This window comes from Magnolia sinica, chromosome 11 (genome assembly GCF_029962835.1).
Source record: "Magnolia sinica isolate HGM2019 chromosome 11, MsV1, whole genome shotgun sequence".
NCBI classification, from domain to species: Eukaryota; Viridiplantae; Streptophyta; class Magnoliopsida; order Magnoliales; family Magnoliaceae; genus Magnolia; species Magnolia sinica.
Window position 1 is genome coordinate 69,495,330 of NC_080583.1, and position 72,089 is coordinate 69,567,418.

General features: G+C 38.6%; 2 long non-coding RNA genes and 1 other non-coding gene across 5 annotated transcripts; 1 reads left to right on the plus strand and 2 right to left on the minus strand.

Moving 5' to 3' along the window:
• Positions 1-23,338: 23,338 nt before the first annotated feature.
• Positions 23,339-24,545, minus strand: LOC131218424 (uncharacterized). Of its 3 annotated transcripts, none has more exons than XR_009157725.1 (4): positions 24,421-24,545; positions 23,947-24,093; positions 23,671-23,832; positions 23,339-23,550 (listed from the first exon to the last, which is right to left on the minus strand). It is a non-coding gene; the product is annotated as an uncharacterized LOC131218424 (long non-coding RNA). The 3 variants fall into 3 exon arrangements; XR_009157726.1 differs by lacking the exon at positions 24,421-24,545 and adding an exon at positions 24,222-24,255; XR_009157724.1 differs by lacking the exon at positions 24,421-24,545 and having other exon boundaries at positions 23,947-24,320.
• A 2,011-nt stretch (positions 24,546-26,556) lies between these two features.
• LOC131219303 (uncharacterized) lies at positions 26,557-28,693 on the minus strand. The gene is made up of 3 exons (XR_009158098.1): positions 28,375-28,693; positions 27,985-28,195; positions 26,557-27,870 (listed from the first exon to the last, which is right to left on the minus strand). It is a non-coding gene; the product is annotated as an uncharacterized LOC131219303 (long non-coding RNA).
• A 41,721-nt stretch (positions 28,694-70,414) lies between these two features.
• On the plus strand, positions 70,415-70,520 carry LOC131219683 (small nucleolar RNA R71). The gene has a single exon (XR_009158329.1). It is a non-coding gene; the product is annotated as a small nucleolar RNA R71 (small nucleolar RNA).
• The last annotated feature ends 1,569 nt before the right edge of the window (positions 70,521-72,089 follow it).

Genomic DNA, 72,089 nt, shown 5'->3' on the forward strand with positions numbered 1-72,089 from the left:
GATGGACGGTAAAATGCGAAATTCAGTGGATCGCATCAACGGACGGCAAAAACCACTCTTTCCCGACCGAAATTTCGAGAGAAATCTGGTGGACGGCTTGGATTTCTCATTTGAAACTTATTGTGGACCCCACCATCGTCACAGCGTAAAGATTACGCAAGCTCTGTTTACGCAGTCCGGAAAAACTCAGATTTTTCGGGCTATTGCGTATCCATAGAGAGGGTCGGATGGCCAATCCGAACCGTCCAAACACTACAAAGCTGGGCCTTCAACCTCACCATGCAGTCAGATTCCAAGGTGGGAAGGTTCGCTGTTCCAGAAATCACTCCAAAAATCAGGCTGTTTGCGGTTTCGTTGCGAAAGAGGAGTGCGTGACTCCTTGTTCTCTTCTAACCAACTTACGCACCGACTCCAGCATGCACCCACCGCCATCTCTGTTGTCTATAAAAGAAGAAGGGAGAAAGAAAGGAAGGATTTTTTTTTGAGGTCGGAGGGAGAACTGCCGTGGAGGCATCCAAGAGGTGGAAGCAAGGGAAGGGTTGCGGTTTTGGCTTTGAAGAAACGGAGAGAGAAAGGGAGCAGAGAAAGGCTGCTGGCACGTTGGCTGCTGGCCCGTTGGCTGCTGGACGTCGGCAGGGGAGTGCTGGAGCAGAGACAGTTGGGCAGGGACGGGAGCAACAAGGGATGAAGACGTGAAGCTGGTTTCTCTCCTTCCTTTCTTGTTCTTTTCTTTCCCTTTTTATCTTTGTTTTGTTGTTATATTCAGCCCATTCATGTGTGGCTAATCCTCTTAGCTAGGGCTAAGAGGTGAAGCCTGTAGCGAGATGGGAGAGTCTATTCTATGCGTTTAATTAAAATTTCTAAACTTAATTTGATTTTTAAGTTGATAATTCAAGGAATATTTTCTCAGTATTTAATGGTCTGTTGTGACTGAAATTACAATGGATTTGCAATGGCTTTGAATATTTCTTTTTCTCTTTTAATGTTTATGACGTCAGGAAGCCCTGTTGTTCACCATCGTCTCCTGGGCATGGTTGGATGATAGTACCCTTCCTGACCTTCATAGCTTGTTGATTGGTTGGTAATTAGTTTAATTCTTTTGTTAACTTTGTCTCCTGGGCATGGTGTGGTGATGAAATCCATTATAATTCATATACCTTTCATCTCTTTAAAATTATATCAGAAGAAGTTCAGTTTAATTTTCATGTTTTTTGAAGCAGGCATAAGATCTCCCTGATCCCTACAAGTGGATCCTCTGAATCCCTAGTTTCCTTCCTCTGAATTTCTTAAGTTTTAAATAATTATTCCACAATTATTCCTTAAAATCTCTTTGGTTTAGATCACATCTTAGTCTGGTTCTAGTTCTACTTGGTTTCAGATAACGTACAGGTATCAGTCCCTGTGGATTCGACCTCGGTCTTACCGAGTTTATTACTACATCACAACCCTATACTTGGGGAGTGAATAAGTTTTTGGCGCCGTTGCCGGGGACTGACGGTTACGATTCTTTGAAATTAATTAGTTTTAGAATTAGTTTGGGATTAGGATTTTACTAACTTTAGTTGTAGATTTTTAGAACTAACTTGTTTTCTTGTTTTGTAGGATCCTGACATAAACTTCTAAATTGGTAATCCTTTTCTAATTCCTCTACTTTTTCTATTTTTAGAATTAGGGTTTGAATTTTAGAAATTTTCTAATTCTAGTATTTTCCTATTCTTATTTTATTTTATTTTATTTATTTATTTATTTATTTTTATTTTTTATTTTTATTTTTATTTTTATTTTTTTTTTAATTTTGTGAATAGTTTATTTTTAGAAACTTTCCTCTTTTGTTTTTAGAAACTTGGTTAGTTATTATTATTATTATTTTTTTTTAGAGTTTCTTTCTAATTTTAGAAACTAACTTTGTTTCCTAATTTATTTTTAGAAATTTCCTACTTGTAGACTTTTTGTTTAAAAACTAACATTACTTTAGAATTTTTAGATTTAGAAACTAATTTCTGTTGTTTTCTTTTACAGGATCTTAATATAAGAATCTCTAGTCTGGTAACATCTTTCTAACTTCTCCTCTTACTTTATGTATTGTTGTAGGATTTTTTCTTTTTTCTAGGATTAGACTCAGAGTTAGGGTTCTACCATGGAAGCGTGGGTACGTGCATATGCCGAGATGGATAAGAGATATTGGGGAATACCTGAGGGTTGTGGAATTCAACGTATACCTCAAGATTTTTCTCCATCAAGAACAGACATTGAGAACCGACTAAAACGTTATGTTCCATCTGTTAATAGGGCCGTATATGATCGTAATTATGGAAACGAGGATTATTATCAACCATCATATTCTCCCATGTATGATCAGTATGACTATTACCAGGGGAAACATCAAAATTTGGAAGATGAACCAACTATATGTTATAATGATTATCCTCTTGGATACCCTACCATTGATATCCAACCAGAAACAATCCAAGAGGATTCAGCTCAGCGTAGCCTGGCCTATCTCACGGAAATGAGAAAATCGTTGGAAGCGCTAATTCGCGCCTTGATAAGATAGAGGAGGCTCGGTTATCTCAACCACAATTCATTCTAGAAATACAATGCGAGAAAAGTGATCCTAACTCGCTTTGGAAGAACTCTGGAATTACAAATGAGGAGTTGGATTCTATCAATGAGCATATGGTTCAATTTCCCGATGAGTTGATCTCGATGACTGTTCAAAGGAATGGTCAAGATGCGTGGGTATCTTTCAAATACAGTGATGATGACACACTTTCCTCACATGACACACAGGATCTCAATGATGACGTAGAGGTTAGTTTTTTCAAACCTCAACCGAACTTAGGTGTAGAATGTGAGGAGAGCGACCCCATCCCAAGTGTGTACTGCACGGAATTAGACGATGATGCTTATTGGGATGATGGAATATACAGCCCAAAGTCCCCTAGAATCAATCTCAAGTTTGGTCCAGGTCAATGATCAAGATGTACATGAAGTGGTCGGTCATAATGAGCCACTCCCCTCACCTGACACGTCTGATTTTAAGGTGGAGGATGAGCCCCTTACAATCGACCCTTCTAACTCTTGTGAAACATGTTTGGACCACACCTCTGAATCGACTGATGATGTAATTCAGGAGAAGGACGAGTTGCTCGCTACGACCCTGGAATTTGAAACCACTCAATTGAGGCCACCATCTGAGCTGTACACGTTTAACAATTCAACGCCTCGATTGAGTAGTCTCAATAAACAAAGTGATCACATCGATGCTTACCCTATTGATTTTTAATCTGTCTGTGCAGGGCTGGAGGAAGAAAGCGTACATCTGGCTACTGTCAAGGATGATGGTTTCCTTAGGCAGATCATCGCGAGCCACAATGTGAAAAATAAGTCACACTCAGCTGAACTTCCTAACTCTTTGGATGATTGCTTGGCATACTTTGCAGATTCAAACGATCCCATGTCAAAAGATAAAGTGGATGCCTTCCAAGACGACATCTCGATAGTCATCACTGACCGAGAGAACCATTATTCTGAAGCCCCTTCTTCCCCTGATCTTAAACGTCTACCAATAAAGGAAGAGGAGCTGAAAATTGAACCGAAGTTTGGAACTTCGGAATGTGTTGAGACTACATCACTTCTTAAGAAGTTTTCTAAACTTTATTTACTTATAGTCTTTGATTCACTATGGGATATTAACGTTGAAACTTCTTCTGTCACAGGTGAATCGTATATACTTTGGATACCTCAAGCAATTCAATGGAAAATTTCTTATGAGGTACATAAGTTTCTCTGGAAAGTCATGCTCCAGAGCGTCCAAGCCTATTGCAAAAAAGGCTTTTGGATGTTCCTATTGAAGAACTTACTAAGAAACTTATCAAGATATTGGGCGGAAGAGGAACCTTGCGGCATGATCGAGTAGTTTTTCCTTGCTTTCATAGGACTAGGGTAGTTTGTTTTATACTGCTTTCGGATAGATGATAAACTTAGCGCTCCTAGGAGCCAACCCAGCTTTTCATTCCGTTTCATTTTCCTAGTTAGTTAGTTCAATGTTTGTGGGTAACATTGCTGCAAACTCTCACGAGACTACAACTCGTCCACTAGGGGTAACCTAGGGGTTTAAAGGCTTGTTGCATACGCTAAATGCAATCGAGAGCACCTGCGAAAGTGGTGTAGGTAAGATTTTATTTTTGTTATTTTTATTTTACTTCTGTTAGTTTCTCTCTTGTGATGACCCGTTCTTACGTAGATATCTTTGGAAAGCCTCTTGATTCTTTCGTCCAGGTACTATCTTTCCATCACTCCTCTTATATTTTCGTTGTCCCATGTGCACTGCATGCTTATTTCTTTTACATTGAGGACAATGTAGATTTTAGGTTAGGGGTGGAAAATTAGGTTATCTGATCAGTGTTTTCTTGGTCTTGAGCAACAATTGTGGACATTTAAAAAAAATAATAAAAAAAAATTCTGAAATATTCTTGTGAATTCGATGTGATTTTGATATCTATCTTTGATTTAGGATTGCGAGATACGTGATGTTGGTAATTTATGTCTCTTAGATTCAGCCATCTGTCAGATTTCACAGCTAAGTTCGAACTGTTAATCCAGAATTAGAAATTGTAAACATTGATTGAGTCATGATTTCACAGGACACATCTCACTTACACATTAAGATTTCAGTTCGACATTGAAGGGATAACTTGGTGATCATTAAACATGAAAGGAACCAACCTGAGAAATTGAAAGGATTGGGTGACTGGTCTTTACCATAGGTTTGCTCCCTATAGGTGTATATTCGATTCTCCATGGTTGACATTTGGGAAAAGTTGGGCGACTAGTCTTCACCATGGGTTTGCTCCCTATAGGTGAGGATTCGTTTTCCCTCCTTGGCTTTACTTTTTATATATATATAAAAAAAAAAAAAAAAGTTGACATAGTGTGAAAATCATCAAAAGCTGGAAGAATGAATCAAGTTTCGGGTTAGGTGTTGGTTATCATGAATTCTTTTGTAGTTACCAATGATACCCTAAAATAGAGAAGTGAATTTTAATAGTGTTAAGCCGAAATTACACTATACACTCATGGAACTCAATGTTTAGAATTGTTCTAATTAATGGATTAATATTTGAGCTCAATTATGAAGTTTACTGTAAGCTTGATTTCAGGAGAAAGTAATGCCAACATTCATTAATCCTAGAATTCTAGTATCTGAATTGTTTTTCATAAATCTCGTGAGTTTATAAAAATTGTCCTGTAATTCTCAAATTATTTTTCGCATACCTTGCTCGGGACTAGCAAGATGCTGGTTGGGAGTTGTGTTGAGGGTCAAATATTGCATATCAGACCCCTGTTATTGCCTGGATTTACAAACATGGTACTGTTTGTCGGCCCGATTTAATCGTGTTTGTGATGCAGGGCGTATTTACGAGCCTAGACTGGGAAAGTGTTCTAAAAGCATGGATTTAACGGTCGGAAGTCACCAAGGCAAGCGACGGACCCCAGGAGACCAAGATCGACAGATTTGCACACCAGGGATCCAAGAAAATCGAGAAACTGAAGCTCAAGTGGCCCGAAAGACATCCAGAATGCAAGATCACGGGGTTCCCACCATCCGTTCAGCTCGAAACTTTATACATGGTCAGGGGCCCATAAATTAACCGTACATGTAAAATTGCAGCTCCTGGATCTCAGTGAAAGTGGCCCAACTGACAGATCAGCCACCAAAACAGTGATATGGGGCCCACCTGCTATCAGGATACACTTCAAAATTGGTCCCCACGGTTAAAATGAGATGAAAAAAGAGATGGACGAGGTGGATTTTTCATATACATCATAGTGGACCCCACGTGTACATGTGGGAGTGCACAGGCGGTGCACTCCCGCAACACACCAGGCTGGCCGCCCGGTCAAAACGGGCGCTGACCCGTCTCTCCGTAAGATAGCCAGCGGACGGACAGCGGCGATCCGATTTTGAGTTGTGGGGCCCATACATCGTTCAAAATGTAGATCTGGACCATCTATTCGATCCTTTGGACGGCCAAGACCAACATATAGGTGTCTGTTTGCCACCTTGCAAGTAGTTGTGTGAAGATCTCAGCAGAACGGAAGATGGACGGTAAAATGCGAAATTCAGTGGACCGCATCAACGGACGGCAAAAACCACTCTTTCCCGACCGAAATTTCGAGAGAAATCTGGTGGACGGCTTGGATTTCTCATTTGAAACTTATTGTGGACCCCACCATCATCACAGCGTAAAGATTACGCAAGCTCTGTTTACGCAGTCCGGAAAAACCCGAATTTTTCGGGCTATTGCGTATCCATAGAGAGGGTCGGATGGCCAATCCGAACCGTCCAAACACTACAAAGCTGGGCCTTCAACCTCACCATGTAGTCAGATTCCAAGGTGGGGAGGTTCGCTGTTCCAGAAATCACTCCAAAAATCAGGCTGTTTGCGGTTTCGCTGCGAAAGAGGAGTGCGTGACTCCTTGTTCTCTTCTAACCAACTTACGCACCGACTTTAGCATGCACCCACCGCCATCTCTGTTGTCTATAAAAGAAGAAGGGAGAAAGAAAGGAAGGATTTTTTTTTGAGGTCGGAGGGAGAACTGCCGTGGAGGCATCCAAGAGGTGGAAGCAAGGGAAGGGTTGCGGTTTTGGCTTTGAAGAAACGGAGAGAGAAAGGGAGCAGAGACAGGCTGCTGGCACGTTGGCTGCTGGCCCGTTGGCTGCTGGACGTCGGCAGGGGAGTGCTGGAGCAGAGACAGTTGGGCAGGGACGGGAGCAACAAGGGATGAAGACGTGAAGCTGGTTTCTCTCCTTCCTTTCTTGTTCTTTTCTTTCCCTTTTTATCTTTGTTTTGTAGTTATATTCAGCCCATTCATGTGTGGCTAATCCTCTTAGCTAGGGCTAAGAGGTGAAGCCTGTAGCGAGATGGGAGAGTCTATTCTATGCGTTTAATTAAAATTTCTAAACTTAATTTGATTTTTAAGTTGATAATTCAAGGAATATTTTCTCAGTATTTAATGGTCTGTTGTGACTGAAATTACAATGGATTTGCAATGGCTTTGAATATTTCTTTTTCTCTTTTAATGTTTATGACGTCAGGAAGCCCTGTTGTTCACCATCGTCTCCTGGGCATGGTTGGATGATAGTACGACCTTCATAGCATGTTGATTGGTTGGTAATTAGTTTAATTCTTTTGTTAACTTTGTCTCCTGGGCATGGTGTGGTGATGGAATCCATTATAATTCATATACCTTTCATCTCTTTAAAATTATATCAGAAGAAGTTCAGTTTAATTTTCATGATTTTTGAAGCAGGCATAAGATCTCCCTGATCCCTACAAGTGGATCCTCTGAATCCCTAGTTTCCTTCCTCTGAATTTCTTAAGTTTTAGATAATTATTCCACAATTATTCCTTAAAATCTCTTTGGTTTAGATCACATCTTAGTCTAGTTCTAGTTCTAGATCGCATCTTAAGTTTTCTTTTGTCACCCTTACTTCGCTTTCTACATTTTCTTTTGTCTGTCTCCACCGCAAACCTGTTGCATTAAAAAGGGGTTTGAGAGATAAAAAAATAAAGAAAATGACACCTTCATCTAATAAGTGCATTACACGTATAATTGAAGAAATTCCCTTATAACTCTAAACCCTAAACCCTAAAACCAATTATTAGAAGTACTCGATCAATTTATACTCTATCAATTCGCACCTCTCTTTAAACCCTAAATCCTAAAAAATTATACTTGCACGAATTTTCAGTCATTTGCTTGACTTGTCAATTAATTTCACAAAGTTCTTGCATGACTTGCCGGTCAATTTCACCGGATTCTCGATCAATTTTCGTAAGTCATCGATCAATTTACCTAGTGCATCCGGACGTATGACAATAAGATATGTACAAACCTTTCCCTTTGAATCTGAGTCATTCCAATGATCCAAACCATTTATATGATGTTTCTAATCTTGTACGATAGGTGGACAACAAATAAAACATCTCAGTTGGATTACTTCAACCGTTCGATAATTTGGTTCTTTTTCTTTGAACATGAATGGTCGCTGTAATTCTTGTATAATCAACTGTTGGAAATATTCCATCTGAGAGATAAACGATCCATCATTGGAAAAGGGCCAAAAATAATGTCTTATGTAATACGTCCGGATGTATTGGAGCACACCTCCTTTATGTAAGAGAAATGCTCCCGTGCTCTCAGAGCACTATAAGATACAGTTGATCCTAGTTGCATTTAGTTTCATTGGACACTAATTAGACTTGGATCCATTGATCTGAACTGTCCATTTAGTTTAGAACACATTTTATAGGCAATGATGCAAAATTCGTACTGATTGGATAATCCAATCCATCCTAGATTGGGCTCTTCTTTTTTCTTTTCTTTTTTTAAAAAAAATTTATTATTATTATTTTTTATAGCCGTCATTTTTTTTCCAAGCCATGTATGGGATAACTATGATTGCCTAAAAAAACTGTTTCTTTATAATCATAAGACATCCATGATGGACGGTAACAAATAGATGGATCAAATTGTTGATTGGACCTATTTTCTGTAAATGATCTTGACCATCCAATAAGGACCATTGATCTGATGGTTAATATTTTTCGGATTGGTGTGATGCCTTCATGCATGGTTTCCCATGAAATGTGAAATGGACCTACTAAATAGGTTAGATTAGTGGATTACAGTGCACAAACGCCCGAATGCAGTTAAATGGAATTAGTAGCACTAAACGCTCTATTTCTACCACTCTCAGTCACATGTGGATAAGACCCATGACCATGGGCCTACTTTGACATATGTGTTGTATATCCACATCGTCCATCCGTTTTTCTAGCTCATTTTAAGGCAAGGTCCCAAAAATGAAGCAGATCCAATCTCCAGTGGACCACACCACTGGAAACAGTGGTCATTGAACACCCACCATGAAAAATATTAATGAACATCCACCAAATTTATTTTATTTTCAAATTCACTTATTTTGGGGTGTCCCACTTTTTTCATGGATTACGCTTCTAGACAATTGAAATTCTGGCACAAAACAGTGGACCCCACATGCAGAAATTGTAGAATATGCTTTTTCCACAAAAGTTGGAATGCGGTCTGCCATGCATACGAGGAGGGGAGCGAATTAGGGGAGGCCAAGGTAAGGGCTTAGTGTGTCAGGCTCTGACTGTGGGGCCCACCTTGATGTACTTGTTGTATATCCACACCATCCATTAGTGTATTCACCTCATTTTAGGGCATGGTCCCAAAAATGAAGCAGATCCAAATATCATGAAGTGGACCACACTATAGGAAGCCGTGATCATTGATGTCCACCATTAAAAAAAATTCCTAAGGCCCACCGTAATATTGATTTTCCATCCAACCTGTTGATAATGTCACACATACCTGGATGAATGGATAACACAAATATCAGCTTTATCCAAAACTTTCGTGGCGCCTACAAAGTTTTTAACGGTAGGGATTCAATCCCTACTGTGTGGTCCAGTTAAAATGTGGGTATACTTCATTTTTTGAACCATGCCATAACATGTTCTAAAACAACTGATGGACGGTGTGGATATACAACATATACATCAAGGTGGGCCCCATAGTCAGGGCGTCACGCGCTAAGCTGTAACCCGGGCCTCACCCACTCAGATCCGGTTAGGACAGGGTTCTCGGCAGCTATATCCTGGTTGGTCTTGATCAACCCAGGCCCAGCTCTTCAATTTCAGGTCCAGTCCCACCAATTAACATTACAAACAAGCCCATTTTCCTTAATGAAAAAATTTTCTAACTTAGATCCAGGCCTGTGAGTGGTTTTTAATTACCATTTATGTTCAGGTCCAAAATTAGCCCGCTGGCCTCTATCAATAGTGGCCAAGACCCAAAACCCCAACGGGCCACACAGTCCATTGACACTCTATAATGTGGTGATTGGCATTAAACTTTTTAAGTGAGTATACTAAGAATAAACAATAGTAATCATTAAAAAGTTGTGGCGCGTATCGAAACCGATAAAAAGATAAAGTATATTAAGAGCTTAAATTGTTTTGTCGTTAATCTCTAAAACTATATGAAAATACAATCTTAAAAAAATAACTTTCTTAAGACATAAACCATATTATATTACTACTTTGATGTTCCGGCATCGAAGAATCAATTGTTGCAGGCCACGTTTATCATTTCCTTTGAATATATCATTAACGTGCCGTAAGAATTTTAATTTTTAATTTTTACTTTTTAATTTTTTAATTTTATGATTAGTTCACATGTTAAAATAGGATAAAGTGGGAAGAAATGAAAGATTGGGCTAGAAGCTTTGACAATCAGAAGTTGGAGGATAACATAGGTTAGTTCACAAGTTAAAATAAGATAAAAGTGGGAAGAAATGAAAGATTGGGTTAGAAGCCTTGACCAATGAGAAAGAGTTGGTGGATAACATAGGCCAGACGTAGTTTGGATGTGAGTAATTTAAAAGGGCCTAATGAATTTGTTTTCACGAAACGAAATCGTTGAGAAAGATATTCTTTTCGTCATGTTTGGATATTGGGAATGTAATTTTGTTACGGCCGTTGGCGTGGAATTCATTACTCAGATGTTTGTTTTTATCATGTTTGAGTGCTGAGATTGTAAGAATGTGGAATTCAGAAATTATGTTTGATACTAAAGAAAATGTATTTGAACATAAAAAGTTAGTACGGAATTCATTGCTTTGGAATTCGTAGGCTTGTACCATTTAAAGAATTTCAAAACATCTCTTTTGGTAGAGATTGAATCTAATAAGGGATGAATTCGAAATATTTCGGAGAGCCAAACACAAGAATTTGTTAGAGTAATTGTTAACGCAAATTACGAATTTAAAAATTTTGTAAAAAATAATTAAAAAATAGAAAGATAAAAGTTAGGTTGAAGCACGTGTAATCACATTTCAACACTGACGTATTGGTATTGATTCCCTAGTGGGGGTCGCTAATAGTGACGTGTGAACTGACAGTGGGTGTACTAACAAGCTAACCAAAAATAAAAAATAAAAAAATCACATTATCCTCAAAGCATTATTCATCTTTTTTCATGATGTTGAGAATGCTGATAGATTGCAGGCAAATAGGTTTTAGGATACGACGAGATTGTTTTTGGTTTACGTTTAACAAACACGAAGAACCATTGATGAAACTCTTTGTACATAAATTTCTTTCTATCATATAAATGAAATAAAATCCCACATCAGAGAGAAAATTAGAAATTATGTTGCTTGTTCAAACCACTGCTTTGGTCTATTTCTTGAGAACTGTTGGCTATGGTTCGCATTGAACTTAGCTGGCTTGATTTTGCTTTTCTTGTTGTGTCCTATTTAAGAGTGGTTCGGGTTGTTGGTGATGGTCCAATGAACCAACCAAGCGCTGTTTATATAGGCTACGGTTACACTATTTTGGTCCAGGGGTCATAACTTAATATGACTGTTTTATGGCTATTGGTGAGAAAGTAGCCGTTATCAGCAGTTTCTGACCGTTATGCATGTGGGACAACCGGCAGCTGCATGCTAGCCGTTTATACTCACTGGCTAGCCATTTTATGACCGTTGGGCTATTCACATGCAGCATTTTCTGTATGGTCTGGTTTAATGTTGCATGTGCAGTTAAACCTCTCTCAAATGGCTAGTTTTCAACCTCTATAAAAGACACAGTGGTCTCATTCAGACCATTCGTCCACTCCAACCACCTGACCCATATTCTTTGTCACATCGCAACTTGCACTCGTTTCGCACCGGTTTGTGTAAAGTCCCGAGGGAGCGATCCATCTGCGACACGGTGTGCACGTGCAAAGTGTGCCACCAACGCCTCTACAACAACACTGCCTCACATGCCCATGCCCTTGCATCGAGCTCATGACTCTGACCGTGTGCGGGTGTTCTAGTGCGAACTAGAACAAGCAGGTCACGGTACTCCATGGATCAATCAAGCAAATAATAAGGTACTCCGCATCCCCTATATAAACACAATCACCTCAATTGTGTTGGATTTGAATTGAGCTTTATTTTCTCGATTGATTTGGCTTGACTCGCCATGATTGGACACTCTTTTTAGTTTCTTTATTTTCTACCATTTGGTTGCACCAAATATCATGAAATCTAATGATATTGTGGACCCAATTAGACTAATTTAATCGTGATATTTGGTCAAAGCTGTACATCAGTTGGGACCAATTAGTAGATAGCGTAGCCCAAAAATCAGACTGGCCCACACATTAGGTGGACACTTGAGATAACGATGGATGGTTTAAAATTATGCTAAATGTTCACAGTCCAGTTACACGTGGCCCACTTCATGATTCTGATCTGCCTGGATTTGAAGCCATGTTATCTACATGGTGGGCCTCCTGATGGATGGCTAGAAAAAAGATCTACTGCATCCACCAATCTAAAATCTACACCATTGCACTCAACTATGCCTAAGAGCTACACTGCATTGCCCTTGGAGATGGTAGATACTGATCTGTTTCAAGTGGACCACTGCCATGCCATAATGCCAGGGCCATGCTGGCCCATTATTTGAGTGGGCCTTAAATCCAATTCGAACTGCAATCCATTAATAAATGGGTCCATCTCCATGATTGGCTAGAATTTAAGACAAAATGCTATTAGAACTAGGCCTTGGATTGGCCCACCTCAAACTAGTCTGTCACGAGCCCAAAAGTCCTGTGGTTAGACCCAATCCTGGCCCAGGGTCGATCAACCGGCCAAAGATAATTTGAACGGATAGATGATCCTGACCCCAATAGAGGCAATCAAACGAGAGAGTCCCAAACGTAAGGGATCGAGCAGTGTGTGGGGCCCACCGTGATGTATGTGTTCCATCCAAACTGTCCACTAAAATTGCCCCCTCATGTTAGGTCTTCATGCTAAAATCCAGCCTCATCTATGTCAGTGGGGGCCAGACCAAATAGCTACAATGGGGAGGGGGATTTCCCACCATATAAATATCTAAATGGAGTGTCTGGTCCATTGTGTTGTGTGTATGCCATCCAACCCATTCATCGAATGTAACCCACCAGAACGAAGTCACAGACCAAAACTAAAGCAATTTGAAATTTTTGTGGGCCACAACAAGTAAATTCATAGATTTTATGCGTGATTGTACATTGCTTCATATGCTATCTCCTACGTAATTTCAAGATCTGGATTATTCTTATTCTGTACGGTGTACATGAGGAGGCACATCAGATGCACGGTTTGGATTTTAAATAGATATCAGGTCTGGCCCCAAACAGCCTAAACGTAGGGTAGTTACCGTACATACAAACGTACCTGATCATTCCCTGTAAGTATTAGACCGTCACATATAACGGAACTAACAGCGACGCTGTCGGTAGCGAGGTGGCTACTGGTCGGTGAACTGTGGGCCCATCATAATGTATATATTTTATCAACGCCATCTATCCATCTATTTTTCCAGATCATTTTATGGCATCAGTCCCAAAATGAGAAAGATCCAAATGTCTGGTGGACCACATTACAGTAAACAGTGGTGATTGAACGCCCACGGTTAAAAAAATGTTGGGGGCATGCACAAAAGTCTTGCATCAAGTTAGAGAGAGAGAGAGAGAGAGACGCAATCTCACCTACGCACCTACGCACGTGCGCACCTTTGTACACTTGTATAGGAGTCGAATCTGAACAGTCCATAAGATGTGAAATCCCATGAAACCCTGGGGGGCGAATTTTCAGACTGATATAAGATTCTGGTGGGTCATAGCAAAGAGAAACCCAAATTAAGGGAAGAAACTGTTTGCATTTTTCATGGCCCACCGAAGTTTTAGTTCAAAGTAAAAATTGGTACCAGGAGGTTTAATGAGGCTCTGCTTCATGTGGACCGTTCAGATTTTCGAAACTCATCAGATTTTCGAAACTCATCACATATGATGAGTTCTCAAAAACGTTTGTAGATAGTCCGTGGTTTGCAGGTGAGCGTTCCGCGATATATATATATATATATATATATATATATATATATATATATATATATATATATATATATATATATATATATGGGAAAATACTATGCACTCGACCTCACGGTAAGATTTTGCTTCATGTGGACCATTCAGATTTTCGAGACTCATTAGATATGATGAGTTCTCAAAAAAGATGGTATGTAGCCTTCGCAGGTGAGCGTTATATATATATATATATATATATATATATATATATATATATATATATATATATATATATGGGAAAATGTACTATGCGCTCGACCTCACGGTAAGCTCCCATGAGGTCGAGCTGTGTGGGCCCCACTGTGATGTGTGTCAACCATTAACACCGTACATTTGATGGGTCCCCTCTAAATTATGGGATATCCCAAAAATCAGCCGTATACGGAACTCAGGTGGGCCATACCATTTAAAATCATGTGAAGATATCTTTAAAACATATAAAAGCACTTGGTGGGGCCTACTGAGCTTTTAATGCTACTGAAACTTGGTCTGAACCCTCATGCAAGTGGGACACACATAATGGATGGGCTGGATTTGCAAACCACATCTCGGTGGGCCCAAAAAATTGATTATGAATGTTTTAATGATGCACCGCCCCTCCCCACTTCTGTATACGGTGTGGCCCACATAAGTCACAGATTGACTTGATTTTTGAGACCTAGGCTCACGATGGAATGGTACATCTGACTGATGGGGTAGATTTTCAAAACGCATCACGGTGGGGCCCATACAGCTTGGACTCATGGACGGACTCGTGAGGTCAACGCATAGTACCTTTTCCATATATATATATATATATATATATATATATATATATATATATATATATATATATATATATATATATATATATATATATATATGGAAATGGCACTGGGAAATGTTACTATGAGGTTGACCTCATTAGAACTTCCCATGAGGTTTGAGCTGTGTGGGATCTGCTATGATGTTTGTCAAACATCAACACCATGAATTCGCTGGGTCCCCTTTAGTTTATGGGATATTCCAAAAATCAGACATATGGAAAATGGAGGGGGTGGGTTTACCACGTGATGACATGCCTAAAACATATAAAATCACTTGGTGGGGCCCAGATGAGTTTTGGATGCGGCTGAAACTCGGTCTGACCCCTCATCCAAGTAGGACACACACAATAGATGGTCTGGATTTGTGAAGCACATCTAAGAGGGTCTAATAAATGATTATGAACTTTTTAATGGGAGGGTAACCCCTCTCATGTGTTTTATGTGGTGTGCCACACTCAAGTCATAGATTGATTTGATTTTTAAGGCCGTACCCCACCATGTATTGTTGCATCTAGCTGATGCGATAGATGTTCGACACACATTACAGTGGGGACCGCAGCTCGACCTCATATTACCATATATATATATATATATATTCCTTCATCCAAGTTTGTATAACCTAATCAATAGGATGGAGTCTAATTAAAAATATCAGTGGGCCTTAGAAAGATTTTAATGGTTAGTGTTCAATTATCATAATTTTCCCTCGATATGGTTGTGGTTATATTTGGTTCTGCCTCATTTTTTGGCGCATGTTTTAATATAATTTTAAAAAAATAAAAAAAAATAGATGGACGTTGTAGATAACACACATACATCGTGGTGGCCCACAGATCACCGACGAGTAACCACATTGCAACTGGCAGCATCAACAGGCAATCAGCGTCCTTGGTTGATGTGACCTGCCCACAAAAAACAAAGGGAGAGCACATGACCTGCACCACCAAAAGCTGTCCCACCCAGAACAAAAGGTCAGGATTCTCATGCGTAGGGACCCTTCTTGAAGCATGTGAGTACGGATCCATGGCCATATTCCCCTCACATCTCATTCATGTTCCCTTTCTCCACCTCAACCTTAGAGGCAGGGAATCCAAGATACCGACACATGTCTTTACTTCACATGAACATGTGTCATGTCTCTGTGAACATGAATCATGCATGTATCCATGACCCTAGTGCACCACACCATGCATGAAAGTGACCATACGTTGCAGCCAACCTGATTTTGCATTTATAATTTTGAAAAAAGGAAGGAGGAGGGCCCATGCATGCTAATCAACATGCGATGTATATAACGGTATCGGTGTTCGTAATACAGATATGTTTCTGAATTATTATGATTTTTTTCTTTTTTCAAATATGTTTCTTATGGGATTATTATGAATTTATTATTATTATTATTATTATTATTATTATTTATTTTTTAAAGATATGTTTTGAATTTGTTATGGTTTTTTCTTTCATAATGGCAATTATGATTATTTTAGCTTGAAATGCGTAACAATATTAAAGTAAGACTCTTATTAGGTGGGCCACACTTGATCAGTGTGTAGATATAACTATTGAATTATTTAGATTGAGCAATTCAGTGGGCCCCATTATATTTGTGATCATTATAAATATGTTTCGGGTAGGATGCTTGAACCCGGTTTCTATATATACTTATTAAGCCAGATATGGAAACTTATGGTATGGAAACTCTAGGGGCCCGTTTGGCCGGATGGATTGGAAGGGATTGAATGGTACTAGGGTGGATGGCATGGATTTCTAGGTAATGATGGTGTTGTCAGTGGATTGTGTTGAGATCCATGGGATTGCTCTATCCCTGGATTGCTATATCCAGTCTGTTTGGCACGCCCGGCTAATCCTGGGATTAAACCTTCCCATCCCTTTCAATCCCTTGAACCAAATACGTCCTAGGTAAATTTGAATGGATAAGGGTGGATTGGATGGGATTTAAAGGTAATGATGGTGTTGTCCGTGGATTGTCTTAAGATCCATGGGATTGGGATCGGATCACCGACTCTGTTTGGCATGCCCAGCCATTCCCGGGATTTAACTTCCAATCCCTTCCAATACCATCCAGTCTCTTCCAATCCGACCTGCCAAACGGGCCCTAGAAGAGAAAAGTTGTGATGGATAAGCTTTTTTGGCCCTCTCTTTTATAAATATATGTCTAGATCCCTCACCCATATAAGAGAGGAAACCCTAGTCTCGTTAAATGTTCTCCTAAGAATGTAAGGTGTGCAAGACTAAAATCTCTTTTCGATCACAACGCGGCATTGAGAATATTTTCCTAATTAAGTACGCCTTTAAGATTAAAATATTGAATCTCCATTATTGATGCATACACCATCCGTTAATTCTATAATATAGATTTAACAATTACGTACGTGATGGTAATAGTGGCCGTTATTATATATGTTTCAAAATTATTATAAGGTTTTTTTTTTTCGAAACGGCCATTATTGTTATTTTGGCTCGAAATGCATAACAACATATTACGTAACAGTAATGGTGGTTGTAATAATTATTGCTATATAAGTATGTTTTGAAATCGCTACGCGTTATTTTTTCCAGTAACAGGCCATTATGATTGTTTTGGCTCGAAATGCATAACAGTATGTTAAGTAACAGTAATGGTGGCCATAATAAATATAACTACATAAATATGTTTCAAAATTATTATAGGTCTTTTTTATTTTTATTTTTTCTGTAACGCTCATTATGGTTGTTTTGCCCCGAAATGCCCGAAATGCATACCGGTTATGATGCTAATGGATGCTTTCAGACCACTCACATATGCTCCACACATGTGGGAAGGAAGGGCTGCACGTGGAAATATATGGCGAGTTGAAGTTATAAGGCATGGTTAAAAGACTAGGTGAACTGAATGACTCGGTTCGGTTCTGAGGTGGGGCTGAATCGACCCAAATTGCCTAATTAAGTTGGGGGCAACTCGGGTGGTATCGGACCAGACCAGGTACTATTAAGCCCCATCAAGCTCATCTCAGAGATAGGCAGAAAATTAGGATTAGCCATCTAGGACTGTCAACGGGCCAGGCTGGCCTGTCGGGCTTTTGGGGCCAAGCCACTTCTATCATAGAGTCCATCCAGCTGGTCTGTTTAGGATTTATATAGAATATTTTTGCAAAGGGGCTAGATAGAAGAACTATTGGGCAAGATCTGGGCTTGGCTTGGTCTGATCTTTTGAGCCAAGGCTCATCATGTCTCGGATCGGTAGTGACGCCGAAATCTCAGTAATGGTCGGTACTGTAGACCCACCATGATGAATTTGTTTTATCTATTCTGGCCGTCCATTTTTCAGCTCATTTTAGGGCATGATCCAAAAAATGAGGCAGATGCAAATCTCAGGTGGACCACACCACAGGAAATAGTGGTGATTAAATGCCTACTATTGAAAATTTCTTAAGGCCCACTGTAATGTTTATCTCTTATCTAGCTTGTTGATTAAATCACACACATGGATGAAGGGAAAACACAAATATCAGCTTAATCCAAAACTTTTGTAGCCCCCAAAAAGTTTTCAATAGTAGGCATTCAATCACCACTGTTTCATGTGGTGCGGTCCACCTGAATTTTGGATCTTACTCATTTTTGGACTAACACCTTAAAATGAGCTGAAAAAAGTAAAAAGAAAAAGAAGGATAAACAGCGTAGATAAAATACATACATGATGGGGGCCCACAGCACCGACCTCGGTGCTGGAGGGGTCACTACTGGAATCAACTCCGGCTCGCCAACATGAACCATCTGGTGAACCGGTCCAGCCCATTGACAGCCCTATATCAGTGATTCAGCATGGAAAATTCCACCATGGGTGGAGCATGGCCCAAAAGTCTCCAAGATTGGAAAATCCCAGCAACCAATACAGGGACCTTTTATAGTTGGATGTAGACCGTTGTTGCAGTTTCAACCATAATTTTGTTCATCTTCTTAGCCATCTCTTTGTAGGCCAAAAGGTTGAGAAGTTGAATTTTCTTGTCAAGGAGATTTTTAGGCCGAGTCTATCAATGGGGCCACATAAAAGACCACTTGTCTAGATTACTTAACCATGGGGATCCAATTTTCAGAATAAAAAATATTTGTACATTGCGCAAAAATGTAGCCTCTATCTAAAATCTTTTAGAGATTTGAGAATTTCTCCCTCAAAATGTTGATGGGAAATGAAAATTATTTGAGAATTTATAGAAAATAAAACAAGGATTCAAGAGGAAAAGTACATTTTAGGAAACAAAAATATATTACACTATTGCTACCAAAGATTTATGATCCTTAAAGGAGATTTCTCTTTATCAAAGAGATTTGTCATCTTTGAAGGAGATTTCTCCTTATTAATATCTTGTTATTACACTGCCAAAAAACTGGGAAAAAGCTACGGATACAAACCGTAGCTAAAGTCCTATGGCTACGGTTATAGACTGTAGCACGACCGTAGCCATTGGTGCCATAGCCGTAGGTCTTAAAGCTATGGCTACGGTTTTAATCCGTAGCCATAAAGACAATAGCTACGGATTAAAGCCGTAGCAATACTTTCCGTATCTCTAAAGTATATACCTCTACGGATTATATCTGTAGCTAAAAGTAGAGCAAGAACCGTAGCAATAGGTTTCCAGATAAAAGGCAACGGTTAATAGCCGTAGCAATTGTCTATTTTTTTAAAAAATAATTAAAGAAAATATAATAATGGCATCTCTTGCCATTGTAGTACATGACCTGATAGATCAACTCATATAAAAGCTAATATAGATAAATACTTCATGGCTAAATCATTTATTTATTCAATCAAATACAATCATTCATTCATTCAATCGAATACAATTACTCATTTTAGTCCATTGACAAAAGTACAATACCAACATAATAGTTATATATCTATTTAAAGTTCTCATTGACAGCAAGATCCAATGCCTTCTCGCAGCTAAATAGCTTCTCAACATTCGCAAGCGACAACTCCATAGATGTGCCTTTACTGGTTATCAATTTTTCATCAACTAACACTCTATTCTCAGCTTCGCTTTGATCCGAAAGCTTACTGCACATGGTTGACCACCTCACGAACCACGCATTGCTTTCATACTGCAAAACCAAACTTCATCAACATACAGCAAGTGTGCAACAGTTATGCTAAAATGCAAAATGTCAAAGGAAATCCATATTTCAATAATATATACCTTCAGGTTGCTCAACATTTTCACAGTAGTAGGATTAAAATATAATTGCATAGAAGGAAATTTAGGTAATTAGATAGCAGGCAAAAAAGAAAAAGAAATAGGTAAGAAGTAGGACTAGGAGCCAAAGTCCAATGCACAGTATACTCCAGTAGGTAGCGATGTTTTTCTTTCACCCTGACTGGGAATTAAAAAGCAGGTGGTTCTAAATTTACTTGATTGGGAACTAGAGAGCTAGGTTGGACATTCCTCAGATGGTAATTCCCTTGCAGGGACAACCGGTAACTCACATTTCACAACCTGCACCAGAAACTATAATTAACAAAGATAAAATTGGAGCAGTTAAAATAATTCTACAGCAAGATTCATGCATTCTTGTTTCTAAATGAGACTCTGTTCCTAGATATCCAACCATCCATTAGTGGTGGATGGGAATCATGTACACAACCAAGTTTCAACTTGGGTCACATGTACGATAGGTGGCTAAGATGTTCCAAACTAAGAGATTTTCCTATGCCAAACATGCTCTAGTTGATGGTTTTCTATCCATTTCCCTATGCTAAACATGCTGTAGTTAGTGGTTTTCTATCTATTTTCCTAGCACAAGCATGGCTCGCCAAATGATTGAGTCGGCTCATGTGGCATGGGTATACACATGCTGTGATTCACATTTTTTCCCCTCACAAATTAATTTAGCAATAATATGAAGTTCTAAAAAGAGCTTAAAAGGTGTTTAAATGTCAGGGTGCATTTGGAAGCTTCGCTTTTAGAATAGAGAATGGGCAATGGGCAAACCCAATTGCAATTTAGGGCAGCAATAGAGCGTAAAAGAAATCTGACTTAACACTGTTTGCATTTTCCTATGCCAACCCAAACCAAGTGAGATAATAATGTTCTAGAATTACAAACCCATTCTTTTCTTATTTGTGATTTGAGCCGAACCCGTTTTACTGACAAAAGTGAAAACTTCCGAACACATCCTCAGTTCTTAAATTTCCGTTTCTTTTTTATTTCAAATCAAACACAAAAAGGTACCTTATAAATGGGCCCAAATCCTCCCTCTCCCAACTTATTTGCCGGACTAAAGTCCTCTGTTGCAGCCCTTAGTTCAGAATAACTGAAATTGTTTGCTTTGGTAGCCATGATTAGACACTCTGCAAATTCAGATACAAAGGAAGATTTGGATCATATTATCTACTTAATCAATGCATGCATGCACAATCTCTATTTTTGAACATGGGCTTCACTAAAATCAAAATTGTATGGCTGTGTTTGCATGCACAACCAATTGAATTGTGAGCATTCAGTTGAGTCCTAGTGAAATAACCAGACCGTAAGGACAATCAGTTGCTCTCCTTTCAAGTCCAACCTCAAAACTAATGTATTGCAATTTCAATAATATTCCATTAATATGAATATTTTATAATTTTTCCATTTCCAGTCCACTGAACTAATTATTGCAATATGATTCAATTGTGCATCCAAGCACATCCTAAGGGTGTGTTTGGATGTACCCTAAATCACAATCACAATGGATATTTTGGCAAACCAGATGTTCATCAATTCTGTTGAGTGTTCGAGACAACAGAGAAAATGGAAACTCCAGTATAAAGAGTAGCAATTGTCCACTTTTTCTGCCCCAAGTCAATATTTAGGATTTTCAGGTCATGTTTGAAATGTTGCGGATATCAACCTGGGTGGAATGGAATCCTGCCCTCCTGGACATCTGAATATGGCCTAAGAAAGCCAATTGACCACAAGAAGTTTTTTTGGAACAAAATTGTAATTTCTCCTATTTAAGACGGAAGACTATATTCCGCCAATTGAGTTACAAGTGTCTGAGTTGGAGTTTCAATGCATATCGATTAGGTTGTGTTTGGATGCTCAGTTGAATTGAATCGTAATAATCCATTTCAATAAAACAGAAAGTGACCAAGTATGGTTAGTGTCAAGATTGCAATTGCGACAATTTCAAGTTGGTATACATGGAATTGCAATTACGGCATCACCCCCAACTTTGGTCATTCCTCTGCAATGATTTGAATGAATTGCAATCCACTTCAATTGAGCATCCAAATGCACCCTAATTTAGCAATATTGGCATTACCTTCATCTTCATCAATACCCCTTCTCCTGCATCTCCAGATAAAAACTGCGAAAATGGATATAAAGCTCAGAGCGCCAACACCAACTACAATCCCAATGATCAAACCAGTCTTGCTTTTCTTTCCCCAACCTGGCGGACTTCTAACAGTCGGTATGAAATCTAAATTAAAAAAAAAAAAAAAGAAAAGAAAAAAGAAAAAGGATATGTATATTCATCTGTTAGTATCAAACAGTTAGAAATTTGCAGAATTTAATTCTAATATTCAGTCCTGGATATATTACCTGGAGTGACACTGATGGCCGAAATGGATGGACCAAAAGTACCTTGATTAGGTATACAGCAAGTCCCTTTCCCGGCCCAAAAGAGATGGATTTCAAGGAAATTTTCGGTTACAATAGTCTGGAAAGTCCTCTGAATGGCTCTCCTAGAGACCCCACCTGCTGCTTTTTTTATATCAAAATCTTTCAATTGAAGATTTCCCTGAAGAAGCAATTAATAGAATTTCAAAACTAGTGGAGACTATTCTTACATCAAATTCACAAACTACACTATCAGAAATGCATGTCCCGCCCACATTATCAGAAATGAATGTCCCGCCCAAAGATCAAGTACAACTATTTTTTTTTAGCATTTCAAGATTCGTGGGAACCAATTTCGAAGTTCAAGATGACCCTTATCATGACTGTCCTATCGATGTTCTATGGAACTGTCAGTTTCTTTAGACCACTTAACTATCCCAAGCCTAAATTTTAGTAAGATGTTTTATGGTGATATACTTAAATAGCATTTGGATGCACTATTATACGGATTGGCAATTATTGGTCTAAGTAGAAAAACTAAGTTCTATTTATGATGGATTAGGCTCCAAATTGCAAGTCCACTAGATTTAAGTTGGACTAAAAAGAGACCTGACTGCAATTTAAGGGCCACTCTCTTCATTACAGGAACTAGAAATCGTTATTATTATTTTTTCATGCTTACTTGGCTAAACAAATCAATCACTTGAGATCATAGTTGATTTACAACTTATGATTTGAGCTGAACTTAAGCAGAATGATTTGAATCCCATCTTGAATCTCTTTTTATCTAGATGAATCCTACAATTCTATGATTTGAATCCTATGATTTAGATTCAAATCTGAATTTATAATTGTTCTCTTTTGTTTTTAGAAACTAGGATTCCAAGCAACTGTACTACATGAAAAATGTTTGCTATAAAATATGCACTAATGATTTGGCAACGTGCACTTATAAAATAGTATAGCATGGTTTGCTATGTAAATATGAAAATAAGAGAATTTCTCAATGTTAGGTAGAGAAAAATAATGACAACTCAAGATAACTTGAGATACTCATCAATGTCAACCTTAATCTGCTTTGCTTTCAGAGCACCATCAACCTCAAAGAGAATGCCCGGTAATTGGCTGATTTCAGCCAGCAAATCAATCTGCATTCAGGAGAGAAGAAAGATGCTAGCTTAATAGAGAACTATTAAATATTGATTAGGAAGTTCAAACAAAATCGTGATGCAGCCAACTTCAAGTTGGGAGTAGAAGGATTGGGCAACCTCATGTTTCGTGGGAATGCACTTTGAATAACATTCCGCATTTGAATGCAACTGGGTGGAATCACATCACAAAAGTTGAAATGATAATCACAAAGGAACTCCGGAAAATCATGAAGCAGTACCAAGAGCCACCCTTAGAGTGCCTTTGTACAGAAAGTGAACCTGCCCACAAGTTAAAAAAAAAAAAAAAAAAAAAAAAAAAAAAAACTGATGATACCACAGTTGTGTAAGATGAGGAGAAAGAAGATAATTATGACATTCATGAGTAACACATACCTGAAAGTTGGAACTATCAAGGACAGGGTCAGGGGAACCAAGGTCCAAAAGTCAATTCAGAAACAATCTGAAATATGCCCTTCGGCTGAAAGCAGCTTTCTTCTCTTTTGCATCCTTTTGGATAACTCTCACAATCACTGACAAAATCTGCCACGTGTCATAGTGAGAACACTCTAAGTAACCATAATGGAAGCAGAAGTATAAATTTTATTTTTATTTTAAAACAAAAAATAAATAAATAAAACAAAAAAATTTCCTTGTGCATGTGTTTCAACCTTGGGCAAGAGAAACACATTACTTGATCCCTGGTCCACCATACAATACTAACAACAACAAAGATAAATGAAGTTACAAATCATTGAATTAATTAAAGCAAACAGCTACTGAGGTTAATGTAACTAGCAACATTTGTTACAACTGAAAGAAATTTCCCATAACCACAAAAAAAAAGAAAAAGAAAGAAAAGATCGCTACCTTAATAACTAAAACCACAAGCTTTGCATACATATCAATAACAACAAATGAGAGATGTTGGACTTGTTGTGGCGTTTATAGGGAAAATGAGCTTGGATTAATCATGTCAGTGGCCAAACAATTTGCTACAGAAATTTCCAGAAATTATAGGTAGAAAGAGAAAGAAAACTCTTAACAACTGTGAGGGTCTGGAGGATTCTCATGGAAACATAATACAAACCACGAAAAAAGTTTACCATGAGGATTTGGAAAAAGCGATCCGTGAGATCATTCCCTTTAAGCAACCCACTTTGTTGTAACTCTGAGATATAATGGGTATAAGCGACATCAATATTGCCAGGAAGTTCACAAATCCGACACCACTCAGCAAACAGACGAGAAACCTGCAGTTTATTCATAGAAAATGGAAAGCACATAGAAAAATCAAGATCAGACTCAAAGAAAAATAAAAAAGCACATAGAAAATGGAACAAATATTAAATAAGACAAACAAACAAGCACCTGCACATCAGGAAGGATTTTCATTCACGATTCAACAAACATAAAATTCATTTCATTTCCTTTTTATGACTTCATATGTTTGTTTTTGGGTTTTCTATGCTACTCAAATTTCCAATTCAATAATTTCCAAGTATCTAATCGGTCCCTAAAGTATCTGAAATTTGAAGAACTACAGCTGATTTGATAAATATTGCAACATATGTAAGCAAAGGTATTACTTGAATTCCGTGGCCAGGCACATACTACATGCAACTCATTAAAATTATTTTTACTCAAGTATATGCAACAACATATATATGTAAGCAAGGAAAACTATTACTAGAATTTTAACAGAGGACCACAGGCACATAGATACTTCACTACATCTGCAGGAATTAATATTAGTATTTTTTTTCCATATTAACCACCGCATCGTCCTAGCCATTTGAGATTGGTGTTACGAACCCTGTTTCGCTAATCCCACTATTCTCAGAAAGTAAAAAATCCTTCATATCACTTCATAGCTGAAAAAGAACTACTCCATTAGTCATTTCCATTTTAGTGAATTGAAATTTTGCGATTGAATTCAACTGAGCATCCAAATGCAGCCTCAATGAACTTGAAGAGATTCCTATGCTAGTGAACTAAAAATGTAAATAACCACCATCCCAAAAGCTCTAAATTCCTAAAGTATATAATAAAGCCACTCCACTTTCTTCCCCAAAAGACTTTTTATCTGCAGTCATTTAGAAAGCAAACTAGGTATATATACAATATCCAATTTTCCATGTTTGTCTGCATATTGCATACACATGAACATGTTACATATGCATACATAAACGTACATCTAAACCTACATAATGGGCTATGCATAAATGCATGTGGACCTATACAAGTTTATACATACATACATACAGAGAGAGAGAGAGAGAGAGAGAGAGAGAGAGAGAGAGAGAGAGAGACTGTGCTACTTCATTACATGATTCTATTTTGTCTTATGAGTTTCAGCCCAATGGTTTTTTTGGGTAGAATCAGTTTAGGTTGTATGTTCTCGCGACTGTGATACTTCTAATCCAACACGAACTGACTATTTAGGCAGCATTTAGATGCACTATCCAATAAAATTGCAATAACAAGTTCAATAAAGTGGAAATGACCAAATTGCAATTAGTTAGTATTCATATTCAATAAAGTAGAAGTCCGCTATCAAAAGCAGAAATAAGTAGGCCGGATATCTACCAGGATGACTTTAGAAAAACATGGAACTGGAAGATGTGCAGAAATGAATCTACTTGGTGCAGTCTCATGAACATATAAAAACTTGCCTCCATACACCTAGCCATACTACACAGACATGGAACAGGAAGATCCCCGTCATCCATAAAATCAACTTACTTTGTACCTACCTTGGCCGAGAAAGAAGGACATAGTCTCAACTTCTAATCAGATGGGCCATGCATGTATTTTGAATGCAGGCTATTTTTCATTTCCTTAGATGCCATTTTGATGAACCGCCTACCACACATGGACGCCATGCTTGTGAGTAAGTAGTGTGAGTAAAAATCCAAGAGTATCTTTCTTTAAAAAGCCATTGGAAAAAAAAAACCGTGAATAAGAACAATATGACTAAGAACATGAAATTACCATTGAGAGAAGATCATGAGCTAATAAAAACCAAGTACAAAATGCATTAATAGAGGAAAGAACCATCAAGATGCATATAATTAGGGATTTACGTCAGTCCAAGAGACAACCGTGAGTAAGAATATTAGCTTTGAAAACAAAACAATGAGCTAAAAACCATGGATATCTGGCTTCATGGTAAGATGATTTGGACAGTCCAGCTAATTTGCACCAACAGAGATAGCTGTCAGTCCAAAAATACTTACAGGGCCAATACATTTTTTTTCCTTTTGTCAAGCAATGGATGTCCCACTTGAAAGAAATTTGATTACATTCTGTTTGCATTTGCAATGTACAAAATGGAGATTTCTGATATGGTTAGCCATAACAAAGCATTTTCCTGTTTACCCTCAGGCCATGATGAATGTTCATTTCTCACCAACAGCTCCATATCTCTTTCTACTGAATCACTCATAGCACATATGGACAGCAAGGTTAAAACAACATTTTTATACAAGCGCTTTCTAAAATTTCTAAGTGGGATGGGAAGTTCTTAAAAGAAACCAAAAAACAAAAAACAAAAACAAAACAAAGCAAAACAAAACAAAAAAAGAAAAAAAAATCATGCTGCATACTGCAGAGTGCAGACATCCAAATGCTATTTTGGGTAAAGGAAAAACCAATGTATCAGACCATCAAAACACTAAATTAAAGATCATCAAACATGCTAGCAATTATGAACATTGACAAGCCTGCACATATTACAAAAATGAATAAATTGGGACTGCATCACATCAAGGAAAGCCCTTCAAAATGTACCATAGAACGATAACAAAAATACCGCAGTACCTTGCTATGACAAAAATATTCATGACCAATTACAAAAGCAACGGTTCTTTCCATACACAATTATTGAATCACCTCCCTTGATCATGACACACTTTTCCCAAAACCATAGCTTAGCAAAACAATTGAATTGCATAGGCATAGGATATTCTATTGGAACCATAATTTTATTTCTCAAAGCAACTGGTTGATTTTAATAAACCTTTGTAATTAATTGCATGCTCATAGCATCTGTAAGAGTTTTGTGTTCTTATTGCCAAGCCCAAGCTTGCATAAAAGAGTGTTTCCTTAGCATAGCAGCCAGCATGCTAAGGCAACTCGTCCCTGCTCCCTAGGCTATATTTTCAATTCCATAAGTCCACAAATGCATTACAACTTACTTCAGTGGTTACACTTCCACATGTTTGGAGGAGGAGGTAGGGTATATACCTGAAGGTGGTGGCTGTATAACCATATATGCATGTTTTAAGCTTGCTAGTGTTGTGCATATAAAGCATGCACCTGCCCAACAAAACCCACTTGCAATTCAAATCAATGCAACAACAAAATCAAAACCTATGATAACTATTGTAATATATATTTGAAATATTAATGGAAAGAAGTTGCGATAAATACATAAGAGGTGCATGCCTGTGCAACATGGGCTTTGGGAATTTCGTCAAACAGTTGGCATCCCTTCCTCCACATGTTCTTGGTCCCTAGACACTAGATTGATGTTAGTGAAGCAACAATCAATTGGCTCGGGATCGAACCATGCCGCAGCCCACAACACCATATTAAGCTTCACAATAGGGTACACCATGCATTTTCCAAGGGAAATCCCCCTCTACATCATCATACAACAAATTTACAGATAAATTTTTGAAACTCTAATCTCAACATTTGATTTCAGTATAAAAAAGTATAAATAAAAAAATAATAATCAGAAACCCCTAAATCTAAACATCTGAAATTTGGAAACAAGCAACAAAAAATTGATTGAAAATTGTTTCTACATAAACTAACCTTTCCTTAAAGAGCTTGTTTGGTGCTCTGCCTATGACTTTTGCGACAAGTAGCAGAGAGAGCTCTGCTTTCAGATCTATCAGCGGAAAGGGGTTTTTGATTTTTTGTGAGTGGGAGTGAGAGAGGGGTTTCGAATCTTTCAGCAGAGAGAGGTTTTAGATCCTTCACGACCGGGAGTGCAAAAACTCGAAATCATCCATTGATGAAGAGGAGTTCGTGAGATCGAGTGGGAGGGGATGGTTAGGAAGAGAAGAGGAGTTCGTGAGAGGGGAGATCAAAAGAGAGAAAAAGAGCGCGAGAGATCGAGAGAGAGAGAGAGAGAGAGAGAAAAAAAAAAGGGGCAGGGAGATTGAGAGAGAGAAAGGGACGTACCTGAGAGGGAATAGGGTTGAGTGGAGGGAGGGAAATGAATGTTTCGTGAGAGGGGGAAAAGAAAAAGGCAGCGCGGTTTTCCGCATTTTTCCCTGCTACGGTTTTTAACCGTAGCTAAAATCCAATACGACTGTAGCTAATGATCAATCCGTAATGGGCCCTCCACGGTTCACATTTGACGGGATCTTGATGTACGACCTTATCAAGGGCTTTGTGGGGTCCATCTTGATTCAATCGATATATCCACTCCGTCCATTAATTTTGTAATTTTTTTATAGGGAATGAACCCAACATCTAGGCAAATCGAAGGTTTAATTGAACCACACCATCGTTCAATGAATTAATCTCCACTCTTTCCTACCGTGTGGTCCACTTGTGCTTTCGATCTACTTTCTTTTTTGGGTTCTTGCCCTAAAATACTCTTAAAAAATGGATAGACATATTAAATGGAGTACATGCATTTTAATGGGCCTCGTAGAGTCCCTTATGAGGTATCCAAGGTTGCATGTATGTCTAGCGGAGTTAGCATTTAGTTACAGTTTTAAGCCGTAGCAAATACACTACGGTTTATAGCCGTAGCAAAAAGTAAGAATAGTCCGTAGCCTTTGGTCGTTTTCTTGGTAGTGTTAATATCTGCATCACATGTAACTATTGGTAGATATTGGACATTTTTGCTGATGTTATTAGTACCAGGGAGAATATTTTAAAATGAAAAAGCATGTAGCTTTTTAATTAGATTGAGAATAGTTTTAGCCTTTCACTTTATTAATTCTTGAGAGTAGCCTGCACCCACTTCTCACGTCTTTGTATGTAGCCCACACTATAGAGCTCATGTGACAAAAGTTATATGGCCTACCATAATGAATCATACGAGGATACCTGAGTCAACTCAACTCAGACCGGATTTCGCCGAGATAAAATAATACTAATAATAATAATCAATCTACTCATGACTCAATCAAAATTTGAGAAAACCCAATGAATCCGGAAAAACATTTCAAAACTTGATTGGTGCAACTCAACATTATTTATATATTTTTTATACTTTTAAATATGTATTGAAAAATCTTAGAAAACATTGTACAAGTTCTCAAAAAACTCACCTGAGTTTTTCAATCAATTCTACTCAACTAGTTTGTGAGTTGATCCATCCACAGTTGAACCTTTCTCTCTTTATGTCTCTATGTATATGTGGACTTACATTTAGCCTCATTTGTTCATTTTTGTCTCTTTCCTAAGCTTTTATCTCTCTATATTTTTCATCTCCTAGCACACATTGTACATTGTACATGCCGCATCACACGGTATCGTATAACTCCTCTTTAAGTAGGATACATATAATCTCTAACATTAGAACTCCAATTATAATTTCACCATCACCTTCAAAAGTATTTAAAATTATTACCAAGTTCTAATTTCATTAGGAAACTTAGTTATTAAGCAAGTTAAAGTTGAGTCAAATTAGGAAATATGTTGCTAAGGAAATTTTCTTCTTAAAATTTTAGTGTCAGCAGGATTAGGGAATAAGAAACCCTCTTTTTCTTTATATGGGTTAGCTAATACACAATGTGTAAAAGCCTTCTATCTTGTCTTGTTACTTTTTTAATAAAGTAATTTTGCCTTTTAGTATCTCCCTCCCTCTACATTCTCTTCTATTCTCTTTTTCTTCTTTTCTATGTATGCTAAGACCCTCATCGCTATGTTCTTGCATGTGAAATTTCGCATGATATCAGAGCCTCACCATTACGTAGATTGATATGTTTTGAGTTTTTTCGCTTTCACTTTATATTAGTTCTCCTTATTGGCAAGTTTTTTTTTTTTTTGGTGTTAGTGTGTTTGATCATGTTAATATCGAGTGCTATTGTTCATGAAGTTCTTATGATGAAGAAATGTTTTTTAAAAAATGTGGCTCTAGAGTTATTTTATAGGATAGGACTTTTGAGATATCATCAATGGTAGCAATCCCATATCAGCAACAGGACAATGGGGGCTTGCAAATTGGAGAAAAGAATAATGGTAAGGCTCTATATGCGATCCAAATCTTCTGTGAATCAAATATGCTTTCCTATGTTAGGAAATTAAATTTGGTAAATGAAGTGTAAGATCACTTGGCCACTATGCATGAGAAAGTGACCAGGGTTCGAGAAGCATTTTTTGAAATAAAATTAAGGGTGATAAAGCAAAGCAATGACTCTATGGTGGAGTTTTCTCGAAATGTGAAGGTAGAATATAATCAGATAAAGGAAATTAGCATCAAGATGAAAATGAAACTCAAGTAGTGATTATTTCAAAAAACCTATGAACCAACCGAGTTTGATGCTATCAGATTATTAATTCAAGAAGATAAGCAACCTATGAAGGAAAGGTAAGTATGTTACTATAAGAATATGCTCTTTTAAAAAATAAATGTTAGATACTTAAAGTGGTTCTAAAAAAGTGGAGACAAGCAACGATATTTTGGTTTTACAAACATGTGTTCAACCCCATGTTAGGAAATGATGTGGTTCAGAAAGGAATTCTAAAATATTATACCAAAACCACTTACAATTTCAAAATCATCAACAATCTTAAAAGGAATTATCAGTATGTTACTGCAAGCAGTGTTCGAGTTGTCGGTATCGCTACAAGTTTTGCTGGTTGGAGATAAAGATATAATATCGTTATTGCCGATAACCGAAAATGCAGGGAAAAAGGGGGAAGCATGGAGAAAATGGTGAAATTTTTTAGTGAAACTTCAGGACATGCCTAAATACACATATTTACATATTCAGGAATGAAAAAATTACAAAAAGAATGCATTAAATAATAAGTTTCGTAAGAAATCACTCAAATAGTAACCAAAATGTGTTTATATAATATAAGTATAGTTAACATATAATAATTAACACATGTAAAAGTAAATGAATTAAAAAAGTTTTTGGATAGCTTTGAGACAATGCTGCTTTTCACTTCCCTCGTCTGGATGGCTTGGATTGTACAATTGTTGTTGTTAAACAACCAATATCAAATGGGTCATTGCCAAGAAAAAAGAAAAAAAAAATAACGAAAAAAAAAACTAATCCAAAACTTCTGTGACCCCACGAATGTTTTTATGGTGGAGGTTTAATTTGCATTGTTTTCGATCATGCGACCCACTTGATTTTTGGATATGCCTCATTTTTTGGCCCATGTCCTAACATGGTCTAGAAAAACAAATGGGTAGAGTGGGTTTCTCACAAATATCATGGTGGGCCCACCTAACATCCATGGCAAGCCCTTCTTTGAAGGCTTTGTAGGAGTGGATTGCAGATCGAGCAACTCTTAACATACTGAGTAAAATCCATGGGGTCCATCATGATTTATGTATTTTATCCACTCTGTCCATCCATTTTACGAAACAATTTTAGGGCTTTATTAAAAAAATGAAGCATACCCAAAGCTCAAGTGGACCACACCATAGGAAACAGTGTGAATTGAACATCTACTGTTGAAACATTTTGATGGCTATAGAAGTTTTAAATGAAGTTGATATTTGTATTTTCCATTCATCTATGTCTTTGTGATCTTATGAATAGGTTGGATAACAAATAAACATCACTGTGGGCCCTAAAACAGTTTCAACATTAGAAATCATCATTCTCACGATTTCACATCGCATGGTCCAATTGAGCTTTGGATATGCTTCAATTTTCGGCTCAACCCCTAAAATGAGCCCGAAAAATAGATGGACGACATGGATAAAGCACATACATTCACGGTGGGCCCAACATAGTTTACCCAATACATTAAAACCGTACGAGTAACCCAGTACCAGTGGGATTTCTTCACAGTCCATTATTAGGTGGGCCCCTGGTCGTGGGGCTACATCAATAATATAAGATGTATATCTACACCTTCCATTCATTCTGGTAGGTTATTTTAGGGCATGGGCCACAAAATCAGTCAGATCCAATTCTGAGGTGGACCACACCATAGAAAATAGTGGTCATTGAATGACCACCATTAAAAACTTCTTGGAGCCCAAAAGTTTTGATCATAAGCCTGATATTTGTGTTTTCCCTTCATTCAGGTCTATGTGAACCTAATGAAGTGGTTTGGTGGCAAATAAAAAGTACAATGGGCCTTAAAAAAATTTTAATGGCAAGCGTTCAATCACATTGTTTCCTGTGGTGTGGTCAACCAGAAATGTGGATCTAACTCATTTTTTAGCTCATTCCATAAAATGAGTGTCCAAAATAGATGGATGGAGCAGATAAAATATGTTACATCATAGTGGAGCCACAATATCGTAAGTAGACGCGACTCACGACTCGCAGCAACATAAGCATCATCAACGTCCTTGAAAAAAAAAGGACGCAAATTAGACACTGACAAGTTGAGTTGTGAGTGGGCTACTGAAGTGTCATCACCAAGTTCTGTGGGCCCCACTATGATGTATGTGTTGTATCCACACCATCCATCCATTTTGAGATATCATTTTAGGGCATGAACCAAAGAATGAGGCAGATAAAAAGCTGTAGTGGACCCCACCACAGAAAATAGTAGGGAAAGTGATTCCCATCGTTGAAACTATCCTTAGGCCTAGCATAATGTTTATTTGAAATCCAACCTGTTCAAAAGTTCAAAAAAAACATGAAATAAGGGAAAACACAAATATCAGTTGATCTAAAACTTTTGTAGCCTTTAGAAGTTTTTAATGGTGGGCGTCATTGTCCCCACCATTTTCTGTGCTGGGGTCCACTAGAGCTTTGGATTTAACTCATTCTTTGGATATTGTCTTAAAATGATCTCTACAAATGGATGGAAGGTGTGGATACAAAACACACATCATGGTGGGGCCCACGGAACTTGGTGACGTCACTTCAATAGCGAGTCTAGCTACTCAACCTGTCAGTAGCTAATTCGTGCCTGAAAAAAAAGGGGTCTAATGCTATTTCCGGAAAGGGGAATAGGGTTTCTCGTTTCCATTTCGAATCTAAATCCCAATCTAAGGGTTTCCATTTCAAACCCAAATCTCTAAATCGAACCAAAATTCCCAAGAGATATCGCAGATTATTCACCGGAATTCTCATTGATTCTGAAAATTTTTATCTATTCGAAGAAAAAAGGAAAAGGGGAGATTTTTTCGTACCTGTAGAAGATCGAAACACAATTGTTGTCGATTAATCGATTGGCCCACCGAATTCTTCTTCCGATCAGACGTACCTCTTCTACATGTACCGAAATCACCTTCTTACAATTTTTTCTTTTTTTTTTCTGCATTTATGATGCTCTACCCAAAATCTCTTTTACTACCTTTTTATCAGCGAAATGGAGTTAGGTAGCTACAACAAATTTGTCGCCCGACAACTCTAATTATCGCGAAAACTCTAAAAAAATTGTCGATAATTCGCCGACAACTGGCAGAGAAATGAAAAAAGGGGTTTTCGGTGTCGCAACGCTGGCAACATCGATATTATCATCGATATTGTCAATTTTTCGCCGATAAATTAAACACTGCTTGCAAGAAGCTACCTATGAAGAAAGGGTAGGTATATTACTATAAGAGGAGTTCAAAAAATAAAGATTAAAGGTTAAAAGTGGTTCTAAGAAAGCAGAGACAAGTAATGATATTTTATTTTTACAAACAAGTAATTGACCTCATATTAGGAGAAGATATTGCGGTTCGGGAAGGAATCCTCAAAACTTTTATCAAAATTACAAACAATTTTAAAATCGTTGACAATCTTAATTATCGGATAAAAAACAATTAAAGCAATCCTCAAAGAAGTACACACCAAAATCAAGTGTTATAATTGTGGAAAATTATACGCATTATGGAAAGCAATATAAATTCAGTGAAGAAAACTACATTATTAAATGTAAGAAAAGAGATATTGAAGAGAAGATCAAAAAAATCATCTCTGCAATGCAAGTTTGAAAATCATATGCAAATAAGTGATATATAGATTCAACATGCGTGAATCACATGACAACAAGAGAAGATCTTTTACGGCCTGTTTTTTTTTTTTTAATTTACAATGTAAATATGTTGTAAATGAACATTTATTATTTACATTCGTATTTACAGTGGAACTTGACACAGGGAAGGGTAGGGAATGACGTGATGAGGTTAATCATCGTCTTCCTCTATCAATAAATACCTTGAATCCACAAGGCACTCTTGAATCCACAAGAGAAAATTCCCAAATCCACAAGAATATAAAACTTTTTAAGAAATTTAATTGATAGCTTCCCTAAAATAAACGAGTTTATCATGCTTAAATAACTCTAAACAAACTGTCACACCCCAAAATTTGGTACCTGAGTACAAAGGCCCCCCTAGTCCCAAGTTCCTGGGTGTGAACCAAATAAAATGCACGTGTATACTCATTTAGATTCACATTCATTACAGACACGAATAATTTGAGTAACATAATTCAACTTAACGGATTCAAAGTGAGGTAGTGATAATAAAAATTCATAAATATAAGGCTAACCATCAAAGTACCATCACAATAGTGGTGTACGCCCAAATGGGGACTATAAAGCCACAATAAGCATTTTACAAAACAACTAACAAAGTTTGCCTAGCTGGGGACTCAAAATCTATAGATCCTCAAAATGTACAAAAAGGAGAGAGGCGAGGCACTCGACCCAAGCCTGCCCATCCGTCAACTGAAAGTATGGGCCGCCATCAACGGGGTCCATTATGTCTCATCAGATGTGTTGGTCTCAGTGGTACCTGTATCAATAATATTGTTTGGTTGATTTTTTAAAACACTGTCCCAAATGAGAGTGAGTAGCTAACTCAGTGGTTCCCTTTTCTAAATTACATATGTTATCAACACAATTAAGTATAGACAATAATAGCATTACCAAACAAACAATTACTAAGTTAATTATTTAAATGCATGGACGACATGATGTTATGCGCAATGGTTGGCCCGTAACACAATCCAACAGTTTTTAACATGATGAATGCCTTGGATCAATGATACCAATATAGAACCACATCAATGCTACTACTAGTGATGACGTCAATATATGCGCAATGGTTGACCCACATCACAACTTAACAATGTAAATATATGCATGATTAACCAAGTAGTTATTTTTTCTAGTTCAAATAGCAAATTGCACAATTAGGATACATCAATTCTATCAATTGTCACTAAACGGATTCACGAAGCTTGTAGTGGCACGTAGCGGCCCCTCACCAGTGTCCCTTGATCCAAATTTGGGTTCATCACACAATAGTCTATACAACTCAATCAGGTTCATATTAGGGCTTTTTGCCCAAGAACAATCACAACTAGGGTGAAGGTCATCACCCAAACCCCAATTGTGGAGAAGGCATGTCACCCAAACCATCAACAATATGGTAGGATTGCGACATTCATTGGTGCTTAGAGGTCACTATGGGGAGGCTCGTCACCCAATGTTTTACCAACATGGAGGGATTGTCACCTAATATTTTGCCTATGTGGCAGGCATGTCACCTCAGCATAGGTTGACAGCTTAGACACGGTGTCCCATACCATCATGCCTGACTCACGAGTCTTTATGGGATCATAACGCACTAACGGTTATGAATGATCTTGATTCAATTGTAATAATGGTATCTTAAATTCCTTCGAATGTTATATAACCATCAAACATAAGAATGATGAGGCCATGCATTGGATTAATCCGATCGAGAACGAGGGACCCTGGGTAAAAATGACATTGGGTGCGAAGCATCCCCTGTAGCTCCAACTACTGTCGGTCGTCCATGTTTAACCTCGGTCGACCATATAAGTCTGGGATAGCCAACTCAAACTGGGCCATCCACTTATTTAACATTTTGCATTGGTCAATTCACAAGACTATAAATCAGATTATCAAATACATAGACATAATCATGAAACAACTTAATACCACAATAGGATACATTAACCGAACATGAGTACGAATCAGTTCGATTCAATGTGTATCAATATAATCCAACGTATATCAACATCACTTATCAATTTACACACAAGACTTCTAATAGTAGGAGTTTCATCTTATTGAAGCATTTCATCAAATATGTTGGCTACCATCGACAAGTAATATTAAGTTACAAAAATAAAGCAATTCAAACAAAAATAACATATGACATCTTATAATCAACCAAAAATCATTGTCTAAAATTATCATTAGTTGATAAAATAAAACTTAGAAGAATGATCTGTACCTTAGAGGGGATTATACGATTTAATCGCACTTAAGACTAAGGTTCTTAGGGGAAAACTCCAAATCCTAAACCCAAATCAATTAGACATCGTTAATAACTATAAATTTACATTAGATTACTTAATTGAAGGGTAAGGTGTAATTTTTACCTCTAATTCTCTCTCTCTCTCTCTCTCTCTCTCTCTCTCTCTCTCTGACCCTAGAAAATTTTGATTTAGGAGAGGGGAACCTAAATGGGATGTATTTATAGTGCCAGAAGTTGTGCTTTTGGCCCTAAGGGCTAGGTTTATAGTCATATAACCTTATGAGAGGTTGTTTCTAGTTGTTGACGCCCACTAGGAGATGTACAAGTTGATCTAGGGCATATAATAGTTTCCCTAAGTGATGATCTATGCAAGGCTTCGATTGCCCTACATATTAGATACACTGATCGATTATAATTAAAAGTTAGTTCGATGGTCATCGATAGTCGATTGGGGCCACGATTATACGAATATAAGCATGGTAAAAATATCGATCAGTGCCTTAAATTTGGTCATCATCTAACAGTTTGAAAGCTACAACTTTGGCAAAGACTGGATACAAACAATTAACTTAAGTTCCTGATTAATTTTAGAAATATTCACATATCTCATTCACTAGCCTTGTGATTCCAAGTTGAGCGATTCGAGACACGATCTCGGCTCGATGTCCCGCGATGGATGTCAAGCCCATTAAAGCAAACGTCTTTCAATAGTCTCGAGTTTAGTGGTCCACTAACGAGTAGTATAGAGCTTGTTCGGATAATCAAGATATTTCTGAAATGAATTTGGCAATGAGATTTCTTATCCATGGTGATTAGGGTTTGGATTAGCTAAGTTCATAGTTTGCCCTATTCACGATTAACAAAAATGACGATTCGATCCTAATCACCTCAAACCGTTGGTTCTTAGGTTAAAGGAGTAACTGGGTTAGTTTGGTTTGTTAATTAAAATCCAACCCCTAATTGTCTCAGATTTTGGTAGGTCTTTATTTAGTTGCGGTTGTCTTGATTAATTAGTAATAAGTCGAATAAATTTAGGCCCTAGATGAACAAATCACGAGGCTAGACTTGATGTTTAAGTGATCGAGTGGATTCGTTAGCTTCCTAAGGCTAATTAATTGGATTCGTGTGGTTCTTTATTGGTAATACCCGTGTATAGGCTCACCTCAAACATTAAGGGTAAGTAAGTGACAATGTAAGATAATTATAGTAAAAAATTTTAAGGTATTTTTTAGAAATCCAAAATAGCTAAAAATCATGGACGTTATATAAACCCTAAAATGCAATTAAAAGAATCCTAATCAAATAAGGAAACATATTCTGAAAAACCTGTAAATTTTCATCATCCGTCAACCTTTCGTCAGTTGATCGAGTTGATTGGTTTAATGGGCTAAAAAAATGTCCAGAGACTAAAACTAAAAATTCTGTGAATTTTGACATGTTGACCTGATTGGTCGACATATCGAACAGGGCCTTTGACCTATCAACGAGATCTGTTGACCTGTCGAAACTGGTAGAAATTATCTAGCAGCCAATCTGGAATTTCTGAGAATTTCAACCTGTCGATCGGTCAAATTATGCTGAATTTTTTCAATTTCTCCTTGGGCTTCTTTCAATTCATGTGTGTGAGGAAGATGCTTGATCCATATCCTACATTAGACCCTTTCAATTGAAAAAAAAAAGACTTATCTTCGAGTTTGGTTCACAATTCATGTTCAATTGCCTTGAGTTCTTCAACAGACTTGGTTCACAATATGTATTCAAGTTCAGGTGCCGACATTTACTAACCTATTCCTTGTATTTTGCAATTGGCTTCTCTGATATCTCCTGGACATCAGCATGAATAGATTCTACCTGAACTTCCATATTCTTCATCACAACACTCATTCCATGTAATTTAGGCAATGGAAAAAAGTCAAGCACAGGTTTAGGAACTCCGGCAGCCTAAAATTGGCCTTGGTCGGTAAATTGATTCTTTATGTTATTGAAGACAAACTCAACCTGAGAAAGACCAATCTCTTGAATGGGGGACAATTAATTGGGAAGTTCGGCGAGCACAATTGCCTTAAACTCATACAACACTGGCTTTACGTCTTATGGAATGTCCACAAACTCTACATCCACTTCATTCTCTACAAATGCCATTATAACTTCCATCTCCTCAGAGTGTTTAACGAAATCTTGTTTATTTATGAGAGGCTGCTCGTCCACTTTAGAAGTATTAGGTTAGTTCTCCATTTTCGTAGGGGCCACATATACGCCACTGATGAATTTGGTGGCCTGTTGTGACTATCTCGACCAGATTGCCTCTCGTCAACGAATAATGGAATTTCTCTGCATAACCCCTCTTTGATCAGCTATCCTCACCTCTCGCTGACAAATAATAGGATTTCTTTAAATAATCTATCACCGATTAGCTATCATGTTGACAGTTTTGGAATTGTTGGAACAATACGTGATCGTAATCGCAGGGGAGGAATCGCACGTGCATCACCTGCTTCATCTGCAATCATATGTGGATTAACGCCTTCATTTATCTCGTCCACTCGAACTGAATCTATTCCCACCAAGATGAAGCTCTGCCCTTTAACTTGTAAGCCACAATTTTAACTTTTTTTCTTCAACAATGCCCATGCAGTCGAAGAAACATTCGACTTCAAGCAGCCAATCAAGAAAGTCCTTGAAGTGGACTTGGTTGTTGAAGATTGAAAGGTCGAATTTCATCATGAATTCTCAAGCCGTCCAATTTACCCTATCGCTACCTCATCCAATATGTTGGAGGATCATGTCATTGATCTCCTCTTCTCTGAATCTCATATCCTCAGGTGTGATTCTGTGATTCTGCGATTGCAAATTCTAATGCCCATTGGAGGCAGATCATCACCACGGACATGGAGTTGCCTTATCGCTCTATCATATGATCGATGGAAACCTGCAACCCTTGCATGACTTATCGATTCTCCTGCTGCGCCGCTTCAAAAATAGCCACTGTTAAAGGATAATTTCCAAGAGCATCGTCCATGTGATTGTTGCCTGACCCATTGTAAGAAGCTATCAACCTAAGGAAAAGCCTCACTTTGATATCAAACTGACATATGGAAGGACGTGATTAGGCCAATCATCGTCTTCCTTGATCGATAAACACTTTGAATCCACACCGCACTCTTGAATTCACAAGAGAAAATTCTCGAATCCATGAGATATATAAAACTTTCTAAGAAATTTAATTCATATCTTCCCTAAAATAAACAAAGTTAGCATGCTTAAATAACCCTAAAACATAATTAAAAGAATCCTAACCAAATAAGGAAATAAATTCTAAAAATTATGAAAATTTGTGTCGTTCATCAACCTTTTGTCAACTGGTCGAACGGAGTAGAAAAACATCTAGAGACTAAAATAAAAAATTTGCTAAATTTTGACCTGTCGACCTTTCGAATAGGGCCTTCGATCTGTCGACCTGTCGAAACTAGTAGAAATTGTCCAGCAACCAATTTGCAATTTCTTGTGAAATTTCGACCTGTCAACCAAATCTGTCTACTAGTCGAACTATGCTGAATTTTGTCAATTTCTCTTGGTGGTTCTTACGGTCCATGTGTGTTAGGAACATGCTTGATCCACGTCCTACATCAGAACCATATCCACTTAATGTTAATAGGAAGCTTGTTGAGAAAGCTTATGCATACAAATCAAGAAAAGAGACTTTTTCTCACTAAAATATGTGGGGCCTACTGTAATGTATGTATCTAATCCGCATCTTACATTCATTTTTCTCAATGAGGTAAATCCAAAGCTGAAGTGACCACACCACAAGAAACAAGAGGAATTGAACGCTTACTATTCAATTCTTCTTTGCGGCCATAAAAGTTTTGGATCAAGATATTTGTGTTTTCCATTCATCCATATTCGTGTCATGTTATGAATAGGTTGAATGACAGGTACACATCCCTGTGGGCCCTGATCTCATCTTAACTTTTAACAGTAGGTGCATAATTTTCCCTGTTTCTTGGAATGTGTGCTAGTCTCGATCAAAACATGCAGAAGATATTTCGAAAACAAATGAATAATTTCCATAAGCTCAAGTGGTTCTAAGAACAATCTAGATTATAGAGATCTAAAATACATTAATATTGAATACTACTTTCTCCTAAACTCTAGCACTTAATAAATATTCAAATTAAATTCAAAGCATTAATCCTATAATTAGAAAAACTCTAAATAATGAGTTCTGTGGGTGCATAGTGAAGTCTAGACTTATCACAACCAAAGGTTCCGTTCTCTACTTTCATGATAACATTGATGCTCCAAAGAACATTCAGGATAACCAAAACTTGTCTTACAGTTCAACCTTCTACTCATCCAACGTTTGATTTTTCCATTTACGGCTTTCACACTACTTTCACTTTTCTTTTCTCTTCTTCTTTACAGTCCTTTTCATGTCACTTTAGTAGGTAGCCCTTTTCAATGCTAACTGGTTTTTTAACTAGGTATTAATTCTCCCTTTCTTTTTTTCTTTTCATTGAACATGATGAACAAATTTCCTAGGTTTGGTTCCTATCATTCCTAATAATAATCAAGTTAACAAGTTAATATTAAAATTAAACTTTAATGTCTAAGCTAGATGCGATATATAAATTACATGACTTAATCAATGCTTAAAAACTTCAAATTAAGATTTAATAACTCAAACTTATCTTTAGAAATCTATCAAAAGACTAAAATTCAGATTTCAAAAACCCTCAACAATAAGTATTTTATCATTTTAATCTCTAGAATATTTTAAAAATCACTTAAATTTACAAAAAAAATTAAAAATTTTAATAGCTAAAAAATTCAACAATTCAGTATAAATCTAAAAATTTTCCAAAGGAAACCTACCTCCTAACCTAAATTATACATTGTCCTCAATATATAAACATATGTAATAAGAGCAACTTGAGAGCAACAAAAATAAAGAGGAGTAGATGAAAAGTACCTGAAAGGCAACAAACAAATAAGAAAGTGTGAACTCCCTATCTAAAGATGTATAAGCAACTAAACTAAACTAAGTAAAGCAAACTAATCCTAAGCAATAAATTTCTAATCCTAACTATCTATCATTTAGAGGCATCGGTTCTTCCTCTGGCAAGTATCTCAACAAATTTCTCAGCAAGCTTTTTAACAAGATCATCTTAAAACCTACTTTAGAGTAAGTTTGGATGTCTTGAACCGTCATTGTCCAGAGAAATCTGTGCACCTCATTAAAGATTTCCTTCTTATTATTATGAGGTTTTCAAAGAATGTATGATTCACCCGTGGCATAAAAATTTTCAATATTAGTATATCATGGTGAATAAGAGACTACAAATAGTTGAATATTATAAAAGTTTTTAACTAGCGTAGTCTCCATAAAAATTGAGGTATTAAACTTTAGTTCCGAATTTAGCTCCTCCACATGTAATGGTAAGAATTCAGCATTGATGGAAGGAGGATTTTCAAAACAATTATCTTCCCCGCTAGTGTCAGGCATCGGGACATAATCCCACAAGCCATTCACTATGTCTCTAATCACAGGATCGTTTAAATCTATAAAGTGTGTCAAACATACTTCTAGAGGCTCGGGAGTTTTAGTCTAAAGAGACTTATCAACTTTAAATATATCAATCAATTTACTTCATGTATCACATCCTCTTGTGGTTTGTACAAATTAAACACGTTCAGTTTTAAGGTCATATTCCCAAAAGATATTTTCATGATCTCATTCCATCAATTAATTATGGCATTTGCAGTAGCCAGGAATGGTCGACCTAATATGACAAGGATTTGAGTACTCACATTTATAACCGGTTGTGTATCCAAGACAAAGAAGTCTATTAGATAGTAGAATTTATTAACTTGGATCAACACATCTTCTACCACACCTCTCGGTATCCTAGTCGAGCGATTAGCCAATTTTAATGAGCCTTAGTAGGTTTCAACTCACTAAGGCCCAATTGCTCATATACCGAGTATGGTATTAGATTAATACTTGCCCCTAAGGTCTAAAAGTAGTTTATCAACCCAGAAGTTTTCTATTACACATGAGATCGTAGGACTTTCAGGATCTTTGTATTTTGAGAGAGTGTTTTGATTTATGATGGCACTCACATGTTCAGTTAAGAAGGCTTTCTTGTGTATGTTCAGCTTTTGCTTTACCACACATATATCCCTTAAGAATTTGGCATAAGTTTGGAATTGTCTAATTGCATCCAACAAGGGAATGTAGATCTTAACTTGATAGAAAGCTTCTAAAATATCCTGATTTTCACTTAGCCGCTTTAATGTACTGAGACGTTGGGAAAACAGTGTCATAGGCCTGTATTCCTGCACCGGCTCTATATCATGTGAAGTACTGCTAGATTCACCATCATCCTTCAAGTCTTTAAACTCCTTAGATTTCTCAACCTTCTTAAGAATCTCCATTTCAATCTCTTTTCCACTTCTCAAGGTAGTGACAGATTTAACATGTTCCACATGTGATGTTAAAGAGTTAAGATCACTTATCTCAAATTGTCCCTTAGGGTTAGGTTGAGGTTGGGCCGGAAAGGTCCCTTTCTCCCTAACATTTACCATGTCTCAATTCTGACAACTGAAGTTCTGAGTTCCACTACCAAATAATGGAGTAAAGGCTATGTACTATAGAAGTTTTTTGCTATGGATATAAACTGTAGTTAGTATGCTACAGATTTAATCTATAACTAAAACCTACTACCCCCACTAGGACCTTTATTAGAGATTGACGGTTCTTAAGGGGCTCCATGAGGCCCATTACAATATATGTATTTTATCTAAGCCGCACATCCATTTTGACATCTGATTTCAAGGCATGAGCCCCTAAAGGTATGCAGATCGAAGGTCGAAGTGGACCACATCGTAATAAACAATGGAAATTAAGTTTTTATCATTAATATGTTATGTGCTCCACTTACGACTTCGATCTAACTCCTTTTTTGGATCAGCCCTAAAATGAGTTGTTACAATGGATGGACGGAGTGGATAAACCACATACATCAAGGTGGGCCCCACAAGCCCCTTAATAGCACCGTCCGTGCTCCCTCTCCCTATCTCGTTTTTCCCCCAAAAACCCAAATAGCGCCCTCACGCTTGCCCGCTCACTCTCCCTCTCCCCCAAAGAAACTCGCCCTCTCTCTCTCTCTCTCTCTCTCTCTCTCTCTCTCTCTCTCTCTCAGCCTCTCCCTCTCCCTCTCCCTCACCCTCACTGTAACGACCTTGGAATTTTTTTGTGCTTATCTTTCCTTAAGTAGCTGTTTTTGGGGTAATTAGCGCTTTACTTGATTGCTTGTGAAATTCGCATCAATCACTTTAAATTGTATCTGCATGGCTCTAAACGTGTAGATTAGTGAGCGCTACGTTACTCTGAAATCTGGGATCCATCGCTAAATCCAGTTGTTCTGTGGAATTTTTGGATGTGGATCGGACCTGGCCGCGCGTCGAAAGTCCGATGGCGATGATCTTAGACATTGCGATCACCGAGTTGGGCTTGATCTTCACCTCGAAAATCAAGTCGATCGGTTCCGGGTCGATTTGGTTGAGCTCGGAGTGAAGAGTGTGAGAACGGTTGGAATTTAATAAGCTTTTATGAAATCTGAGTTTGCTCGCGCGACGATTTTAAGCTATCTCACCGTTGGATTTCGACCCAATTTCACCCTCGATCGGGATGGTTGGCCCAGGCATATCCTAGTGCTTGTGGACTTGATCGAGTTTAAGTGACCATTGAATTGAGTGTGGTCCGCCACTACTGATCTGAAGAGCGTACGAAAACTCAGGCTGACCTAGATCCATGGTCGGTGAGCTTAAGTCCAACCTTTCGTGGTTATAGGCCCACCGAAGTGCTTCGTTGGATCGAGAAAGGCGTACTTTGGTTATAACCTAAGTATACCTTGACCATAGGGTTATTTCCATCATTTTAAGGTCTATATATAGTCCTTAAACCCTAGCTCTCATTTCCATACGAATTTCTCTAACCCTAGCTTGGAGAGAGAGTGGAAAAGAGAGAGGAAGTGAGAGAGATTAGTTGGTGAATCACCTTGATTCTTCCTTGTTCTTCTTCACCTTTGAATCTTCACTTTGAATCGTTCCTTTGGCGATTCTGAGTTCTTTTGGGGTAAGTTAAACTAACCCTAATCTGTGTTAGAGCTTAGATTAGACTTGGTGTTGTTGTATCTCATTTCTACCCTTATTTTAGGGTATTCTAGCGCCGTTGACGAAGACAACTCGTCTAAATCAGCTCGGCGGTTCTTTCTTCGCTTAAGGTGCGGACTTTAAGTGTATAGGTTATGGTTTTCAAGGCTTTCAATCCCAGTTAGTGATTTATTCTTGTTATGGATGAGATTTCACATGTCAAATGTTATGTTTACATCGCTTTCCTGATATGCATGTGCTATATTGAGATTTGTGTATTTTAAGTGTATTTATAAAGTACCGTATACGTATAAAATACGCACTTGTGCTTGCCATGATTATTGGTCGTGTATGTATGCTAGATGCATGTATGACAACTCCTTGGTAAAGGGAATTGTCTAAGCGCATGTATTCCAACATACGTCATGTATGTTATTCCTTGTATGCTAAGTGTTTGTAGAAATGCATGAATGACCTAAGTGTAACTGATTACACTAAGTGTGGGCGTTGAGAAGTGGTTCTCAATACTTCTATGGATGCGCATGATTTCCTTTATGCATTTACATTCCAAGTTATTTAAATTCAAGCATCTCCTATGCTTACATTTATGTTAAGTTGATATTCTTCAGATGTGTATGTAACATGATTTGAGTTATTGTTCCATTACTGTTTTACATTCCATATGAATATCTGTAGTAGTGTAGGATATTTGGGACTATGCCTTAGTCCAGGAGATCGGTAATTGACCCTATATTCGTGGTTGAGATTGCTTTCGCCACGTAGGAAGTATTAGACGAACCCGAGCCGTATTAGAGTTGGCGGCAGTGGTTTGGCCACGCGGAGTGTTTGCGCACTCTATGTCGTTCAATTCAACGTGCACTCGTGCTAGTCGAGTTCGTCAAGTAACCCGATTGTCCGATGTATGTTAACCATGTATGGACGCTACTGCTTGAATCTAGGGTACCGAACTTACCAGTGAAATCCTAATAACCATGGTACCTGATCCGCTAAGACTCATGAGCCGGACATGGTGGTATGGGACACCGTGGTCGAGCTGTCGGCCTACGCTGGGGTGACGAGCCTCCCCGTAGTGACCAATGAGCAACTAAACTCGTGAGCCGATTATGGTGGTATGGGACACTATATTCGTGCTGTCGGCCTACATTGATTGGTGACGAGCCCTTTGTAGTGACCTCGAGCATACCTGGATACCACAAGGAGGTGACAAGCCGATCTGTGGTAGTAAGGGCATGAAAGGCGTGCATTGATTGGTGACGAGCCCTTTGCTACGACCTCAAACATAAAATCGTATGAGATGTCTAGGATTGACGACCCTAGTATGGATCACTGTTTGGATGGTGATATGAGGAAGGTATCTTAGCTTCCCAATCCTGTTGTGTGAAACGGACTAATAACAACTTGGTAATCATATCCATGCACCGCATTTGCATGTGCTTTGTAGATGTGGCGCACTTTGAGGCGATGTCATGCGTAACGTAAGATGAAGACGCTGAGGGTGTACGCGTGAGGGCACGCATCATATTGCATTCATACTTGCATTAACAAGAGTACTTAGGATTTAATTACTTATCCTGCTTTATCATTACTGTTTGATTGAACTGATAACATGTTAACCAGTGCCTTATTGTTCCACTGAGTTGATCACTCACTCCCACGTTTCTGGGATGGTGTTACACACCCACCAGACTCTGTCTTAGGCCCTGATGTTGCAGATGTGGATGCGACGTCTGAGGCAGAGCGGGAGCTGGATGACGACGAGGCTGCCTTCTCCTATATGCAGTTTTCAGACGGGTTCTAGCGAGCCTCGGTCTGTTGCGCGGGATCTACGGGATTACTATTTTGGGAACTGAAATGATGTAACTTGCACTTATAATTTTGACAAATAACACTTTTACACGATCTGGTTGTATATGTAATTCAGGGAGTTACACTTGTACACATATTTTACTATAAGTCTTCCGCTTGCTTTATTCACTTATCCCTGAATCATATCTGCGTTTTGGCTTAATCTATCCCATGTTTATGTGCTAATACAGTCAACATACATCATTCATTAATTATGTTGCATAAGTGATGTTTTGGAACTCGGGAGCTGAGTTATGCTCGACCCCCGAATTTCAGGGCGTTACACTCACCCCCAGCTTCTCTCTCTCTCTCTCTCTCTCTCTCTCTCTCTCTCTCTCTCTCTCTCTCTCCCTCCCTCTCCCTCTCTCCCTCTCTCTCAATCTCACTGCAAGAGGGTTGATAGAGGGGTTTGTTCCCCAAATCCAACAATATATCTTTCCGACGATCATCCATTAAAGTCAGCAACTCATCGTTGGTATCTCTCTCTCTTTTTCTCTCAAACATTGAATTAGGGTTTTGCATAAGTAATCAATTATTAGAAATTTTTATTTATTAACCCTATGTAATTAGAAAAAAAAATTCTGATTTGATGACCAAATTGAGTTTGTTTTTCATCTTAATGAAATTGGTCAACCTGGCCATGTTTTGAGTCGGGCTTTTTTTTTTTTCCTTTTCAAATATTCCACCAAGGTTTGTACAATACAAGTGAATGAGATCAAAACACATTATTGGTTCAATCTGGGCCCTAGTGGACATGATATACCCCTGATTGGGGTTGATCCTAACTAATGATTAGGGGACTATTGAGAATCACATATGAAAGATTAAGAAAAGGGCAACCAACATTCAATTGGTAAAAAATTCATCCAACTGACAGCAAGTATATAACATATAGCCTATTCATGATAGGGCACAATGGATGAACAATCTGGATCTCTTACATGTGTGCCATGCATAACGATATCAATAGCTTGTTAAATAACCATGGCCTAATTTCAATTCAATGCCAAATGGAATTTTGCTCCATTTTATATAAACCAAAATCGACACTTGATGGAGCGAACCAACTCTCAGTTTCTGCCAAATGGCACCACTTATCCTATAGCCTACTAACGTCAAGGAAGCCTTGTATGATTATTAGTGACCTATCATACCTGTTGGACACACATGTTTTCATCATCCTACTTCTACTTATGCTTTCAAAGCTAAACATAATGAAAATTTTGATTATTAGAAATTCTATTTTTTAATTTCTGAGGTAGAGATGGAAATATATGATTTTATGATAATTATTTCTTTGCATTTTCTGCATCATTTTGGTTATTTTGATTTTGTAATTTCTTTTCTTGCATTTTCTACATACATTTGGGGGTCACCATTCACCTATGAGAGTAGATGCAAGTGGAGCCCACTCACTCATCCACATTGTCATCACTCTTTTATATTATTCTCCACCCATATAGTACGATTGGTGGTTTTGATCCAAGCAGAGAGACGCCTTTTTAAGTTTGGCATTTATGAAATGGTTGATGGTGGAGATGAAAATGACATTGGCTTTGGGTAGTTGGAAATTGAAAATGTTTTGTAAAAGATTAGAAGATAAATCTAAAGCTCTCTTCTAGGCTCCTTTTGATATTCTCTTTTACTATTGCATGCATATGGGAAATATTTCTAAAATAAAACCTTTTAAGATCCCTTTCCTATGAAAAATGGGCAACTATATGTGAGTCATTTTCCATCATAAACTACCATGGAATCTGTGAAAATTGATGGTTGATCTTCTCTCAATCTTGTTGGTTAATTTGTGATTGTTGTGGTAATATTCTTTATTTTTACACTTTACTTAAAAGGATTGTAATTTGGAATACAAAAAAAGCACAAAAACTCTCATTGACAATGGAATAAGTTTTCAAAAAGAATAAAGTGTGGAATGTACATTAGCTTCTTATTACAAAAAGGCTATTTAAAGTTGGGTCCAATTGTGATAATGTTCTCACCTAAAAATCAGGCCGGTTGGCTAATCAGGTGGACCATAACATTTTTAAAAGATAAACAACTTAAAATGGTTCAACCAAATTTTTTGGAGCTGCCCATTTGTTTTCTAGACTATATGACCACTTAATTGTTGTACCGATCAGATACTTATATTAAAGCATTGTGGGACCCGGTAATGGATGGTCTAGATATTTTGTCCATGTGCCATCCAGACACTATGTTGAGGCATGTGCATGAGCTACCTCTAAATTTAAATTGATATCATATTTGAATGGTTTAGAGATAGGATTTTGTTTGGTTCCTTGAAATGTTTAGGTTCTTGCCATTATGGGATGGAGCACAAATATCTTATGACCATCATAAATGCTTTTCACGTGAATAGGCCAGAAATATGCCATGTGATGTTTGTTTTGGATGTCATGCACACTCGAGTCATATATAATTTGGTGAAATTGGTGCAACTAAGACCAACTAAATGGAAAAATCAGGCAACAAATATATTCCCTAATTGGTTTGACTCATTTCAAGATGAATCTGATCAAACCATACAATTCAACCTGACATGGACCGAGTCAGGAAGAGTTTCACAAAGCAACTTATGATACTCATCGGAAGCATATAAATATGAGGGTGGTTTTTCCAAAGCCCATTTTCACTCTTTTTTTCTTGTTTCTAAAGTTTGATAGGAGAGCACTATTCATTTTAAGATAAATGCTTTAAAATCTTTGAATTTTTCTACTAAAATTTTACATATAAAGTACCATTATGATTTCTCATCCTTGAGATAAGATTTCAAAACTTTTTAGTGTTTTACCTGGTTTCAATTGAAGATCATAGATGCACGTGTTTAGAATTAGATCTGTGAATGGGTGAATGATATTTCTTTATTTATTTTTGTAAGGTGCAGGTTCAAAATGGACCCTTGGGTTAATCGGAATCCGACTGTAATGGGTAGGGAGTGGATGACACTAAGTTTCCCAAACCCATGTTTTATTTCTAGAATGAGAAGCTTTCTAAAGTTTACACGAGAAAACCTTCCTAGTAGAGAAACCATTCTCTATCCACGCACCACTTGCAGATATGTACATTTACTGATTTCTTATGATGATTTGAAAATATATCTAATGAAAAATGGATTCGACCCAAGATATAGGGTTTGGAACATACATGGTGAGCATGTATCACCTGAGCGTAATGAAGGTGCATCAAGTTCCCAACAATATCATAGTGTCCCAAACTTAAATGAGGTTTACAACACGATTGTTCAAAAACTCGGTGGTAACAACCTATATGATGTTGTCTAGGATGAGCCAAACGTGACCCTTGCGGTCAAAGGAATCTTCAGAGAAAAATGAAACTAATAAGTTTAGAGTAAATCTACAAGACACAATGATTAAGTTGTACCTTGGGGCCCAAGATTTGACTGCGCTGACTTTCATTGTACAACTTTTCAAATGAAAGGTGAACCATGGATGGAGTGAAAAAAGATTTATAGAGCTCCTTCAACTACTAAAGAAGGTGTTACTTTCCCATAACAAGGCCCCAACTAATACCTACCAAGCGAAGAAGTTCATTACAAATTTAGGTCTTAATTATGTGAAGATCCATGCTTGTCCAAATGAGTACATCTTATACTGAAGAGAGTACGAGACGAAAACCAATTATCCAAATTATAAAACTTCTATATACAAGACAGAAATAGATTATGAGAGAAAATAATCTCAAGTACCTGTTAAAGTGTTAAGCTATTTTTTATTAACACTAAAGCTGCAAAGAATGTTCAATGTGCCATGGTTGGTGAAATAAATGTCCTGGCACTCAATCAGGAAATTGGAACATGAAAAGGAGCATCTGGCTGATTCTATTGCATGGAGGAATCTCGATGACAAGCATACGGATTTTTCAGTTGAGCCTCACAATGTTCGATCGGGTCTAACCATAGATGGGTTTAACCCCTTTGGTGCTTTCAGTATGTCGTATAGTTCGTAGCCCGTTATATGTGTGATATACAACCTTCCAACAACGCTTTGTATGAAACCTTAGTTTACTATATTGACTTTGCTCATTGAGGGACCGCGACAACTAGGAAAGGATATTGACATTTATTTACAACCATTGATTGATGAATTGCAAGACTTATGGTGGAAAGGGGTCATGACATTCGACGCATATAATGAAAATAAATTCAACATGCGTACCATTTTATTCTAAACAATCCATGACTTTCTATAATATAGTAATGTTTCTGGTAGTAGGACCAATGGTAAGTATGGTTATACTGTATGTGGTCTTAACACAGATTCATTGAGACTCTAGTATAGAAAAAAAAAACATGTTTATATGGGCCACAAATAGTGGTTTCCAATGTTAGACCAGGCTAGGAAGGACACAAGTGCTAACATGTTCAATAAGAAAGTGGAGATGAGACATCAACCGATCCGTCTGGATAAAATTGAGGTCGAAAGACAAACTGCGAACCTCGATATGCAGTGGAAGAAGACAGGGAAGAGGAATATAAAGGGTATAGATGGAGGCCGACAGCAGATAGCGGATGATGTTGAATCACAATTGGTCTTCAAATGGTCTATATCATTTGATCTGAAGTATTGGAAGGATATTCCTGTGCATCACAACCTTAATGTTATGCATATCGAGAAAAATGTTTGTGAAATCATTGTCACTTTAATGTTGAACAAGCCTGACAAAACCAAGGATGATGCTAATGTGCTCAAGGACTTGAAACGATTGAGAATTAATAAGTGTATATGGCTGAAAAAGAGCAATGACAAGGTGATTCAGAAACAAGGTCCTTTCTATCTTGAAAAGAAGAGAAAAAACTTTTCATCCAAACTTTGCATGAGTTGCGTGTTCTAATTAGTTTTAGTGGGAATTGGAAGAGCATCCTAACAAAAGATTGCATAGATTTAAAGGGAATGAAGTCTCATTCTTACCATGTGTTGATGCAACATTTGCTTCATCCTCTCATCAGCATGCATTCAGGGATAAGAAGGTCATTCATCTGGTAATTACAAGCTTTTGTACCTTCTTCAATGCCTTGTGCTCAACAACCATAGACCTTCAAATGCTCCTCACTCTGGAGAGGGGCATGGCTATGATGTTATGTCAGCTTGAGATTATATGCCCTCCATCGATATTTGTCATGATGATGCATTTGTCGATCCACTTGGCTTATGAGGCTTGCATATGTGATCCTGTATATTATCGATGGATGGATCCATTTGAAAGGTACGGTATGTCCTTAGAATGAATAAATCGGCGGAACATCTATTGTTGCATGTATACGTAATATGTCATTAACTCTGTTAGGTTCATGAAGACATTCAAGGCCTATGTTCATAACAAGACGCGACCTGAGGGTTGCATTGCAAAACAATATATCCAAGAGGAGACAATTATATACTGCAACCAATACAGAGGAAAACAGAGAACAAGCCTCTTAGAAAAACTGAACAAACAGCTTGACAAAGTCATTCCAAGACTATAGAAGTTGCAAAATATTATTGATGATGACCTTAATGATGACAATGTTGGTCTAGTAGGTTCGGGTCAAAGTGTCATCCTAGTGGGCATCAAATATGAACAGGCTCGTACCTGGGTATTAAAGGGTCATGCTAGCTACGAGGTGTGGGAAGGGTATGTATAATTAGCTCATATGTATATATCTTCCTTACTTTTTACAATTTTGATATAACAATGATATTGAATAACGCGCACGAAGCACAAAGATTTCTTGTAACAATGTTATAGGAGAACCAATAGGGTGCCTGGCGAGGACCTCAAGCTTTTGTTATGCAATACAATAAGTATTGTATTAATGGTTTCCTCTTGGATATATGTATCATGATCTAACCATTCAAAACATGGGTTTAATTGTAAATGGGTCAAGGCTAAAAGTTCATGTAAAAGAAGGATGATCATTACCATTAGATTGGTGGCCAGCAAATAATAATTAAAATGAAATAGTCAAAGGTCCAAATGCAATGAGTAGATTTGTCTAAGGTCAGGTTTGTTCAATCAATCTGATTGTAGGTTCGTACCCCATATACAATGGAGTCCACATTTCAATTTTCAATGCTTGTCTCTTGATCTTTACACACACATCTCTCATTGTGAATAAAGACATTTGTGAAGGTTAAGAAAATCAACACGATTAGAGCAGAGAGCTCAGACACAACCAACGACATTAAAGCTAAAATTTGAGATATGGATAACATTGCAACTAATGTCCAGGAGACCTTATCCAGAAACAACCTCAAGGATGTCCATACAATGGTTGAATACGGATCCCAAGATGCCACAACCCTCAACTTACTAGTCCATTCAGGAGTTAAAATGCAAATTAATATCAAGATTCCTATAATGAAGACAACCATTATGCTAGAACTGAAGAATTGCGACACTATCTACAATGTTAATGCTTGTAACACTCGGCCCATCCAAAACAATGTCCTGAGGTGTCCACATGGGAACTGCCACAGGACCACACGATTCGACCGCTCATATGAGGGATATCACCGACAAATTAACCCGAGTTATGCCACTAATGCGGTCAAGTTTGATTATGTTCAGACCAAGCATGGACCGTAAAGCCGGTCTGCCTATCTGTACTTGGCAACTGCCTGTACAAGCCATGCAACGCCCAAGGAAGGGTAGAAAAATTTAAATTTTGGGGAGGTCGTGGGCCTCAGTGGGCTTGTGGTCCATCACAGACTATGGAATCAGATGACGCCTGGAAATGAAAAATTCGCGTCGTCCAGTCAGCATATGCCAAGTGCGACTCGCCCTGACCTTAGCCTAAAGTTTAAAATTTTAAATCAATGGTCCTTTGCTTAAAACAGAGAAATGAGACATTTCAGCCATCGGACCTCTTCTAAATTTACACCAAAGGCTGAAAACATTTCTCTGCACCTATCCATAAAATCTGAACCCCGATCGTGGAAGACTGTTGATCACAAATCGGACCCTTGTGATAAAACTCCGCATCTATTTACCGTCTAAATTATTGTGCATGTGCGATTGTAAGAAAAATTCATTTAGGAACTTTTCTAATAGTTTGCTTAACTTGCATGCCATGATAAATTGAAGTTAGATCAGTCCTCAAAGTTTGATTGGACCTGGAAACTGTGCTAGATGTACATCCTTGCATCTGATTTTATCTAAATACTCTTCCTTATTCCTTGCATAATTGAATTCTCCTGCAGTGTGAGTGACTTGTGATCTTCTTAGTTTCTTAGGAAATCCAACTTTGTGCTCTTACATGTCTAATTTTTGTTACTAGGAGTAGTTTGCATTCATTTGATATCCTGAAATCTATGTCTTGATTGAATGTATGTTTATTTTTATTTATAATTGAGGATAAATCATGACTGTCTGGAAATGTTAAGGAATACAACCCATTCTCTTGGTTGGTCAGGGATCTACAAATTGTGAAGGCGACCCCATCGGTTGGGCCGTCCTGTGACTAAACTAACCGATTTGGGCAGACGCGAATGGACGACAGTAGTAGGACTATCTGGAATGTTTGCACCCGATGTCATGCATTTCGTGCTCACCTGAATTTGGGTGGATTGGTCCACCAACTGACCAACCACGTTTGTTAACCATATTTGCTCACGCTTGTTTGGAACCTAGAACACCCCACACCCATGAACGCCCACTGACATCTGTTAGAAGTGATCTACAAGTCTTGTGAGTCGGGCATGATGGAATGGGACGTTATGCCCGAACTGTTGGCCTACATTGGGGTGACGAGCCTCCCCGTAGTGACCGCAAGTGATCCCGCCTTCTAGCACTCCTCACATGCTTTCATCAGGGGTGAGGGACGTAATGGGATCAAGGATCGTGAGGCCCAGGCCTCACAAATGGTTAAGGGCATTGATAACCAATTTCTCCAAAATTGTTGGATGAACAGAATAAACTAAATACTCGACTAACACATTCATGATCGCATCGCATTAGCTAGGTTGGCGACTCGGTAGTTAAGGTCACAATGAGGGAGCGTTTATCATGTGTGAACATTGGATGAAGTCGCTTGAGGGAGTGTCGTTGGTGAGGTCATGCATCATACCATAATTCATGTATACGCATTAACAAGAGTAGTTAGAGATTTGTGAATGTATGCTTTTCATTAATATCATCATGGAATTGTTATTCGATGTAACTCATTGCTAATGGCACCCACTGAGTTGATCACTCACTCCCACTCTGGGACGGTGTTTTAAAACACCAACCAGAAACTTCATTAGATGCAGGTGATGTGGAGCTCGACAAGCTGAGTGGGACGAACATAGACGAGGAAGAGGAGCTTTCCTACTTCCAGCTAATGGGCGGATCTTCGTAGACCACATGGGCTGGCGATGGGCTTTTGAGTGAAGGGATTTAGCATACCATTTCTTTTGGACATTTTACATGTATATTTTGTCGGGCAACGCCTTATGCGACCCATATGATATTTCCTGTTAGACCCGCATTTACTAGATGCCTTTATTTCAATAGCTTATTGTGGTTTGTGGTTTATGTTCCAGTTGATCCCTTTAATGCTCATTTCAATTGATTTATATACAAAATTACTACACTTAGGATATAAGTGACACCCGAGAACTTGGAAGTTGAGTGTTGCTCGACCCCCAAATTTCAGGGCGTTACAATGCCTGAGTTTAGGAGAATGAGGCAATCCCACCTGACAGACAAACCCTCATCTATACCGGAAAACTGCTCGAGGATAGCCAGTCATTTGTAAGGCCCCGAGTTTTCGGAACCCGAGTATATGACTCATTCTACAAAAACCCAAGTGTTAACCTTTAAATATAGTTTAATTCAAGTATTTTTTTTCTTTTTCTTTCAAAGCTAGCAGTTTAGTGGAAGACGGACAAATCAAATATAAAGGAAAATTTTGTACTTACATTCAGAATATACAAGCGGCTGCCTATAATGACTTATACAAACCAATGTCTCTATATTAACAAATACAAGGATTACACAATTTACACATGAGAAATAATAAAATGCATAAAAACTTGGGACGCAAAATTGCACAGCTTTTCTTGGCAGTTACAGTCATGCATCCTTGATAATTGTACCATGTTCTTATTAATTTGGACATGAATATCTTTTAATCCACCTATACTACCTGTACGGTTATATATTCGATGAATGAGTGGTCAGCTCAGTGTGAATTTTCCTCAAGATTACACACCACCGCATTAGGTAAGTATAGTTATAAATAAAAAGTATTCAAAACAATATACGATGCGGTCTTATTAAATGCATGGATGTGTGAGTGCACATTAACTGGGGATGCTCATCTATTTGGCTTTTGGGCAAAACCCATACATGTGGCCAGTCACCAACGAAAGTATATAATAAATGCGTAGTGTCAAACTCACCGAAGGTGGGTCAAAAGTCGATGGTCTGGGAGGTAGCGAAACGTACCACGACTAAGGGCATGTGCTACAGCATCCAGAATTAGCCACTCGTCATCGCCCATATGCTATGAATGCTTGATTAGCCAAACCATTATTATTCCGATTACAACCAATCAATTTAAGAAACCTCAAAGGTCACTAAAAGGGGTTCATCACCGAGTGTAGGCCGACAACTCGGTTATAGTGTCTCATTCTACCATTCCTAGCTCATAAGATCTCGACCTTAGGATGTTTAATTGAAGCTCATTGACTAGTGGCCAATCATAATTGAATATATGAGACTTACCATTGCATGGTTGCACAGAAATAATACATCAAGCCCACATAGGGCAAATAGCAAAATAAAGCTACATAGGGCATATATCAAAACTAAGCCACATAGGGAAAATATCAATCGAATCCGCATAGGGCAAATATCAAAATTATGCAATAAAAGATCATCCTCAAAAACCACTTAGACACGACAACCCATGGATGGTGGGCCCCCTTCAATATTCACACCATTCAAGTAACCACTAGATTGAGGGCTCATTATAAACACAATCAATTAAGTTACATCCCGAGTATGGGTGTATATTTATAAGTGGGGTTTCTTACTATTTGATGTACCAATTTAAGTTCCATAAGCAATCCACATGTAATCCACAAGCATGAGAAAATATGCAAGATAAATATTGAGCATGTGACCTAGCATTCAATTCTAACAAGTAGCACATGTAATTATAAGATAAAGATGTCAATTATCAACCAAAATTAAAATAAAAATTATCACTTAAGCTAATGAGAAAATGAAAAGCTCAAGGGGAAGAAATCATCACCTTACAAGTCAATTCACTAACTAATGTCGCTAGGAAGTGTGCATGCCCTTAGCGTCAAGTACTACCACGAATTATGAAATTTTTATGGTTAGATCCAAGTTTTACACGCTATTTTTAGTTAAAGTTCTAATCTAAGGTTTGGATCACTTAGGTTTAGGGTTTCACCCCTAAAGTCTAGGTCTATGCTTAGATCTTAGGATTTAAACGCTAGCTGATGTACAATTAATTACAATATTAATTTAATAATTATAAGATAATTATTAACATTAACGATATAATTAATATTAGCTAATATGGAAATCATAATCATTATGATGGTGATAACTAGTATAGTATACTGTCGATGATAATATTTAAGAATAGTAAATAAAATACTAATGCCTAAGACTGGTATGAGTAATCAGCTTACGACCAATCATGCTTAATAGCCGCAATACTCATGGTAATACAAATGATAATAATAAACTAAAATAATCTACTTTGAGGAGGAAAGTTAACTTTCGTTAGTCGATCCAATAGTTCGAGTTGGTGTGCTTTAATGTGGCTTGGAGACGAACCTTGCCCCTTGACTCGAACTAAACTCAACAACTCACCTCCACGCTCTTCTTTCCCTTCTTTTCTCTCTTCTTCTCTAATCATCCAACTACCCAGCTGGTGACCCAAACCCAACTTAGACTCAGTGTGTTGAGTCTACATGACCTGACAACAGCCCATGAACTAAGCTCCCTCTCTCTTTCCCTCTATTTTCTCTCTTTTTCCTCACCTCGCTATCTCTCTCTCTCTCTCTCTCTCTCTCTCTCTCTCTCTCTCTCTCTCTCTCTCTTTCTTTCTTCACCTTCGGCATCTCCAGCGAGGTTAGTAGGTCCAAAACTCACCTAACAACTTCCCCTGATTCAAGCACAGTGAGTCAACAGCGAGTTGACAGTAGCTCGATCTCAAACCGAGTCAACCTAGTGACTCTCCCTCCACCTTATTCTCTTGTTGTTCTACCTCTTTTCTTCCTGCTTCTCTTCTCTCCCTAGACTTGCCAAAAGTCTGGACTGTACTAGACCTGACAACTCAGTCGAGTCAAGTCCAGTTGACTCAGCAACAAGTGCAGTGCAACCCACGCTCGCACTCACTCTCCTTCTTCTTCTTCTCTTTCTTCTCTTTCTTCTCTTTTCTTTCCATTTTTTACCACATCCAGACAGCATCTATCCATGACCAGACCTGTCTGTCTCAAACTCGGATGAGACCTAACTTGAGCGCGAGTGCAATAGTCAACTTGCACCACTGTTGCCTCTGCTCTTCCCTCACCATCTACTCCTCTCTCCTCCTTCCATCCAATTCCAATATGAGGGTGAACCGGCTTGGAATTACAGTAACTCAGTGAGCCAAAACAACGATCATGCATGGAGTTTTGGTGAGGAAGATGAAGTGGGTGGTAATGGCGGATTGCAAACGGGGGCTTATTTCTTCGAAACGTCGATGTTGGGTAGTCAAGACCTATCCAAGGAAGCTCTTAGATGCTTGAAATCAAAGCTCTAAAGGGGTTTCTTCGGTGGGTTCCGAGGTGGGAGATTTTGGATAGCTTCCTCTCGAGCGGCAGTAAGAGATGGAGAGAGAGAGAGAGAGAGAGAGAGTTGTGGCTCGATCCTTCTCTCCTTATAGAGAACCCTAGCGCCCCTGAGTTGTAGGATCAGAATCAAACGGCCAGGATTGCTCTAGTTTGCAACCGCTCCAAGTACATGTGGTAAAGTAAAGAAACTGGCCACTGGTTTCTTTCTCTGGTATTGAGGGAGCCCTAAACCGCGCTACCTTAAATGGAGGGTTGAGATTCTCCTTAAACGGATGGCTAGCATTGAAGGAGACGTGTGCATTCAGATTGCCATCCTGTTGGTAAAACAGTTTCCGTTTTAAGAAACTTCCATCCACCAACCTATCTTGCGTTGGGCACGGTGTTCTCATACGCGAGCATGCCGGTGCAAGGTCTACAGGGTTTTGGTCAGACGGGGACCCTCTACCAGATGGACGGCTTGGATCTTGCGTCGAGGTGATGAAGATGGGCCACGATCAGGAGCAACGGACGACTGTCTGCTCACTGGCGAAAAACGTGAAAGGAAGAGGGAGTTTTCCCTCTTTAATGCGGGTCAAACCCGGTTTGACCGAGTCCTCCTGTTTGGTGCACAGCGAGTGCACCACCCTTGGTGCACATGCAACACCTGTGGGGGGTCCACCGTGATGTAATCTCTATATCTACTCCATCCATTCACTCTGGAGGTCCCCATCAGGGTCTCTGACCAAGGACTAGGCAAATCTAAAGCTTAGGTGGGCCTTATTTTATGGTTTTGCATTCTATATGCTGATACATGTCGATTCAATGGTTAGATCATGTCTAGACTTGATCATTAGTGATTCTTAGGATTTCCAGCTCCACCTAAATGAAGATCCTAAGTAGATTTAGTGGTCTAAGTGCCCAATTGTACTGATTATGGATGGATTTGACTCAAATCTCTAGCTTAGAGTTTTATGATTATTGGAAGGCATCTAGCTGACCATAACTGTCAATTTAATGGTTGGGTCAATTCCCTATCCACTCTCCAATGTCCACAAGTTATATAGATAGACTTTAACTGTGGCTTTCACAATTTAGTGTCCATGTCATGTAACAGAGTGTCAAATCACCCCATAATAAGTTATGGACCCAATAAATGGTGGATCTTATAATTTTAGGATCCAATTTCTAAGATGGATGGTTGGATTTTTAACTATCAAGGGAATTAATATCCTAAAGTAAGTTTCTATAATTACGTGATGGTCCATCTTAAGGATCGATCGAATAAAAAGCTCAATTTATGGGTGAATCTCACTCTCAACAGTCAGATGACTTAATATATGAATGAAGATTGCACTAGACAGTCAAGATGGAAAGATTATGGGCCACTAGATGGTGATGTATAAGGTAAGTCATGTGTGTTCTCACACACGTGTAAACTATTTTAGATCTTCATGGTAACACCCAACTACTGAAAAGTACGGGGTGTTACATCATTGGCCTCTTACAACATCCAAAATGGAACCACTCTTCATGCAATTTTCCGCCCGAGCGATGGAATGCAAATATTTGTAAGTAGGCAAACATGAGATGCTATCAAACTTGAAGTGAAAGTTTGGTACTCCATCCGGGACATCAAAATAATAATTGAGAGCTTGTTGGGGGCCTCGCAACACGGACAAATGCTTATATATATTGGAAAGCTGCTTGATGACAATCCAACCTTAGCTGATTATGGCGTCAAGAGTGATTCTATTCTTCAATTATGACCTTACGAGATGCAGATATTTGTTAAGACACTGGCTGGAAGGACTATTACACTAGTAATGGAGGTATGCAATCCTGTTGAGAATGTTAAGGCCAAGATTTAAAACATAGAAAGGGCCCCTCTAAGAAATCAAAGACTCCTCTACTTAGGAAAAATACTTGACAACGATCGAACACTCAAGGATTACAACATTGAAAATGAATCCACACACTTTCACCACCCTCTAAGCTTTTGTAAGCTTATGCATGATAGATGCATGCAGGTGGCGTTAGGTTGCAACAACGTTGAGCTTGGAGCGTGCAACTGTCCTCTAGAGCTTTGATTTCGATATATGTATTTCCCTTTCAGCATTGTATTCAAATATTTATATTAGCGGATATGTGGTGATGATGTTGCCTTTATGATTTGGGTATACTTAAGGTTATGCTTCTTATGAGACAAATGTACTTTGGAAAATCCTCCTTATAGGATCCCAGGATCGAAATTTGGCGTATGAGTGCTGGACTCTGAGAATGGGGCACTACGAAGGCTGTCGACTCCGGATTCAGGGATCGAAAATTTTGTGAGCCCGGTTTCTGAGTTTGGGGCATGACAGAAGTTGGTATCAGAGCACAACTTGGGAATACCTGAAGATAACATCACATATTTGATGATAGTTACCCTTCACTCGATGATTGTTGAGAACTTAGAATGATTAGATCCCCGAGTTCGAATAACTTAGAGATTTTCTGATATAACTCCCTACCGTTGAGATTGTAAGGCTGCATAGTTTCGATCGTTTTTGTTCTAGGATCCGAGGTTTAACGTGATCATCATAGTGCTGACGAAGTGTCCTGGGAGTAAGAGGCTGATATTTGTGAGCGTTGTCCCCATCTCTTAGGTGTTTGATGATTATATGTATAGCGATAGGATTTTCTTCCCTTATGAACTCTATATTGGTTGGGTCGTGTTTTAAATTTCGAGGACGAAATTTTTATTAGGTGGGGAGAGCTGTAAGACCCGTATCCTAGCCCATTCTATTCCGCAAGCTTCCGCAGTCCTCTCGGTCGAATTTCTACTACCTGCGACGCGTAGACAGTAGTTGCGCATGATCCTGAGTCATATCCCATATATCAGAGTTGGCTCGACTCGAGACTTGTACCATTATGACCTCACCGTTGCCGCGGTTCCAATGCCGCAACTCACGGACCGATTCGATACCCTGGCAGGGAAATGTGGACCCACGTTTAGTTCGAGGAAAAACACCACACATTGCAAATCTCAAGAGAATCTCCACAACATGTCCCATCAATCAATCACTACATCAATTAATCACATCACATCATGTTAAGTACAAGAGCAACCCATGCTTCCTTTCTTCACAAGTCAAGCAAACCCCAAAGTCAACCAATCTCTCACCTCACCCATCACTCACGTCACCCATCACTCACCTCACATCCATCACTCACACCTCTCTTACAACCACCACACCTCTCTCCCTTTCTCAACACAAATTCCAAGCACAAAAAATGTGGACGTCTATGCATTCCTAAGTGAGAAAAAAGAGTGTGTTAAGAGTGGCCCATTCCCATCACAAGATCCATCATCCTAGCCATTCAAACCTCATCACCCTTGTTCACTCCCCAAGTATAGGGTTGTGATGTAGTAATAAACTCGGTAAGACCGAGGTCGAATCCATAGGGACTGAAACTTGTACGTTTCCTGAGACTAGGTAGAAATAGAACTAGACTAAGATATGATCTAACCAAATAGAAATTTAAGGAATAATTGTGGAGTAATTATCTAAAACTTTAAGGAATTCAGAGGAAGAAACTAGGGATTCAGAGGATCCACTTGTAGAGATCAGGGAGATCTTATGCATGCATCAAGGATTATGGAATTCAACTGAACTTTCTTGATCTAGTTTTCAAGAGATGAAAGGTATATGAATTAGAATGGATTCCATCATCTAACCATGCCCAGGAGACAAAGCAAACAACAGGATTAAACTAATTACCAACCAATCAACAATGTACGAAGATCAGGAAGGGTACTGTCATCCTACCATGACCATGGAACAATGATAAACAATAGGGCTTTCTGACTTCATAATCGTAAAAAGGGGAGGAAATACTCAAAGCCATTGCAGATCTATTGTAATTGCAGTCACAACACACCATTAAAAACTGGAAGTATTCCTTTAATTAAACGAAAATCAAATTCAGTTCATGAATCAAATTAAAGGCAATGAATAAAATCCCCCATCTCACTACAAGCTTCACCTCTTAGCCCTAGCCAAGAGGTTTAGCCAATCATGATTAGCCTAAATCCAAAACAAATAGAAAGAAAAAGAAAACGAAAAAGAGAAGAAGAAGAAGAGGAGGAAGAAGGAGAACCAAGACCGAGCACCTGTGCTCTCTCTCTCCAGCCGTGGATAGCAGAAAGCTCCCGCCTGTCTTCACGTTCAGCCCTTTTCCCAACCATGCACAGCAGCAGCAGCAGCACTCCCTGTTTCACGTTCTTCCTTCCTTCCTCCGTTTGATCCTGATTCGTCCAAACCGTAGCTACCTTTGCTCCCTCTCTTTTCTTCCTTTTTAAAGATGGAAAGCCCCCATCCAGCAGCTCTGTGGAGTCCCAAAGGGAATAGGTTGCGGAACTCTTACGCAGCTGCAACATCCGCTGCATCTTTAGCAGGAAAGATAACGTAACAGATCGTGTTTGGAGAGGCTTTTTGTCTCCAAGTGCAGGATCGGATCCATTCGGGCTCCTTGGCTCTGGTCAGTCCGGATCTGGGCTGATTTTGGATGGTCCGGATCGTCGGACCGATCTTCTCGGTTGATACAAAACAGGCCGCAGCGTTCGGGTTTCGGCCGCGCGGTGAACAGGGCCTGCGGACGGATCGCCGCTGGACTCTCAGTGGGGCCCATTATTGACGTCGAAGGAGGAATCCATGCCGTCCATCAGTTTCCCCTCGAAAATCCGGTCGGACGTGGTCTGTTGTGGATCGAATCCGACGTGCCCCACAGAATTCTTCATACTACCGTCCATCCTGCATTTAACGGCTGGAAAACCGATCTCCGGTGTCTTTTGACATTCCTCCACCTAGGTGTGGGTCACGCCTTCCCTCTGGACTTGGTGGACGGTTCAGATTGGACCGTCGAAACAAGATGGTGGCCCACTGCACCCAATCGCAAGCCGGACAGCGTATGTTGTTGCGTACATGAAGAGTTCGAGTTTGAGTCGATCAGCGCCTGCTGACCGACTTTAAGTGCACGGGTGCATGGCTGGTGCACCTGATATTATGCACATTCATCACAGGCGGGGCCCCACAGAGATGTTCTTGAGAAATTCGCTCCGTCCATCAGCTTTTTCACCTCATATAATGGGTTGAGAAGAATTTGAAGCATATCCAGATCTCAAGTGGGCCCAAAATCAACTGTTTATGGACTGATCTGACAGTTGTGCCACTTCCGGAGGGATCTGAGAGTTGAAATCCGTCATGTACGGTTAATTTGTGGTCTTCAGGCCATATATGGAGTTTCGAACTGATCGGATGGTGGAAACCTTGTGATCTTGCATTCTGGCTGACTTTCAGGCCGTTTGAGCTTTGGTTTCTCGATTTTTTGGGGTCCCTGATGTGTAATCTTGTTGATCTTGGATCTCTGGAGTCCGTCTCATGCTTTGGTGTCATTAGAGCATTAAGTCCATGCTTTAAGCACCCTTTTCGGTCCAGGCTCGTACATACACTCTGCATTACAAACACGATTAATCAGGCCATTTAAGCGGTATCATGCGTGTAAATCTATGCAACAACTGGGTCTGATATGCAATATTTGACCCTCAACATAACCCCCAACCAGCATTTTGCTAGTCCCAAGCAAAGTATGCGAAAAATAAGTTGAGATTTACAGAACAGTTTATAAACTCGAGTGATTTTTTTATTTTTTAAAAAAGTAGTCTAGATTCGAAAATTCTAAGATGCATGAATGTTGGATATTACTTCCTCCTGGAATCAAGTGCACAATAAATTTCATAATCAACTTTAAAGTATTTATGCATTAATTAGAACAATTCTAAACAATGAGCATCATGAGTGTATAAAAAAATCTCGGCTTATCATCATTAAGAAATCCAGTGGATAATTTTTATGATAACATTGATAATCAAAACAGTATTTAGGACACTCAAAACTTAAACCAGAATTTGCCTTTCAGTTCTCTTTTTTTTTTTTTTTTCTTTTATCGAGGGAGAGGAGAATTGAATCCGCACCTATAGGGAGCAAACCTATGGTGAAAATTATTTGCCTAACCTTTTCCAAAGGTATCTCTCTCCTTTTTTTTTTTTTTTTTTTTTTAAATGACGGGCAAATTTTCCAAGCTGGTTCCTTACATGCTTAGTGATTACCAAGTTAACCCTTTAATATCAAACTGAAATCTTAATGTGAAAGCAAGATGTGACATGTGAACTCATAACTCAATCAATGTTTAAAACTTCCAATTATAGATTAATACTTCAAACTTAACTGTGAAATCTAATATAATAGATAACTGAATCTAAGAGTCATAAATTACCAACTTCACTTATCTTGTAATTTTAAATCCAAGATGGTTGTCAAAATCACTTCAAATTCAACAAAATGTCAGAAAATTTTTAAAATTTTCACAACTTTTGTACAAGACCAAGAAAATGCTGATTAGGTGACCTAATCCCCCACCCTTAACCTAAAATCTACATTGTCCTCAATGTAAAAGAAATAAGCATGCGATACACATGGGACAAAAAGTAAATGAGAAGTGATGGAAAGATAATACCTGGATGAAAGAATCAAGAGGCTTTTCAAAGATTTCTACGTAAGAGCGGTCAGCACAAGAGAGAAACCAACAGAAGTAAAATAAAATAACAAAAATACAATCCTACCTATACCACTTTCGTAGGTGCTCTCGATTGCATTTAGCGTATGCAACAAGCCTTTAAACCCCTAGGTTTCCCCTAGTGGACGAGTTGTAGTCTCGTGAGGGTTTGCAGTAATGTTACCCACAAACATTGAAATAACTAATGATAAGAATGAAAAGAAGTGGAGAGCTGGGTTGCCTCCCAGGAGCGCTAAGTTTACTGTCTTCAGCCAGACAAATAAAGCAACTACCCTAGTCCTAAGAAAACAGGAAACCTACCTATACCTCCATCAGACTAGGAGATCAATCCTGGTAAACAGGATCAGTCAGAGGCATGGACATGTCCTCTGAATCAAATTTCTCGACAAATGGTTTCAATCGATGTCTATTGACTTTAAACTCCTTGCCATTGTCTGGATCTCTTATCTCAACGGCCCCATGCGGAAAAACAGTGATAACAATGTAAGGGCCGGTCCAACGAGATCGAAGCTTACCCGGAAAGAGATGTAATCGAGAATTGTACAAAAGGACCTTCTAACCAGGCATGAATGATTTTCGCAAAATGTGTTGGTCATGAAATGCTTTCATCTTGTCCTTGTAAATTCTCGAATTATCGTACGCATCATTCCGGATTTCCTCAAGTTCATTCAATTGAAGTTTGCGTAGCGAGCCAGCGTTGTCCAGATTGAAATTAAGATTTTTGATCGCCCAGTATGCTTTATGTTCCAGCTCCAAAGGCAAGTGACAAGCCTTCTCATAGACAAGTCTAAAGGGAGACATTCCAATAGGAGTTTTAAATGCAGTGCGGTATGCCCATAAGACATCGGTCAATCGGATTGACCAATCCTTACGATCTGGGTTAACCGTTTTCTCCAAAATGTGTTTGATCTCCCTATTGGAAATCTCAGCTTGTCCACTTGTCTGAGGATGGTATGGGGTGCTCACCTTATGAGAGATACCGTATTTCTTCATTAAGCTCTCAAATGGTTTATTACAGAAGTGTGAGCCCCCATCACTAATGATGGCTCGAGGCGTTCCGAATCGAGAAAGGATGTTTTCTTTTAGGAATTTAATGACCGTGCGATGGTCATTCTTTCGACATGGAATGCTTCGACCCATTTAGTGACATAATCCACGGCGAGCAAAATATACAGATTTCCAAACGATTGGGGGAATGGTCCCATGAAATCGATGCCCCAGCAATCAAATGCTTCAATGATAAGAATGGGATTCAAAGGCATCATATTTCGACGGGACAATGCTCCCAATTTCTGACAATGCTCACAAGCTTTGCAAAACTCATGAGTGTCCCTAAACATAGTGGGCCAGTAAAAGCCACACTGCAGAATCTTGGCTGTGGTCTTTTTAGTAGAAAAGTGACCACCACAGGCCTCTGAGTGACAGAAGGAGATGACGCTCTGATGCTCATCGTCTGGTACACATCTCCTTAGGATTTGGTCTGGGCAATATTTAAATAAATAAGGATCATCCCAGAAAAAGTTGCGCACCTCGGTGAAGAATTTCTTCTTATCTTGCGCAGTCCACTGTGTCGGTATGGCACCTGTAGCAAGATAATTAGCAATATCAGCGAACCAAGGTGAATGGGAGACTCTGAACAGTTGTTCATCAGGGAACATATCATTGATATGGGTCGCCTCAAGGGCCTCAGAGGTATTAAGGCGAGAAAGGTGATCAGCCACTACGTTCTCTACTCCCTTTTTATCTTTAATTTCCAAATCAAATTCTTGGAGTAGAAGGATCCATCGTATCAAACGGGGCTTAGAATCATTCTTAGAAAGAAGATACTTCAGTGCCGCATGATCTGTATAGATAATGATCTTGGATCCGATCAGGTAGGACCTAAATTTGTCCAAAGCAAACACTACGGCTAAGAGTTCCTTTTCCGTAGTCGAGTAGTTCACTTGGGCAGGATTTAGAGTCCTACTTGCGTAATGAATGACGTAGGGCCTCTTATCTTTTCTCTGGCCTAGGACCGCCCCAAGAGCATAATCAGAAGCGTCGCACATAAGCTCAAAAGGAAGGTTCCAGTCGGGTGGCTGCATGATAGGTGCAGTGGTTAACGTGCCCTTAAGCTTGGTGAAAGCTTCCTGACACTGCTCAGTCCACTCGTACGGAGCATCCTTTTGAAGAAGATTACATAAAGGACGAGCGAGGAGACTAAAGTCCTTTATGAATCGCCTGTAAAATCCTGCGTGTCCTAAGAAGGATCGCACGTCTCTGATGTTCTTGGGTGGAGGTAGGTTAGAGATAAGATCGATTTTTGCCTTATCTACCTTGATTCATTTGGACGAGATGATATGCCCAAGGACAATTCCCTTCTGAACCATGAAATGACACTTCTCCCAATTAAGTACCAAGTTCTTTTCTTCACATCTTTTCAGCACACATTTAAGACTTTCCAAGCACTTGCTGAAAGATGGACCATAAACAGAGAAGTCGTCCATGAAGACCTCTAGATATTGCCCTACCATATCAGAAAAGATACTAAGCATACATCGCTGAAAGGTGGCAGGGGCATTACATAGTCCGAATGGCATCCTTCGATAGGCAAAGTGCCGTAAGGACATGTAAATGTAGTCTTTTCCTGGTCTTCAGGGGCTATCTCTATCTGGTTGTAGCCCGAATACCCGTCAAGAAAACTATAATAGGAATGACCAGCTAACCTTTCCAGGATCTGATCAATGAATGGTAAAGGAAAGTGGTCTTTCCTCATGACGGTATTCAATTTCCTGTAGTCAATGCACATTCTCCAACCAATAGTGACTCTAGTTGGCACGAGTTCATTATTAGCATTGGCTACGATGGTGATTCCGGACTTCTTAGGGACCACTTGAGTTGGACTCACCCATTGACTATCAGATATAGGGTATATAATACCCACATCCAATAGTTTAAGAACCTCGGCCTTAACCACTTCCTTCATATTTGGATTTAGTCTACGTTGTGGTTGCCGAGCGGTTTTGCATTATCCTCAAGATATATGCGGTGAGTACAAATCGAGGGATCGATTCCCTTGAGGTCCGCTATCGTCCATCCCAGGGCTCCTTTATGCTCTATGAGAGTAGATATAAGCATACTCTCCTGTTCTTTCTCCAGGTGGGCAGAGATCACCACCGGGTATGTCTCATCTTGACCTAAATAAGCATATTTCAAATCAGAGGGCAAAGGTTTTAGGTCAAGCTTCGGCGGCTTGAGGTTAGATGGTAGAGGCACTACATCGGTTTGTGGCAATTCTTCAAATTGTGGCCTCCACCGGTTAACTTCAAGTACCGGTGCAGTATCAAGCAAGGCACACGTCTCCCTAATCATGTCATCATCAAAATCATGGGAGTGGGCCAGGCACGTCTCTAGATGGTCTGGGGATAAGGTCAGAGGTGTCGTATCTTCCACGAAAGAGTCAATCATGTTAATGTCGTGGAAATCGTCATCATCCTCTGAGTTGCTGCCGTTATTGAAAAAAATGTTTGACTCCAATGTCAAATTTTCAAAAGACATAGTCATGATACCATTCCTGCAATTGATAATTGCATTTGACGTGGCAAGGAATGGGCGACCAAGAATGACGGGAATCTGAGTGCTCATGTTATTGATGGGTTCGATGTCCAGGATGATAAAATCTACAGGGTAGTAAAATCTATCGACCTAGACTAACACATCCTCAATTATCCCTCTTGGTACACGAACAGAGCGATCAGCAAGTTGTAGTGTGGTTAGGGTGGGTTTTAATTCACCCAAACCTAACTATTTGTATACCGAGTAGGGAATCAGATTGACGCTCGCTCCTAAGTCAAGAAGTGCGTGATCAATTCGATGGTTCCCGATTACACATGATATGGTTGGGCTACCAGGATCCTTGAATTTCTGTGGCACGTCTTGCTTCAGGATGGCGCTCACTTTCTCAGTCAAGAAGATTTTCTTTTGAATAATTTTTCGTCTTTTGGTCGTGCATAAGTCTTTCAAGAATTTGGCATATGAAGGTATCTGTTTAACGATATCAAGTAGAGGAATGTTGACTTTCACTTGTTTCAACACCTCTAGTATATCCTGAGAGTTAGAGAGAGGTTTTGGTGAAACCAACCGTTGGGGGAATGGAGCAACTGGCTTCTCTAGAAGTTCCGGTTCTACTTTTTGTGGGGCATCACTGGATCCATCATTGTTGTCCTCTTTTGGTTCTTGAGGCTTTTCGGGCCTAACCGGAAGAGTTTTATCAATGATCTTCCCACTCCTAAGAGTGGTGATGGATTTAGCATGCCCCATCTGATTTGAAGAGTTGGGATCATTATTCTCGTACTGCGGTTTAGGATTGGGGAGAGGTTGTGCAGGAAGCATCCCCTTTTCTATAACCGTCATACGAGAATCTATCTTTTGCATAAAATCTGTAATTCCCCGCATTGCCTGAGCCAGCTCTTGTATGGGATTTTGAACCGGTTCCTCTTGAGGTTTCACTTGATTTGGATTTTGATTGAAGAAACCTGGAGGAGTCACCGTTTGTCCATTTCTCCAACTAAAGTTTGGATGATTTTTCTAGCCAGGATTGTATGTATTGGAGTTAGGTCCAGTAAAAGGTCTTTGATAGTTGTTTACGGCATTGGCTTGTTCATTCAACACTCCTCGAAAGGCGGGTATTGTAGGACAGTTTTCAGTTGTGTGAATGTTGCAATCACAGATGCCGCAAACAATTTCATTGACCTTATCCTTCTTTCCTTCCATGGCCTTAACTTTCCTTATGAGCGTAGTCACTTTACACTTGAGATCATCCTCTTCTTTCCAGAGATATAATCCACTTTTTTCCTTTAATTGAGTCGGCCTAGACGTGGTGTTCGCCATCGGGTAATAGTCCCCTGATTGTGTTTTTTCAGCGAGACTATCGAGGTAATCCCATACCTCGTCAACATCTTTGTTGATGAACTCTCCATTACACATTGTCTCGACCATTTGGCGCATGGAAGATGTCAGTCCATCATAGAAAAAATTTGTAATGCGCCACGTTTCAAATCCGTGTTGTGGGCATGAACTGACCAAATCTTTGAACCTTTCCTAACATTGGAAGAATTTTCATCTTCCTTTTGGGCAAAGTTCATGATTGCTTTTCTGAGGGTAATCGTTTTATGATGTGGGAAGAATTCTTTTATGAATTCCCTCTGCATGTCGTTCCATGTGCCAATGGATCTAGGACGTAGTGAATGTAACCACATCTTAGCTTTCTCTTTTAAGAAAAAAGGAAAGAGTTTCAGCCTAATTGTATCCTCAGATACATTAGGAAAGCATAATGTAGCTATAATCTCATTGAACTCTTTTAAATGCAAATATGGACTCTCTGATTCAAGTCCATGGAATTTGGGAAGGAGTTGGATAACTCCTGGCTTGATGTTCATTTGTCCTGTGTTTTCAGGAAAAATCATGCATGAGGGTGTACTCACTCCCGCCGGTTGTAGAAAATCTCGTAAAGTACGAGGCGGGGGTGCCTGTTGCACCTCATTTTCATCTTGGGTATCCTCCACCCTGGGTGGAAGTAGAGGAGGTTGGTCTTCAGCCATAACTTCAGTTAACTCAGGGGATTTCGAGCGGTGTCTAGTCCTACGATGGATAGTCAACCCCTTAACCAATCCTCCTTCAGTCAAGAGACGTCGAGTGTTGTCACGGGCCCACTTGGGCATGAAAACACTCGCAGCCCTCAATTAAAAACCTAATCCTAAGAAAGGAAAAGAAAATCTAGAAAGAAAGAGAGAGTTGGAAAGAAATTACCAAATTGGAGTCCTAAGTTAAAAACCTGCAAAATAAAACAAAAATAAGTTAGATTCTAAAAAAGAGAAGAATGATCCTTTAAAAGAAAATAACAGTAAATTAATTTCTAAAAGAAGGTATTCTTAAAAGAAAGTAGAAATTTCTAAAGTAAATTACGGAAGATCTAAACTAGAAAGTAAATTATTAAAAGAGAACTGAAAAATAGAAAGTAGGGAAGGAGCTTACCGAATTAGAAATTTCTATCTTAAAGGCCTACAAAATAGGAAGGTTAGTTTCTAAACAAAAATTCTAAAAATAATTTAGGAAACAAATTAGATTCTAAAATTAGAAAGTTACTAAAAATAAAAGTAGAAAATTAATTAAGAAATAACCTAGTTCTAAGAATAAACTATTTCCTACAGATGGGAGGATACTAGAATTAGAAAATTTATAAAATTCAAACCCTAATTCTAAAAGGTAGAAAAAGTAAAGAGATTAGGAAGGAATTACCAATTGAGAAACTTATGTCAAGATCCTATAAAACAGGAAACAAGTTAGTTCTAAAAATCAAATAAAAATAAAAATCTAAACTAAAGTTAATAAAATCCTAATCTCAAACTAATTAATTTCAAAGAATCGTAACCGTCAGTCCCCGGCAACGGCGCCAAAAACTTGTTCACTCCCCAAGTATAGGGTTGTGATGTAGTAATAACTCGGTAAGACCGAGGTCGAATCCACAGGGACTGAAACTTGTACGTTTCCTGAGACTAGGTAGAAATAGAACTAGACTAAGATATGATCTAACCAAATAAAAATTTAAGGAATAATTGTGGAGTAATTATCTAAAACTTTAAGGAATTCAGAGGAAGAAACTAGGGATTCAGAGGATCCACTTGTAGAGATCAGGGAGATCTTATGCATGCATCAAGGATTATGGAATTCAA